Source organism: Rhea pennata, chromosome 13 (assembly GCF_028389875.1).
Source record: "Rhea pennata isolate bPtePen1 chromosome 13, bPtePen1.pri, whole genome shotgun sequence".
Classification (NCBI taxonomy): Eukaryota; Metazoa; Chordata; class Aves; order Rheiformes; family Rheidae; genus Rhea; species Rhea pennata.
In genome coordinates this window covers 5320175-5392263 of record NC_084675.1, presented here as the reverse complement: position 1 = coordinate 5392263, position 72089 = coordinate 5320175, and the positions used below count along the sequence as shown (strand labels likewise).

The following is a 72089-nucleotide window of genomic DNA, read 5'->3' as shown; positions in this document are numbered from 1 at the left end:
TGTTAATGTGTGCCAGTTGTGTCAGAAAGTTTGATTAAGCTCTTTAAACTGAACTTGAAATGTTACAATACTCCAAACAATCTATGATCAGAATATCTTGGGGGGCTTTCTGAAGTGACATGCAGAAGTCAGAAGTCGTGTAAGAGTCCCCTCACTGTTCCCAGTGGACCAGGACATGCCTTGCAAAGACATGCACCCAACAGACTTGGCAAAAGACATTCTTATCCGGCAGTTTTACAAAGACTAGGCAGCATCTTAATCATTCTTCCGGTCACTATCTGCATGGCGTATTGGAATGAGGAATGAGGGTCAATGAATATATCCAGTGTGCAGGGTGAATTAGCAGCTGTGAAATTAGGTAAAGGTGAGGCTGAATGGATTAGTTCTCTTCTAACATACAGCAGAGCTGTGTTATTAATTTTGTTAGAAAATTAAAGACTGCAAGAAATAGCATCAATAAGAAACTGATGTTGGAGTAAGTTCACAGGTAAAACACAAAGAGAACAAAAGCTTTTTTTTTTTGGCCTAATGGAGATGATATTCCCTTAGATATGTAAGGCTGATGATGAATGCTAGCTACACAGCTCTCCATGTGTCATAAAACATAAGCAATAAAATAAAGTCAAAGAATTGAAAAGACAAATGACAAGCCTCTGTGCATCATTAATGAATGATGAGGCCAGAAAGGCAGAAGATAACCCTCCATGCATATAATAATGATGTCTTTGACTGGTGGTGCTTCTCTATGCTTGCACGTTTAATAAAATGTGTTAGAATTAAAAATTTAAAAATCAAATCCATGTGCTCCATTAAATATGAGGAAAGAAGCAACTCTAGCCTAAGTTAAGATCTTCACATTGCACATTTCATTCAAGAATGAGCTGTACTGATTTACGCAAATGCTCATAAATGAAGCATGGCAGCATTCTAATATGGAAACAAAAAAAAGTTGTATGGTCCATAACTTCATGTCTTATTAAAGAAGGAGTTCTGATAATTAGCAAGAGTTAGTAGGCCACAGGAAACACTATCTGTTATTGTTCCTCCAGACATTTTGCTAGCTTCTTTATACATGAAGCTGCTGCAGACATCAGGCTCTCTAGCAGGGTACTCTATTTTTTTCCTGAGTATCATGCTTTAGAGGGAAGACACTTAAGAGTTCGTATTTTGTTTATAACATTGTCCACTGCAAAGGAAGAGACCACACTCAGTTTAATGAGCAAAACCACACGAACAGATTGGAACAACCCTTTCAATAGCATGTGGACTTCCTAGTGGAGAAATGAAAACACTAAGAATGGCAATTTTCTTTTTTCTGAACTTCAGGAAGTGTTTTTCTTTGTGCTATGCTCTCTACTTCACTGCACTGTACCATAACACCATCCAATCCAGCAAGCCTTTACTGGGAATCAAAGCTGCATCTCAAACTTTCTCCAGGATCAAAGACATACCCACTATGTTCCCACAGGCAAACAGACAAATATATTCACAAAACAGCTCTGCAATTGTAAACATTTTGGGGACTTCCAAAAAGGCACTGATTTCCTTATCCTGCTGACTAACCATTTAGTTCTTTCCCAAATATTGCCAGTTAGGCCAAACCAAAATGTACTTGTTTTGAACTAATCACACCTTGATCACAGTGTACTGTTTCTGAAAAAACAAGCAATGTTGTATGTTTTTCCTTTTGTTATATGGGTCAGTTCAAAAACGTGAGATTTCACATCCTACTTTGTCTCCATCTTATTCCTTTCTACACACAGCTGGGGTCACTTCCTAGCCTTGCCTTTGCTGCCTTTCATATTACCTTCATCCCCATGTCTTGATCTCTCAGCTATTAAAAATGCAGGTAAGAATAGGCAACAATCTCAATTTCCTGCACTCTAGATATTATAGGCACAGATCAGGGTGCAAGTACTACACTCTGGGAAGATTTCATCAGCCTCGGCTGTGGTGTGGCAGTTTCTGCTTTCTGCAGGCTTGAACTTCCAAGGAACATACTCTTTAAAAGGAGAAGAGAGGGAATTTCAAAATGTCACATCTGCATAAGACAACATGAGCACATTGTCCACAATTCTGGGATGCGGCTAAGTCATGGGCTGGGTTAAAGCTCACCTTAAAAACTACTTAGCATGTGTCGTTGACTTGCATCACCAACAACCTAGTGATGAAACCACCACAGCTTGAATCTCGTTATTAGAGTTGGTGCTAACCTTCATGGCCAAATTCTCAATGACAACTATTTAATGCCTGAATTTTTTGTACTGTGACCTTGGCAACAACAAAAGAAATGTATTAAAGAAATAGAAATGGTCATAGAATACACCATAATAAAAGAACAAGAAGTAGAAACAGCTAGAAACAGCATGGCCATAATGGTACTCTGAAATGCAGTTGCATTGAGTTTTTTACACTGAATGCCAAACTGGAGTTGTACCTCTACGAAGTGTGTTGGAGGGGCAGAAGGAATACCAGGTGTGTACAACCAGATGATGGGGTGAGGCTGATGTCCTGGAGGAGCAACGTGTAATAGAGAGGGTAATGGAGTAAGGGCAGGTCAACCTTTTAAGGTTTGCAATCCATCATCACGTCTCTCACACCATGAGGCTTTTTTTTCTATAGAACATTAACAAGTAATATTTTTTACCCCCCAGTTTGTTTGAACTTAAATATGATAAAAAAAAATGTGCTTTAATGAAGCACTAGTGTATCTAAGTGTCTTCCAGGCTAAGTCTACTCAATTTACAAAGCAAATGATTTTCTTTATCCTTTTTCTCCCATGCTGCCAGCTCTGCATGTAACCTGGAATCTGAAGTCTGATCCTAATGGCTCAAGTATCATCACCAATAATAAAAATCTGGCAACTGAAATTATCTGGCAGTGATGCTGTCTTGTGCCAGACACGGCAGAAAAGCAGCTCACTTTCCCACAACTATATTGTCTCTTAATTGTTAGCAGCAGGAGAAGCGCATTTCCATTAAGTAAGCAGATATGTCAGACATATGGGGAGCAGGTCTGTGGGGTGAGTGCCATTGTTTTACAGCCCTTTCCCTCACTCTTATGGCATTTAAGAAGTTACTTGCAGTATGTAAACTAGAAGTGGGACCTGCATGCGGGCACTGTGTGACAGCAGGACTAAGAAAAGCATCTGGATTTTATGCCATAGAAATCTTAAACTTTAAAGCAATTAAAAGTCCTGAAGGTAAGGGACTCTATCCTGTGCCCCAGTTAAATGAATGGCCAATCTTCCATGGGTTGCAAAAAAAGCAGTCCGTCATCAAAACTCTCAGGAGCAAAACGACGCCCATTTGATGTACCACACTTGAGAGGCTCTTGGTCAAAATGCAAAGACTTTTGCTGCAAAAAATCCCTAACTCTTAGGTTCTTAGTTACACAGTTTTCCTCAGGAAATAGAATTGCGGTATTTACTACACCACATGATTAAACTATTTTTAGGACTATATTCTACGCAAATAATTCTGTGAAAGAACTATCAAAATTCCAGTCTCGTGACTTGCAAAAGGGAGAGAGGACAGGTAGCACATTTAGTGTGAGCAACAAATCAGTAGGTTGTCTGATGGCAGGTTCTGCCCATATTTCAATGGAGTATTACATATCTTCTAAATACATTTTGCTACATAACTCTAATGATGGGAGCCAAGTAACAAACTTCACAACTAGTATTATATGCCAGTATGAGGGGCATGATTTTCCACAGTCTTGCTGTTATTCACATTTTTATTACAGCAGTGTATTAATGTTGGACAAGGTGACTTGGCCAGCTCAAACTTACCATTTAGCAAAAGTAAAAACCAGAATGAATAGAGTAAAAATTAAATCCAAAGCTTCGTGTCATGGGAGAGAAAAAGCCAAACTTCTTACAAAAGAAACCTGGAGAAAGGCGAGTAAGAGTTGTACTGGAATGATGTTTAAAAATCATTTTTCTCTGGCTGAATGACAGAGCTTGTCACTCCCATATAGTATAAATGACTGAATAGTTGGATGACCAATAATACCATGGCAGACTGAGTCAAGCGAAGATGTGATTCTTAGCTCTGCTACCACTTCATGCAGATAAATCATTCAAACTCTTTGTGCTTTGACTTTGCTGTCTCAGAAAGGAGATATTCAGCTTAGTTCAGAGAGGTGTTGAAATGTTGATCATTTTTATGCATACAGCAATGTGAACTCATTGGGCGAAAGGTACTTTGGAAGTACTACATATTCTTCTTGGTATCATGCCTGCTTTCCTCTTCCTACTGCTTATGAGTTCTGCTATTCCTCTGCCTGAACTTCAGCCCATTAGAACTTGACAGTATAGAATTTACATTATTTGCTATGATAATTTAATTTTCTTCAAGTAAATATATTCCAATCCAGTTTTAAACATATGACTAATCTCTTTTGTTTCACATGACTGTTGAGTAAAAACAAGTGCTCAAGTGCTTTGTCAGACTGAGGCCAGGAGATTTTTTGCAAGAATAAACTGCATTTGGCAGTTAAACCTGGTGATTTGAAAGAAGGTCTCCTCCGAAGCTTGAAGAAACTATTAATAATTTGGTTACTATCCGACGGAAATGAAAGTAGAGTAATACCTGTATATATAATTGACAAAAAAAATTGTAATCATAGTCCTGACTCCTGCCCTAGAGCTCTAAACTGAACTGTGAGGGCTTGCTTTGGCTTTGAAGGGGAAAGAGGAAGGACTAAAAAGTTTGAAGGAAGAGGCAGATTCTTCCCTTAGCCTACAGGGAATAGGTTTTCCACCTCAGCCATGTCAAATGTGGTGTATTTCCTAAAACTGTAAGAATCTAATACACAATGTCTTTGATATTTTCTGCTGCCCTCCTGTGTCACATGTTAGCAGTACTTACCTGTCTGTCTTTTATACATTCAAAAAATTGATCTCAGGTGGAAGGATGTTTGTGCAACCCATAGGGTGAAAATACATATGAATTCTTCTAGAGTATGTGCAGCAAAATGAGCTACATCAATGCATATATCTTTGATTCAAACTTGTATATTCATATTAATAATAAAAAGTTCATATTAATTCATTTTCATATCTATATTAAAACAGGCAGTAATATTACAGTGCTCACGTAGCCTCTACTTTTCCTGAAACATTGTATTAGGTGAGAAATTTAGTGTGACTAGTGCTGCCGTTTGGAATCTGCAATGCTACTGATTATAATGATTTTCCATGCCTTCCATATAAGCAGGTTTTCTTGATCAGAACAAATTCCAGAAGGCTGGGAAGGATTTCATTTTTTTCTATATCAAAACTTCTTTCAAAGCCTGAGACATGACAAGCCAGATAAGCAGAGCCCCAGTTCTGCGCACAGAATCAGGGAATGGACCTTGAAAGAGCTTCTTTGAATGCTCTCGTCAGCTTTAGTGAAAAGCTGAGCCTGACAAACTTTGGTGAAACAAATGAAAATGGAAATTTCTGTGTGTAAGAGCTAACAAACCTAGGAAATAGCTTAACACAGAACAGTCTACAGGTAATTCACAGAGAGGTTGAACTGATCAGCCATATATGTGCAAATATCCCTTGAAATGGAGAATTCTGCTGAGAAATCCGGGCCTGTTGTGCCTACAGCAATAAGCTGGGAAAGGTGATGTGCAAACGTCTCCAACGGCCATGGGATATCACAGCAAATCGTGATAAAGCGACTGAGAAACTGGGACACCTGAAGAGCACTCCTCCCCTTCAACTCTGGTATTATCAAGAGAAGCAAAGACTAAATTCTGTCCCTAGGAAAGGTATTGGATCAATCCTCTATGAAATACGGTGAGAATTAACTTACACATGCAGTTATCATGCACTGGCAAATGCTGGTGGAGAGGGAAGATTTGATCTTGGACCGAGAGCATAAAAAAGCTTCTTGTCTTCATCTATGAGAAGATTTTGTTCACTGAAATGAATGGCAAATCACTTATTTACTCGCCCGTAAAAGCTTGAAAGACTCACCACTCTCCTGAAGAAGGCTGGTTTATGATGGATATGGAATTTTGGTTTGTGAACCACCCGAGAGATCTTTGTAGGCTGCAGGCCTCATTGCCAGAGCTGACAAAAGCTCAGTAGAGCAGTGGCCAGAACGAAAGCAGGGGCCGGAGGAAAAGCCAGTGTCCCATCTTGGATGCCATGTGGCCTGCCATGACTGTGGAGATCAAGCAGCACAAGATACTTAGCTGCACTAGGGCAGGCTGCAGAACCTTTCCATGTGAAGAGCTGAAAGCAAGACGACATACTGGGTTTTATAGCATGTACATTCCCTCCTATGTAAAGCACAAATCAGCCCTGTAATAGGAAGATTACCCACCGCAGAGGGTAAGAGGTAGTACTAAAGAAAACCTAAAACGAAACTTAGTAATATTAAACAGATGCTGTTGCATCAGTATAGAAAACAATGTTGTCAGTAAAGCCTGCTGCACACAGAAGTTCCTGTTGTTTATTTTCCTGTCATTGGAAAACAGGGACTGATTTGCTCAGGATAATGATTCCTAACTCAAATCTTTCTCTATGGCATCAGGGAAGAGGCAAAAAAAGAAATCCAGAAATATAAAAGTAAAATAAATTTCCATTTAGAGTTCAGAATAAAATGCTAATCATGTTCTTCTTTGAAATACAAAAAAAAAAAAAAAAAAAAAAAAAAAAAAACTGTGATCCTGATTTCGTACAGAGCACTAGCAAAATATTTAATACTATCTCAAAATAAGCAAAGAAAAACTACATAAAACTTGTACAAATGGCTCTAAAATCAGGCTCCCAGACAAAAAAGGTGGACATATTGTAAGGCCCATCAAGTTGCCTCTGGAAGTAGTTTAGCCATTTATTTGCCCTGTATTAATACTAGTCAAGTATGAAAGAAATTAACAGCCCATAAAATGCATAGGAAGGGTAATAAAAATGTTGAAAGACAAAAAGTTGGAATTTAATCCCTTCATAGAAACATTCCCACTGACCATTAAAATGCTGCCTTTATTCCGTGATTCCCATTAACAACTAATGCAGACGGCTAAGGGACAGGCACGTGGTGCCGCTGGGGCAGGTTAGGTTTTCACTCTAATGGAAGCTTTCCTTTGAACCCAATAGCTCCCTTTTAACCACCGCGGGCTGTCAGCCTTTCCCCGCTTCCTCCCTTTGGGACTCCCTTTGTGCCCTTAGATTTTTCCCCTTTCTGGCATCTTTGAGCTTGTAGTTCTGTTCCTGCGTCCTCCCATCAACATAGTAGATCTTGTTAAAGGAAAATAAGCTGACCTACTTATATACTTGATATACCTACTTATACAAGAAAGGAAGTCTCTAAATAAAAGCCATGAGCCCAATCTACTTAACAGTCTGTTGAAGCAGCTCCTGCTGCATGTGCGATGCCTGAAACTGCCAGAAGGACCTTGATCTAGACATTGAACACACTTGGGCACATCTGATCTTGAAAATAATCCAAAGTTTTCTAATGTAACGCCACAAAATAATGCTCAATGGAAAAAACCCTGCAGTTAGGTTACTTTTAGTTTGATTTAACATTCTGAAAAGGCTCCAAACCCAGCTCCAAATGCCCTAGCAACGGCTAGACTTGCAGGAACAACCTGGGGGTATTAAGACTCCTATACAAATATATCTGCCAGCCAAACAGCCTTAAATAATCACATACACATAACAGCTAACTTTAGTATGTTGACAATAAAAATAAAAGAAAACATCCAGATAAGTCTTTTCCCCCATGACTGCCCAGGAATTTGATTCTGACAGCTCTCAAATTGTAGTGTTAGCAGTTGGTTGAATTACTACGTGAAAAGTTAGAAATATAAAACAGATACACTTTGCAACCTTTTGCAACATAAGCAGGAGTAATTACGAAAAGAAATCAGTTAATGTCTCCTTTACAGGACAGTTATTTTTATATTTCTGATATTAAGAAGTTATTGCCACAGTAAAGGTAAAGATGGCACCTACAGATAGTTGAATGATGTTCAAAATGGTTTATTAAACATTTTCTCAGCAAATGTTGAAGAATAGTTTGTGAATCATATTTACTACTGTTTAGTCATTTCTATAACTAGTAAATAAGCTATTTCTGAATTTTTGCCAGCTTGTGGTAACTAATTTATTCAAATTCATTTTTTCCATTATTCATCTCCTTCTCACAGCAAATTTTTTTCTGTGAGAGACCTTTATATGACTTATCGACCAATTTTCCTTAGTTCTGCTAGACTGTAAATTTTGTTTATTACCTTTTGTATATGTAGCAGGTAGTTGAGCGTGGGTTTTTTTTTTTTTTTTCTTTCCTTTTCCAAAGCTAAGACCATGGATTGGCTTCCATACACATTACGGGGAAATGCAGCAACACAGGCTGCCTATTCAACAAGCTCCCACTCGCCTCTACTCCCCACAAACCCAAACAATCAACTAATCCCACAGAAAGGAAGACCAGTCTCCTAGTAGACCAAACAATAATCCTTAAAATACAACCTGCAATTGTAAAATCAGAGCTGCAAATGCCATCTGAAGGTTTACCCAGGAAGGCAGATGCACCAGGAAGACATCCGCCCTCTGTTGCTCGATGGACGACTTCATTGTCCTCTGTCCTGAAGTCTGTTCAAAGAAGCCCTTGTAGTAGCTGGGCAATATTTTAAGAGCCCTGGATAGAAAGTATGTTCTTCATGTGAACATGAAGAAAAGCATGAACTTCAGGTGAATCAAAGATACACAGAGACCAAATAAATGGAAACAAACTAAATGGCACTAAAATAACCCACATTTCCTGGCACAACGGGTTTAATCTACAACAATACATTCTGTTACTGTATTTGCTTAAGCCCAGTTTATACATAGGCCAGAAAAAAAAACGTACTTGATTACTGCACCAGGCTGAACTCTTCCAAAACACATTAATTTCCCCTGTTTTTTGAGTGAAAGCAGTGACTCAGGTTCCCTTTATGTGAAACGGGATTGTCCTACTGCCTGCAGTGAGTACCTGACAGCATTTTTACCCACCATCTCCAAAGACAGTAACGGAGTACATAAGCTTCACACAAATCTGTAGCCTTTTCTTTTGTACCAATGTAGATTTTTAAACTATGTGAGAATTTAAGAAGGAGAAGGGGCTGGGAATGGAGAGGGAATCAGATGACTGCAGGCCCCCATGCCTTACTATATTCCCAGAGTCTATAACAACGAGGACCTGCTTTAAAGAAGCTTATTCTGCTCTCTGACCCTGCTGGAATGAAAGGGAGTTTGCATTCAGCGTATCGCACCAGCGGTCGGAGGGAATCACTTTCTCCATCAACGACTGTGCACTTTAAATCCTTTGCTAGTTCAACTGCTATACTTTTGATTTTAACTACAGTTCTGTCATGAATTATACAAGACCAGATCTTCAAAGTCATTAATTAAGGCCCCTCGGTGTCTCAGTGCTGACATTATAATGACAAGGGAGACATTCAGCGCCCACCACCAAGCGGCTGCCCAGCAGCAGCAGCAAGGCAAGCAGAACTATTATTCTGACATGCTCAGGACTGCACTTGCCGACTGTTGCGGGGAAGAGCTCCCCATGAACACAGGCAGGAGCGCGGCGGAACAGTCCTGCTTTGCACAGTCCTCCTTATAAGTAACGTGCATCTTCCCAGAACTCGATAACCGGCTCACTTGGGGAGAGGCTCCTTAGGGTCTAGGAGCTGAGCATGCAAGCACAAAACTTAGCCCTTGCTCTTACTGCTGTGTGTGGAGTATTGAGGCTACCACGCTTCCCGGCCAAGGCGTACGCCCCATCATGCTTACTCACATCTTTCACTGCAAGATGCCTCATTAAGATCAACAGGATCGCTGACAAAATATGACGCTAGCCAACATCAACACGGATGGCAGGACCTGTCCCCAGAGCTACTTATGATCATGCTGAGTTTACCAAGCTTACGCAAATACAGCAGCATCAAGACTTCTTTCTTCTGCCAAGCCACCAGTGGTGTGGAGTTTCTCTTAAAGGCAAATTAGTTCTTCATATTTTATCCAGAAGATCTAGTTCATTTTCAATGAGAGAAGCCACCAGCCAGAAGCCTCTGCCATTCCCTACAAGTAGGTCCTTATTTTTTTGGAGTTGCTTCACAAAGTGAAATACCACTCAATACAAAATAACTAGGCATTTTTCATATGCTGAAACCGACTGGGAAAGCTACTACAATAAGTAATAACCTCATTTGTAAGTCACTGTGGAATCAAACCTGGTAAATAATGTAAAGCACTAATATGTGAAAAGGGAAAAGGGGGAAATATAAAATCAGGTACTAGTAGTCATGATATTTTTCTTTGAACTAGTACAACTTGATGCGCATTTTTATGTTTTACATTGAGTCCGCAGGTTTATTTTGGAAACAGTTCATTTACAGATGTGCAGTCCTCAGAGAATGCCAATAAATCAAGACTAAAAAATCCTTATTCAAATTAGCTTGATTCATCTTCCAAAACAAAGGTTTGCTTGTACTCCTCCGCAATTGAAAGCTTGACACCAAAACCTTTTCTTACTGCACTGCTGAGGAGTGGTTTAAAATTTGTTCTCTCTCTCAGTGCACTACAAGGTGTGTGGGCAGACTGGACCTGCTGCAGCTAGCAAGCAAGGCCCTTGAGGAAGCCAGGGCCACCTTCTCACTCGTGCTTTTCTTTCATCAAGCCGCTTATCTTGACCAACAGGTCAGCACAACCTTCTTTCAGCTCAACAGCCTTGCATGCTAAAAAGGGAGTCCTCCAGATCCAGAAATAATGAAAAACATATCAGCGCACAATTTTGCAGTATCCCACCCCGGCTGTTCAGGTTATGATGCCTCATAGTAATTGTTACTCTACAGAAACTATTCCTCGGAGTATTTTCATAATTCACCCTAAGGGGCAGTCTTATTTTGTGTCCCATTCATAGAGGCTTAGGAAAATTTCCACATTATTGGCCTGCTATTGAATATGTTTAATAGCTCTTTGTAAATACTGGACCTCCAGAGTCCATTTCTATATGGCCCCTAACAGGTCATATTAATTACATACTGTCAGTAAAACGTGATTTCTGTTGCTTTTGCCATCAATTTCTCCCATTAATTAATAATTACATGCTTTGCATAATGTCTGAATTGTTACTAGTAATCAACAGAAGAACCGCCACAGCATCTGTGTATCCACTTGCTTCATTACATACGTCCATACGACTTTGTAAAACTCAGTTTTCTATGAAAAAGCAAGGCTTAAAAATAACAACATTCCTGAAAAGATGTCCTGAACCAAAAATACCCTTTACAAGGATGCCATGGCACCAAGACACAATGAAGTCTTTGGCTTCCTGGAAGACGTTTCTGGGCTATTGTCCAGCTCCAGTTCCCCATCAAGCTGACGGCAAATGTTCTGTCGGCTGCAGCGGAACCTTAGCAGAACCCTTCACCTGTGTTTTATGGGCTGCTCATGAAACCTAGTCCCCAAGAATACACAGCTAGAACATGACCATAAAAGCATCACAAAAGGGTAGTAGTAAAGCACACTGTAAAAAAGTGGGTCCTAAAGTCTCCTCTCAGATTTTCTGATTCACCTAGAACTTTTGAAATGGTAACAGAGCTAGCAGGGCAATTTCACAAAGCTCCACTAAAACACCATTCCCTTGGTTTCTCTTATAAATGAGCAAGTTGCTGCATTTTTTATTTGCTAAGTGTCATTACTCAGTGGTACCGAAGGAAAAATTCTGGTAAGGGTTAAACTTCTATTATTCTTCCAGGCAAATGAAAACATTGAAAATATTGGCAAGGCCTATGATGTCTCAAAGGAAGGCCCAAGTATACTCACACAGGGGCGGGGGGGGGGGGGGGGTAAAAAGTACATCTACTCCCTTGCATTATTAAATCATGGCTTTTTTCACGAAGGCACTATACTTTCCATATTTGACTTACTGGCAAAATTTTCACCAGAGACATTTCTGTTAGTTACCTTAACAGTTAATAGCTCAGCTATTTGCTGCTTATATAACCAGAGTCTAAATAGAAACCTAGAATATATATATCTATTACATTAATGACTGAAATTCTGGGGAAGAGCAGGCAATGATCAACTTCTATTTCAAGTACAAGTGCTGGAAATTAGTTTGTAACCAATTCTGTATAGGCTTCAGAGTTTCTGAATGAACTAGCTAGCAAATGTTCACCAGCAATGAACAAACAGAATGCCCCAAATTCAAGTGAAATGAACTCACCAGATCTCATTTTGTCCTAGCAGATACGTGAAACTAAGTAATTAAAACTGCTCTGAAATACATGGCTTGGAATTTAAAATCTGAAAATGGGAAAAGGTGTAGAGAGGAGAGAAATTTCTCAACAGAGTTTGCACTTTGAACCTCCCCTCGAGTGTCTGCCAGCAGTAGGCAGGCACACAGACGTTTGCACCGGTGCCACACGTAAGCTTGGCCTGGGGTTTCGACCGCAGTCGCTCTGTGTAGTTCCGCTGAACTATTTCACCCAACAGAAGCTTTGCAATGGCAATTAACAGCAGCTGAGGACACAGGCTGGAATTTCTGCTTCAGACAGAACTACAATGAACATGTGCAATGGAAAATGCCTTGCCTGGAGTAAGAGAATTACCAAAAATTCATTTCTAATTTAGCAGCAAGCTAACAAACTAAATCCATGTGTCAGTGGAACTTCATGTCCTTAGGACCTAACTTCCCAAAACAGAAGAGATGAGAGAAACAAAAGCAAAATATAATTGCTACCTTAAATGTTGAAAATCACATCTGGCACCAAATGCTGGCCCTTCATATGCTGTGCGCCCTCACCACCCCCCCCCATGCAGACACACCCACAGATTTCCAGCAGTTTAAAGGCTCCCTCACGCAGTGGTCAGATACTGTAAATGTGGATCACATGGGTTTGAGCCAGCACTGAGCAGGCAGACAGGATATCCAGATAAGGTGGATATAAACAATGTGGATTTTTAAGTCTTACACTCCCTGTTAGGATCAACTCTTCAACATACGAGTCTTAGATGAGCTCACTTGACTGCAATATAAATGAGCTCTTGCTGATGTTATTAATCCTTTTAAAGTCAAATGGGGCCTGCTGTGGCTAATCATTGCTTCCTGGAGATATTTTTACTGCAATGGATAAACTGCTAATACGATGCCTTTTCTGTTCCTACATGGGTACACCTCTCCATCAGGCAGCTACAGCAAACACCCACTATTGCTATTACAGGCACAAAATAAAGTGGATGGTAAGTACTTGCAGTTTATTGTTTTACCAGTGGAAAATACCAGAAAAAACCATATTCCCTTAGTATATTAACATTATGATTTGCACAGATGGTCCATCTTTGGTAGACATACCCCTAGGAAAGCAGCAGGGAGTAGATAAGTGAGTCTCATATACATCCAGCTCAGTGGGGCTACAGGCTGGCACCACTTTGGAAGCTTTCCTAGAAGTGCAGTGTCCTGCAAGGCAGACACGTGGGAAACAGTGTCCAGCTGTCTTAGGTTAGCTGAATCCCAGGCTTTCTTCCTGGAACTCTTTGGTTTTCCCCATCCTTACAAACACCTCTTCCTCAGACCACAAAGAAGGTGGGTGGCACTCCAGCGATGACCCAGAAGAACTAACAGAACAGGATCAGGGCACACAAAAAGGAGTTGCAATGCAATCATGGCAAATTGAGAAGAATCCAAAGACCTGGATAAACTGGTCCTGGGACAGCCCCAATCATACCTTTCCTCAAGCCCAGGCAAACTCCTCCATCACCTCAGCTTTGGATCTTCCAATCCCTGGGAAGTGTGGGATGAAACATCCTTAGATCACTACACTGGCAATTTTCTTACCATTTTAATGTGTTATTTCTTTTTGAAAAATCCTGCTAAAACCAATGCAAGTCCATCTTCATTAATCAGACTGTTGGTTTGTTTCCTAAATGGGAAGCTATAACCTGACAGCTCAGAACCTGTAAGTAGCAAATGCAAGAAGGGGATATATATATATAAAGTATAGCAAGAATTTACTTAGAGATTCACATCCCACTATACCCTGTCATGGACAGATGATTGTCATCAGATGATCAGGTGCCTTCTTGCAACCTTAATTTTCCTGATAATTATTTATTTATTTAGCCTAGCAAAAGATTTCAAGTTAAAACATGAAAACCCGCTAAAAACAATGAAAAGCCCACTAAGTCTAAATCCATTATCCCGTTATGAGCTGTGCTCATGGACATTCTGCCTAACATTTCTCCAGAACCACAAGGAAATCATCAGCTTTTATTATAATTTTGGAATTAGTGACAGTAGGAATTGATACAATGCCTTTCTGCAATGACTTACTGTCAGCAAATTACCCAGGACACCATCTGAAGCCAAATCCTGAAACTGCTGAGCACTCCTTAATCATTTCAAAAATAATTTTCTTTAAAGCAGAAAAATCCTTTGATAAAAACATCATGTTAATACATGCCCATGTGTCTGTTATCATAGTTAGACCTACCGAGATATATAGCTTACAGCTTAATAACACAAGACATGATGATGATTCCCTCTTTGCTGTTATTGCTTTTGTCTTCAGAAGACGCATTTGCCATCTCCTGATGTGCGGCTTCTGCTACACAGTTCCTATTAATGCATAAAAGCAGACATTTAAACTGCAAAGCTGGCATCTTACTCGTGAAGTAGATGGTTCTAAAATTTGGATATGAAGTGGTCTTAACCCAAAACAAACATGGTTAACTGGAGAGCAGGGTTTCTCTCCCCTGAACCAGGAGAAATCACACATATCAAATACATTTCTTACTTGATATGGAAGTTACTTGCAACATTGAAATAAATTTTTTCCAGAAATAAAAACAAGTTGTAGCTGTAATTATAACTGTGTTCACTTTCTGTAGCTAATCCAGAGGTAACAACTATGTACATAGACAAAATACTTTATAGACTGACTAGTAAGAGAAAAAAGATCTAGGTTGCTCTTTCAGCTCTTCCATAAAGTTGCTAGGTGGCCTGTGTTCCTTCTCAGTGGGTCTTTTTCCTCTTCCTCTTCCTCTTTTTGTGTTTTTTTTTTTTTCATTTTTAACTTCTCTGCATCTATTCAGTAGTCAGCAGTGTATGTAAGAGGTAAACTCTGCAGAGTACAGAGTGTTAAGGAACATTTATGAAGTAAATATTAATAGTCAAACTGTAAATCTATAAATGTCAAAATGTTTCAATTCAAATGCTTCAGATTCTGTGCGGTTTTAAGCTTATCTAGTCAGGGAACAGAAGGCAGATTGTACCACATTGTTGCAAATTCAGCAAGGCTGGTAGGATCACAGAATAAGTCAGGCTGTAACAGACCTCAGGAGATCGTCTCGTCCTACTCCGGCTCAAAGCAGGGCCAGCTATGGAGTCTGGTAGTGGCAGAGATTCTCTATCCACAGGATTTAGCAGTGGTGCAGAGCTTGCTGGAGGAAAATCACCTACGTGGCATGCTGAGGAGAGGATGATCCCACAGAACTTCGCGAAAAATTTAAGTAGACAAGAAACATTTAAACTGGAATTTTGTCACACTATGGTGGGACTTCTGCTCTCACAAAGAAGTGTCACCAGCATTTAATTTGCTTTGCTTATCTGAAGATGACACCTCAGCTATGATCTTGTAAACTATTACTGATCTCAGTAATAGTGATCACAGGTAAGAACGCCTTTCACTGAATGATCAGAAAATCAATATATGGGTTCACTCAGGATTCACAAACCCAATATTACAGTATTTATTGTATTTCATAACTGAAAAGAATTTGCTTAACTGCTCACTAGCTGAAATAGCACCAGCAATGTAGTTTGTCAGCAAAATTGCAACCAGAGGTGAGAAACAGCATTCCACTGCAAGTCTGTATGGTTTCTGTTGTCTTCCTGATTTTTTGAGGTAATTTGTTTAAAAGGTGACTTCTGGGCTCTCTCTTTCTGCCAGCAAAGTTAAGAAACAAAATATAGTGAGATTTTCAAACTGCAAGGGCCTTGTAAACCATTCCTAGATGGCCTCCTCCATTTCTGAGTCTATGTTTGTTAGGACAAAAGGAGCAGGTCAGAGCGTTCATTAGGTTTCAAGGAGGTTTATGAGCACAACAGGAATGTGTCAGGATGCATTTAGCTTTAAATGGCTTTGCTGCACTACCCTTCTAAATGAAAGCTACTACTCTACCATAAATTAAGTTAAAATTCTTACCAAAATGAGATCATTCTTATGCTGTAAGATTTACAACAGCCCTTGGCCTACTGCAGAACAGAGATAACTACACAACTTTGCGACACAACGCATAATATTTTCACTTGTTTAAATACGGATAAGCTAAGAGTGATTTGGCACATCTAGGGAAGGTGTGCCTTTTTCCTTAGCTTTTGTTCTCTTCCAGTTTCCTGTGGCCAGACACAAATAGGCACTGTCATCACATCAAAGCAGGAGAGTTGTTCTCCAGAACCAAGCGCCGAGCTGTGGAAAAACTGGATCATATTTTCAGAACTGCTACTTATTAAGGCAACTTTTAGAAGGGACTATGTTTTTTGCTGAAGGGAAGATGAAAAATGAGATGTAATTTCAAAATTGAACCATTAGGGGAAAGTCGTAACTGGTGCTGTTGGAATCATCCACGGAAGGATGAGGAGGCATAAATGCAAAGCTACTTCTTTACAAAGAAAGCTCTTCTTGCATTCAGAGTTCCTGTAATTCCTCTTCCTTCCCTGTGTGTTAAGCACTGCTTCCCATGGCAGATTTGCCCTGTGGCCATACATCTACCGTGGCTGGTTTTCAACCATATTAATTCCATGTGCAGCAAAGGCTTTGGCCAGTGCTTTCTCTCTGCATCACCCGGCCACAGTCTGAAACCCTTGCCCTCCTCACACTATTCAGTTCATGGATGATGGGGTGCAGTTAGCAAAATGGCTTGATATTAGAGTATGCCAAAGAATTGTAAATATTAAATATTTTCAATCAAATATCAAAATATTATGAATAAATACCAAATACCCGCAAAATATTTCCTTTTCATTAACAGACTTATTTGGTAACAAGAGTCATATCCGGAAAGCTTTCATCAGTAACATTCAGTGGAAAGCTGTAAGAACCTCTATGCTGACATATGGCTCAGAGGAACCTTGATGGTGGGATTCAGGATTAATAGCACTGATTTTGTGATATTTGGCTGGCTAGAACACAGTTTTCATTCATACAAAATTGCCAGCCTCCAGTCTTAAAAAGTCATGAGCCAAGTCCACAGATTGAGGACATTCAGCTAAAAAAACATTCAGCTTGTAATAACATCTCAAAGCTGACAATATTATGAATAAAACAATAACAAAACTGTCCCTGACGGCAGACATATTCACACCAGTATTTCAGACTAAGGCAGCTACACCAGCGGACCAACCCCCCTGCATAAGCGAATCGAGAATTTGGTACAATTCTCCTGACATCAGCTGCTGGGGATCATTTGCATTTGCTGAATCTGCCCCATTCTCTCTTACTCCACAGATAAACAGTGAAAGGCGATATACCACGCTTGCCCAGCGAATGCCACGTGCCAGCGAGCCCTCTGCGCTCAGCCCTGCAGTCTGTGCAGCCTGGGCGGCAGCAGGGCGGGAAGCCTTGCTCGGCTGCACCGTTCCATATGTGCTCTGCCTCAACATCTGTAATCAAAATGTTTACTGAAAGGCACTGGGTAGGAGCAAAAACACATGGGACTAAAGCAGATTCTTATGTCTGTGGCAAGAAAAGGGGCTAAAAAATAATACAAATGCCTAGTCCAGAAAACAGTGTTTAGGAAATTTTTGTAATGTAAAACACACCCAGGACCCTTGAATATAAGGTCAAATTTTGCTCTTCACTGTTTTCTGGCATAACTAAATGCATTCACATATACATATGAGGACAAAAATGTGGACTCTTTCAGCAGTAATAAGTATCTGCCTGTTGCTACCTTAAAATCACAGCAATCTCAAATTGTAACTGCCCTTTTCTCATGTTTCCACTAGTTTTCAGACTTCCTCTTGTGGTAGCTTGAGGCTGCGCATCTGGATGTTTTAAACATACAAAGGAATTGCTAGAGCAAGCAAAAGAGAAAAACGGTGCAGAGAGTTAAGATGTGCAGATAAGCAACTGGTGCACTGTGCAGCTAAAGTAACTGACAGCCGGTTGGGAAAACCGCTCTCCAAGGAGTATAGCGCAAGTTTAGGCAGGATGAAGACTCACATTGTCTTTGGCTTCATTTTTAAAGTAGTATTAATCCACGTCTATCTTTTTAACAAAACTTTAGCTGCACCGTCACCAATCATTAAGTTTCCTGGAGACAGCACTCCAAAAACAGACAAAGAACTAGCAGTGGTAAGTCTTGGTTTCATCTTTGCTTCAGATTTATATTGTTGTTCTTCGTAAGCAGATGTTTCTTTCTTGTTTGAGCTGAAGCTAGGAAATGACTGTAGCATTCTCTCACTGGAGTCTCTGGAAGAGCAAGCTAGCTAGCGAAGTATCATCTTTCAGAAGTAAAAACTATAGCCAAGTAATGTTCCCTCTCTTAAAATTTTTAAAGCCAGCAAAGAGAGTCTTTTTTTTTTTTTGTCTTAAGTCTGAACATACAAAATAATTCCACTAAATCACTGTGACTGTAGTCAAAAGATTCCAATGTTAAGAGGGGAGAAAGGCAAAAATGTACATCTAATATTTGACTTAAACCAAACAGAACTGAAGGCTGCAGAGGCACATTTAAATAAACCTGGACTTAACGCATGCAGTGCATAGCTTTGCAGAATTTTGTTTTCCAGGTTGTTTACCATGCATTGCATAAGGACAGCTTTAAGGAGCATTTACAGCTAAAAGCTGGCTCATGTTTCAGAAGCCATAATGACTAGTTCTAACTTTGAAAAAAAAATCTTATCACAGCTGTGAAGATACATTCTTCTCTAAATTTGATCTGGAACAAAAAAGAGCTTGGATTTCTGAATGTGACATTAGGAAATTATAGCTATAGCTCTACAGCATTTTATTCAACCTTATTTTAGCCCTGTGGACCTCCATAAAAATGACATTACAGGGAAGTCCATTTAAGGGGAGATTGAGATGGATTATCCTTATTTTAGCATGTAAATTATAGACATTTCTTTTCTTCAGCAGTAACTCCATTTTAAGGAAGATTGAGATAAATTATTCTTATTTTAGCATATAAAGGATTGAAAGTTGGTCATTTTGCTTTAGGAGTTGTTGCATGTCTTGGGAAACCTTGCCAGGTTAAAGGAGGGAAGGGGAGGATAGACTGAGAATCTGCAGACAGTGGGGGGGGCAGTGGAAAGTTTAGGAAAAGCAGACAAATTGACCCCAAAAGGGCTCTCCTCAGCACTTAAAATCATCCAAGGTTTTGCCTTGGCAGCACGGCAGCCAGAGGACGGGGGCAGTGTGTGTGGGAGGAGAGTAGGGTCATACATGCCTAACAGTAATTTAACCACTCTTAAATAATCTCTTTTCTTAGGCACACTCAGGCTTTTATTCAATAACAGCAATCCACATCTCCTCTCGTCTTTATTTCTCTCAAACAACCTATTTATTATGGGTACTCCAAGGAAAATTACAAGCTGTTTTAACACTGCAGCTCTTCTTTGTCTTGGGTGCAGTATTCCTGGGTGACGCTCGCTAACTGGCTGGCGTTCCCTCACCCCCTCCACGTGAGCAGCCCCAGCACTCGGCAGCAGGACACAAATTGCTGTGTTGCAGCTGGACCCTGTTTCATTAACGGGCTGGATCTAAATTCCAGATCACCACAGCTCCCTGCTGACTCTGGGGAAACGGCAGTTTGCAGTGTAGGCCAAGATGCGGTTTACAGAGACACTAAATTTTCTTCAGGGTTCTCTTCTCATAAAACAGCTGGTTATGTTCATTTCTCATCTTCAGTAAAATCACCATTTTAGGAAAAACTGAGAGGGCTTAGGTTTATATTTATAATCCTAGCAAATAAAATTCTTTATCATGCCTCATTTTATATTCTTCTATATTTATCATGCTCCCAGACCAAAAATGGCAAGAGCAGCATCCTGCTGCTTCAGTAAACGTCAGTTCTGATATGTGGTCTATACTGTGTTGTGGTATCTCATTGGGAGATACAGACAGAATCATAATAAAATATGCCAAAAGTACATCAAGATTAAAACCATGATAACAGATCCTGCAAACTGGCCTGTTTATGCTCTTAATGCCCTTCACATCAAGCCACTAGGCCCTACTAAGTACGAGAAGCCAGAAGAAACTCAGTTGTAGCAAAGATGAAGCCAGTAGAGGATTTGTGTGCCCGTTACTTGCCAGTGCAGCCATCTCCACTGGAGAAATACCACCTCAGAAGAAGGTGTTATAAAAATCATACAAAGTAAGCACAGTCTGTGCTTAGGCAGTAGATGGATGGAGGACCTTCCAAAGGAAAAAGGGCAACAACTTGAGTGAATCTCTTTTTCCCAAGATATCTCTGAACCATTTCCTATGCAGACTATAGTAAGACTTGATGAGAAGGTAGGTGAAATCCAGACCTTGACTGTTGCAGTCATAGAATATCTTTTACTATATTTCGCTGATGTAGAGATCTTATCTCTGGCCTCCTGGGTGAACTTCAGTCAATTAATTAGACACATAAAACAAAAGTACCCTCAGGAATAGCACGTGGCTCATGGACTTGAGTGTGCAGTCGGTCTCTCAAGTTTCTTAGAATCATTAAGTTAAAAACAATTGCTTTGGACATTTCTTATACGTTTCAGGGAAATACATCTTTAGCTTGTTTACATTTTTTTCCTTCCTTGGAGTTTGTAGCTAGTATTTTGGATACAATCCTTGAAGGGTGTTTTTTCTTATTCTACAGACAACTGTACCTAAAAGACCAGCAGCTTGCAACCTTTCCTCTTTAGCAGCATCATTGGCAACAGCATTTCTCTGCTCTGTGCCATGCTATGTACCAGTGTGGGGGATCTACACAGCAGTCTGGGAACACCTGCTGTTTTACATGGCTATGTTTTTTCTTTTAGAGGGAGGTAGATAATGTTGTAAACTCAAACTTTCCGAAATCTTTGTCTGAGTATAAGGGAATCATAAGGTTCCCTCTAATGGATAAAGTCTTAGTCTCCAGAGAGTTGGTCAAGCAGTCTGGAAATTGTGAATTAAACTTAGTTATTGGTTATTATCATTCAGGACGTGTCCAATCTAACATCTTCATCCTAGTCCATTTATCTTCTCTTCAGTAAGGATGCAAATTCAACAGTTGAAACCTGTATTTAATCTAAACAGTGTGATTATCTGTGTAATGGGCCAAGACAAGGCAACAGTTTTAACTACAATTTTTCCCAAATTCAATCTGGGTCCAAAAGTTGAACCCAAGACTTTTATCTAGCAGGCAGCCTACTGTGTAGCCACATTTCGTTACTTCCCTGTTAAGAATAGAGTTGATAAATGATTTATCCGTGCAGGTGCAAAGATACACCTGGATGTTTTCTCAGTTGCTTTTTATTGGCGGTCATTCTTTTTAATTCGAATGAGTGCTTCTATGGCAACTGTCACCATGTGCTAGAGACAGCCAGAAATGGTCTCAGGGCTGCTGCCTCCCCCACGAAGCTGTCAGTCTGTCAACATTTGACATTAAGGGGAAAACATACTAGACTGTTTGTGTGAGGTCACTTGGCTATTGCACAGAAGGTGGGGACCATGCATGGATATTTGAGACCACAGCTGTGTACCTACAGCTTAGTTTAACAAAAGTATGTGACATAGCAGTGAGCACTTGAAAGACAGGCAGGACTGCTTACCTGGAGTAATTGCCAGGGAATGGATTAACCCATTGCTCCTTCGCGGTCAGAGGCAAACTTACTGTGCTTAAACGGCACACCTGGTGGTGTCTGCAAATCACCCCCGGTGGTTAGAAGGGATGAACTGATGCTTTTTGGCTCACTTTTTCTTTTTTAAATTGAACTGCACCTGCTGATTAGGTCATACTGAATGAAATAGAACATGGAGTAGAGTTGGGTTTTTAATATTATTTTAGAAAAGACTAGAAAATAATGGGTTTGTGCTGCCTTTTTGATCCTCTCTGACTACTGTTTTTGAAGAAGAGAGAATTTTGTGGTCTGTCACCTCAGATGCATGAGAAAGACTTGTCTAGCTATAATCTGCTGCAGGACTCAATAAAGCAGATATTGATGGGATAAGGCATCCAGGCAATTTAAATGCTATCAAAGACTTTCTTCCTCAGTCTTTGAATGGTTGACTCAAAAGCAAACACACACCACATTCAAATAGCTCTATGCAGTTTGAATAAACAACGCTTTTTTCTTCTCAATTAACGTGGTCTCATTTGTGAAGTTTCCTTGATACCTTAACTTGACAAGTTCCTCAATAATCCATAGAGTCGTCCAGGAAAAAAAAACATACAAAATCTAAAACTGTAAGCAAATTTATACATCATAAAGAAGCCAAAAGAGATAAACTAATTTTTACTTTGTAGTTCTACATTAAAGCTCTATGCTCTACTTATTAATAAAGCAATTCATTAAGTAAAGGTGATAGCTAATAGAGGGAATGATTGCTTAATTAGCAATGTTATGTGATCAAGGATGGTTTATGTCAATTAAGGCGATTCTGCTGCTTTCTCAGTTACTAATAATAGTAATTTTGAAAAGAAAACTTGCAAATTGCAGAGGTGAAAGTTAACACAGAATTGCAGTATTTATTTGTAGTGATTAGTCTGTCCTTTATGAATTGTAAAGTCTTTGTTCTGTGCCTTTTTTTTCAAGCAATACCTGAACAAATACTATGGGTGCCCAAAAGACAATTGCAATTTATTTGTACTGAAAGATACTTTGAAGAAAATGCAGAAATTTTTTGGGCTGCCTGAAACAGGAGACTTGGATCAAAATACTATTGAGACGATGAAGAAACCGCGCTGTGGTAATCCAGATGTGGCCAATTACAACTTCTTTCCAAGAAAGCCAAAATGGGAAAAAAATCATATAACGTACAGGTACTGGCTAGCAATGTCGGTTTTTACTCATATGTATAACCATGGACTGCTTTTAAGAACCAATTAACTGAGGCAGTAAGATGTGGGGTAGTGCTTGGTGGGATAGGTAGAATTTATTGAATTATTACGTCTTTGTGTTTGGATAACTACTGGAAGCTCAAACAAACATCTCCGAAATTTCAAATTGTAAAATTTGAGGAATAATTATGTAAAGCTCAACCTCATGGTTCTGGTTGAGACTAACAAGATATTTGTTTTGTTCTGTGCTCTGCTGCAAGCCTCCTGTGGACCTGGAGCAGGAGTAGCTCACCTGCCCATCCGTTCAGCAGGGATAAGAGTACTCTGCGACTGCAGAGCACATGTAGGAGGACAAACTCCTCTGTATTCAGCAGGCATGAAAATGGAGATCATCAAAGACTTTTCAAAATAAAGCAAATAACATTGTTGCTCATTTACCAGTTGCTGTTGATTGGTCTCTTATGTTACACTTCTCAACAGTCAGGAACCAGATGAAATAAAATCCTACTTAAGTAGCTGGCCTTAAATGAGGAATGATCAGTCAGCAACACTGGGAGTAAACACTGCTAAAATAAACCGCAGGGTCGACAATTTATGTTAAAATCTAACATCTAATCTAATCTAAAGATCTAATGGTCTAACTACATGAAAAACTTGAAAATTTTTAAAGAAGTAAAAAAAAAAAAAAAGATAAATTCAGTAAGCAACTGTACTTACTCTTCTGTTTCCATACTCCTGACTGTCGCAAATGCAAAGTATTTTAGCCCCCTATGAAAGAAGGCTGGACTAACGTACAATCATTCAGGGATTGAAATGGCCCCACATTGCCTCACATTTGTTACAGACCGAGCACATATATGTGACTACTAGCTATGGGTCAACCGCCATGCCTAAAAGCAAACCTATTGCAATAAGTTTGGCATATTTTCATTTCTTACTATTACCCTTAGGAATTAGGGACCCATATTACTCTTACTGAAGTCAACAAGAAAAAATCCCTTTGGCTTAGGTGCCCAGGAACAGATCTTTAGCATCAACGAGAGAAAGCAAGAGCAGATTTGTCTTAGCTGCGTTGCTTGGTCTGCTGCTTTCTTGCTAGTGATGACTCAAAGCATCCTCCATTCTCCAACTAGTCTAACAGACTCTGACTCTAAGACTGCAGTGGCTCTCTCAGCCTCCTCACTCTGACGGGCCTCCTCTGATAACAATTTCCTTGGGCACAAAGTAGCTTCATTCACTGTGCACAGCAGTGGCAAAGAGCTGGATGGAAGCTTCTCCTTAGATGGAGGTTAGTTGGCTGCAATACAAGGCGCTACTAAATCCATTTAGAATATATCAAAAGAGAAAGCAATGCACTTAAGAGTTTGCTCCTCTTTTATGTCAGGTCCACGACTTTCTCTTACATGCTTTTGCATTTTTTTAGCTACTTCCCTGTATCTTCTACCAGCAATGTAACTGGCACTGGTGAAGGATTAACATTCATTTGCCAAGAAACAATATATAGCTAGCTACAAAGGTGAAGGAAAAGGGCTGTTGTCCTATAAAAGAGCAAAATAATCCACTCCAGAAACCTTCAAAACTATACTGAGCCCTTTCCTGGCAAACAGGAGACTCAAGTGCTCGGACAAATCAGCAATGTGCTTGTATGTTCAAGTCTAAAATTTGACTGTAACTTGAAAAGTTTTTTAGTAGCTTACAAAAATGTAAATCTCAGAGGAGCAAACAACCATCAGGTGTTGTCTTTCCAGCACCTCAGCATTAAGATAAGACCCTGCATATTTTCTACACTGCCCATTGCATGCAAGTTTCACAGCCTCTGGCTACATAATCATTTTTCTTCATGCTATTGCATCAATTTTGAAGGAAAACAAGCATTAAGTGCCACATCTAAACACCCTTCTGGACTAGGGGAAATCTATATCTTACATGCAGTGGTTTCACCTCTCAATTTGTTTCACAGTGCTCTCTGCATTGTGGTCTGTAAGCCAGAAACACTGGCAGAAGGTTTATGTGCTGTTTGACTCTTCCTTTTATCTCTAAGGATTATAGGTTATACACCGGATTTGGATCCTGAGACAGTAGATGATGCCTTTGCTCGAGCCTTCCAAGTCTGGAGTGATGTCACACCACTGAGATTTAACCGAATAAATGATGGAGAAGCAGACATTATGATTAATTTTGGCAGATGGGGTATATTTTTCTACTTTTACATATGTTTTTGGTTTTGTTCCTTTCATTAACCTCAGTATTGGAATGATCTACTCTCAATAAGCACTACCCATGAGCCTTTCTGGCAAACCTTGTCCTAGTTTGCAGTTGGCTTATACAGGCTAAGATCTAATTTCACTAAGTTTTTTTTCTTTCTTATAATTGAGAAAGAGACAGAGAGAGGGAAATATTTATACAATATCCTTATGCTATATTTATCTTTCCAAAAGAAAATTGCTAGGGGCAACATTTTATTTTTAAATTTACCAATCAGAAATAGAACTGGGAAATATTGGTACAGATCTTCAGATGATGTGTATTGGCTTTCCTCCATTGAGGAGAGAGGAATGTCATCAGGTTCTTCATTTATAACACTCTGTTCAGCCTTCCAGAGTTAGTGGAAGAGATTCTAACATGCTGGACCTTAAAAATGGATTTATGACTTCCAGTTTTAACTCCATGGCTTGTCTCTGCTCTTTAGCATAGTAGAAGGTGGCTTGCAATGTACTGTTTAGTCTTGAGGAATTTCACAGTGCAGACTGTGAAATTCTGATGTGAATTCAGGTTTGGGTCCAGCTCATGATAAGTGACATGATTCATGTTAGTTCTACATGTCTTCTGAAATAATTTTGGTTTCTCCTAAAACAACGTATGTAGCTTTTTAGTGTATGCCTGGAGCATTTTAACTTACTATGGACAGCCATAGAATTTTTAATACCAATCAAGACACTTGTGCAGCCAGTGACTTGGGAGGTAGACCTTGGAATTGAAGTGAATAGCTTGAAGAATAACTGAGCTCTGTGTAGAAGTCTCCCTTTCAAGTTAGTTTGCTTTGCTTTAGCTACCGATGAGTTGACCTCAAAAGCTTCAGAGATTCTGTACAGTACCCAGAACTTCAGATCCTCATCCAGACTGGCTTGGGTCTCAGAAGTGAACTCTTACAAAAGCAGAAGTGTTCCCATTGGTTTCAGTATTTGTTGATTATAGTCAGCTCAGAAATAGTGGAGGAAAAAAGCTTCTTCCACATTCATTCTTATCACTTTATTGCATGTCAGATTCATAGGAGTTGTGACTTCCTCAAGCTTATTCATTGCTAAGCTTTCTTTTAAGCAAAGAATCTGCTTTGAAATAAATGAGAATTAAGCACTTAAATGTATGTTGAAAACTGGCCGTTGACAACCGACACTAGTCCACTGAAATGAATAAACTAAACTAGTATCAAGAGACCAACCCCAGCACGAAATCAGCGTAGCAGAGCACAGAATCAGGCCTGTGTATTTAGGGCTTCTGTCAAATGGTAAAACATCAGACCAAAAGGGTTGAAATGATGCAACAGGAGGTGCTGGCAGCCAGCTTTGATGCACAGGTCAGTGTGGTGGGAAAGCTATGAATACCAGGGCTATGCCCTTGCCAGCCTGCTCTAGCCACATGTGGTGTACTTCCAAGAAAAGCCTACAGTGTAATAACAGGAGAGCTACTTAAAACGCTGCTGCCCTGCAGGCAGGCTGAGCCTCGGAGTGGTCAGTGAGAAGGAAGGACAGGCTCATTCACGGGACTGAATAAGAGTCATCTTTCCACAGATTTCTCACAGGAGTGCAAAACACTCAGCCAATTTGCTTTCCTGCATAAAGAAGTTGGTGCCCTGTGCAAAGAAAAAAGAGCAGAGCAGGCTGAGGTGTAACGGAAGAGTAGCTGCAAAAAGAAACCTGTCTTTGCTTTCCCATCTCCGTGTTGTTGGTCGTCTGAAAATACCTCTCATCTACAATGTTTAACATTGTGTATGCATTCAGACTTCCAGTGTACAATAATTTACTGGTCTTGGTGGCCTTTGAGTCCCTCTCACTATACTTAGGATATATAAAGTAACATGCTGCGACAACTGCAGTACAGTCACTTTATGTTCTTTCTTTGTATGAATTGGCTGCTTCTCTTCAGGTTAAGGCTTGCCAGCTCAGTCCATACCAATAAACTCACTCACCAGCATATGCTGCTGCTCTCTTGGATGGGAACAAGGGTGCACATGATAATCATCAGTCACAATTACATGCTGTCAGAGCTGAAGTCATTAGAAATTGCTCTTTTTTTGTATGCTTTCTCCTGCAGAACATGGTGATGGCTATCCTTTTGATGGCAAAGACGGTCTCCTGGCTCACGCTTTTGCACCGGGTCCAGGAATTGGAGGAGACTCCCATTTTGATGATGATGAACTGTGGACTCTTGGAGAGGGGCAAGGTACCAAACTTAAGTGTTTCAGAGCATATGGCCTGCTGACTGCTGTGTTTTAATGCCATTTCAGGCACTACACTAAATGTTTTCATTGACATGGTTTAAGTTATCAATAAACAGAAAATATTACTGCAGATGAAAATTAATTCTTGCAATTTAAATCTCTATAAAATGTTTATATAATTCTTAAACAAGTGTTCCATAGGATTTCCCTTTCTGTTCCTCTCCCGTTACCCTTGAAAAACTGGATTAATAATAAGCCTGATGCTGCACAACCTTAACAAAGTGTGAGAAAAGAACAAAGCCACAGCTATGACTCTGAGTGTGTCAGTTTTTGAGTACCCAAGCTACATCATCTTTAAATTCATTCGTAAAAGGCAGACTGTCCAGTGTTTTTCAGTAGATGTACCCTTTTACAATGACTTAAGCTGTGACTCCAATTTTTAAAAATAGAACTAACTACCTGAATAAGGATTTATACACTGATTATATCTGTTAAAAAATACTGAATTACAAATTTGTCATGTTGAGGATTGAAACAAAGTCTACGTTGAATAATGGATTAAGGACTTCTCCAAGAATCTTTAACAGGCAGCTTGCCATATCCTTTTTAAGGAAACAACCGAAATCCAGAGCATATCACCTAAGTTATACAAAACAGACCACCTATTAGTTGTTTGGGATCTGCTTTTTCTGCTTAAGCTTCACCACAATAATTTCTCACTAATTATAATTCTTTATACTGTAAAATAATTTGCAAAACTTAGACTAAGAATGCAAATTCATGCTTGTCTCTCATGTCAAATTTCATTTTCTCAACTCTCCTGCAAATTGAAAAAATAATTGAACTTTAACACCAAAATAGTCATATTCTGTCTCTGGCTTTAACTTCAGCAGAAGCACTGACTGATAGCTGCAGTATTTGGGCTGGATCACAATGAGCAGGAAGAAACTGTTCTCTGTATTAGCAGATGTATTGCACAAATGTTCAAATAGTTACTGCCAATAAAAATACGCTACAGATAAGTAGATTGTCTGCACACTCACAAACATTACAGCACCAGTACTACAGGCTTAAGAAAAGTGTTTATATGTGACAAACTGAACTAAATGCCAGCATCCATGTGTGTCTGCATTACCACCGTATCCCCCAGTACAGCAGAAGATCTCATTCAACTCAAATTGGAAATATCAAAGTGGTTTATGAGGCACAAGGCATATTCAGCTCATGCTCAAAGTACTGCTTGGAATCTTTCAAATTATACTGAACATCTCAAACCATATTACCCAAGAAGCTAAATTACTAAATATATTAACAAGTTTGCATTGTCATAGTAACGAAAAATATGTATTTTTCTGGGCTGATTTTAAGGACTGCTCATTCTAACAGTTCACAAGGACTAATATCCACATAATCCTTTTAAAATTACCAGTTATTATTTCAGCTATGATCACCTTGCCAGCAGAGAGACCAGCAGAGTATAGAATTTCAAAGTGGAAACTCAGACTACATTTCTGTACCAGTGTCCTCCAGGAACTGGAGGTGGTGACTACTGGCTGACTAGTCTCACCATGGTATCTGTTCTCTTTACAGTGGTTAGGGTGAAGTATGGAAATGCGGATGGTGAATACTGTAAATTCCCCTTCTGGTTCAATGGTAAGGAATACAACAGCTGCACAGATGCAGGCCGCAATGATGGGTTCCTCTGGTGTTCAACAACCAAAGACTTCGATGCAGATGGCAAATACGGCTTTTGTCCCCACGAGTGTAAGTGGAACACTATTTCTAATGTTTTCTTCTGAAAGACTGTTCCCTACTTATTTTTGCCTATCCACTTCTCTCTGTACTTTTTCCACTTCCTTGATGGTATATTTAGACATATTTACTCTTAGGTTTAGCTCAGTTGGTTACAGCGTGGTGCTGCTAATGCCAAGGTCATGGGTTCAATCCCCATACAAGGCTATGCTGAGGGTTGGACTAGATGATCTCCAGAGGTCCCTTCCAACCTTACCACTCTACGATACTCTTCAGTATCTCCACAGTATCTAAACAGACTTAACTCTCTAAAGACTCTCTTCATGTAGAAGAGTGTGTAACAGAGGATGACCTGTGCCAAATCCTTTCTCTGAAGTCAAGGACATGTTGAAGATAGGTCTGAAGCAATGCAGGTTTCATATATACAACTAAGACACTATGGGTTCAGTTTTATGATTTAGGAACTACAGCCACCTTTTAAAGCAAGGACAGGGCCAAACATGGAGATAGAGCACACTAAGTCGTGGAAATCTCTCCCAGGATTGTAGGCCATTCCACTAACAACCGTTCCTTCAAGAGCAGCGAGTGAGAAAAACTAGTAGTTAAGGAAGAAACTACTAAGTCAGAATCTCTGAAAATTCATGTACCATATATCAGTACAATAGATTTTATTAACTGGCAGCCTAAGTCCTCTGTTCGAGCCCAGGAACCCTTTCATTACAAGGTGATACTATTATTGTCACTTACCATTCTTGAACTGTCCTCTTACTGTTTTTCAAAATAAAAATGATTGGATTTCAACTGAAAATCAATTTCAGAACAAAGTTATTTTGTATACTGGTATGTTGCAAATTGCTAGTGAGGAAAGCAAGAGTTCAGGTTTTATTTTAAACACATGCCTTAGGATTCTTTTACTCATGAAGCAGTCCCAGTTGTTCACTTTAGATACAGGAATGACACTGTGTTTCAAAAGTCACAGCTTTGTATCAGTGGAAAAATGTTAGAGGGTTTAGAAAGCTGAGATCATAATTAGTCTCCAGCTTTTTGACATGCGAACAGAATTCTATGTTCCATAAGTAATTTATTTCGTATTTGGACTGACTTAGAAAGCACTCATTTACAGATAAGACAATTTGTATAATGCTTTCATGTAGCCATAATTTTTTAAAAATATACATAATGTGATTATACTGTAATGATAGGGCAATGTGTTTTCCTTTAAACACTGGGAACATACAAATACATGCTTGAAAACCTTGATGATGAGTGTACGGGATACAGAATTTCAGACAATTAGTTGCTATATGAGTGTTAATTTGATCGCCTGTATATCACACAGCAAGAAACCTTTAGTTTACCTTTAGTACAAGTAAGTACAATAGGCAGTAGCCTACAGGGCTAATTTAGCAGACGGAAGATGAGAAGAGAAGGTAAGGGGCTTTTAGCCACTTATTCCATCTCGCGTTTGCCAACTCCAGTGCTGGCACCTATATTCACTTACATTCCCAATACTGCAGTTTCAAGCATCCATTTTTTTCCACTGAACATAACTGCTTTAAGCTCTTGGCAGCAGGGGCTGCTTCATCACACGTTACCCGATGTCTTGAGCAACGGGCTTACAGTGTCATCTGAAACTGCTACATGCTACCGCTATGTCCTAATGAATAATAACAGAGTTAAGAAAGAGAACGGAACAGCAAACAAGGGAGCTTTTGTTGAAATCCTGCTAACTCAACTTGGAACAATAGCATTAAACTTATTTATAATATTATGGCTACATGCAGTCTGCATAAGGAAAGTGAATGCAGATTGCTGAAAGAAAATTCTTGATGCTTCAAATACAAAGCTAACAAAACAAGATAGGCTTAGGGCTTTGCCAAACCCAGAATGTGTAAAAAACAGTCCAATACATCCCAAGCAAGCCCCAACATTCACTGCGTCATACAGTATCACACATGTATGTGTGCTAATGTCCATGTCAATTAAGTACCCACAATCTTCTGAAATATCACAGGCATGTGTGCCGAAAGAGTTCAACTACCCTGTCTTCAGAACTCTCCTGCTAGCCTATTGGAGCCAAGCAACAAATAGATTCCTGCCTGACAAGTTTTGGGGATTTCTCAAGTTCATTTGCAAAACCGTATGGTTTCCAATAGGAGTTTTCAGTTTCTCTACATCAGGATGCTAATGGCTTTCGAAGAAAATCTGTTGTAAAACATCAGTCTTCTAGTCTTAACATGATAAAAAAAGATCTTTGAATTCTAAAAATATTTCTATATCCCATCTGCAGCTGGGAACTATCCTGGTGACAGCTACAGGAGATGCACAAGCAGGAGTATGAACTTTTAACAGACAAGAATTTACCAAACACTAGGTCGCTTAGCCTAACATTCACTTCAGTGAATTACATGCATGCACACCCGCACACCCACCCTTTGTCATCTCTTCCACTCCCCACTTTCCCCAAATCTCTTCTCCTACAGGATAAAACTCCCAGGTGGAAAAAAGAGAAAAAATAGATTTATTTCTTTAAAATACCTCAAATGCTCAGATATTGTAGGAATGAAACACAGATTATAGGTAGATGGACAAGCAGACATTGCAATATCCTGGCTAATGCCATTCTAGAACGCTAAGATCACAGAAGGAGGAAAGGGAAACAGGGAAGCTTCCCTCTGTCGGGGAGAGCTATGAATCTTGGAAATGCTCATGTCAAGGTTTCTGAAACCCAGTGGCTGCATTTCAGCCTTTTGCTCGTGACGTAATTGTTTTGCAAGATCCTTGAACAGTTATGCACAGCTGTTTCTGATTAAATTCAGAGGGGTATTGTTCACTCATTATTCTAAGACACCATTTGCTAAATCCTGCTCTTAAATACACCTTGGGTAGGATTCACATCACACAGGCTGTGTGTTGGAAGCAAGATTCCTAATTGCCAGTGTTTTTTTCTCTCCTCTTTAACTCACTTAAGTTGGCTTCCTTTCTTCTCTTGTTACATAGTCACATTGCATATTTGGCAGTATTTTTAAAGGTACAGTACTGCACAAAGGTTTTCTAAAATTGATCACAGAGCTGTACCCCAATTTTGTAGACTTACTCAACTATCACTTGGCAAAGCAGAAGAAGAGAAAGCAGAAAGTAATCTACCTGCTGCTACTCTACCTGTATGGAGGTGGGCTGAGCCTCTCCTTTGCCATTTGGGAACCAGAGAAGTCTTTACCGAACTCTGCTGACAGCACTGGGCTCCTAACCGTGGTCCTCTGCTTTCTAACATTACTGATACCGGTTCTCTGCCTTACTCGCACAACTTCCCCGACAGAGAAAGCCCCATGCTAACCAGCTAACCACAGGATGGTGGTTGGGGGTTAACTCAGGCTGGTTTTCCCAGTTATGGCATCTTTGATACCAAGATCTTGAATCAAGTCAGCAGGCTGTGGGGACCAGCTCAGAAATCCAGACAACATCCAGAATAGGAGCAAAAAGGACAAGACATTTCCTCTGCAAGGCACACAGCCCAAATACCTCCCTGGCAAGAGTTGCAGTTCCTGTAAGCTGCTGCAGCTGCTCAACTGACTCTCGCAGGCAAATGCCTCCTGCAGGTGCAGCTACCTCCGTCTCGGGCCTGGACGAGATAGATTTTAGCTACCTTTCAGCCCTGAGGTTTCCTTACACCATGACTGGCTGATTTTTCTGGGAGTGCTAACAGTGTCATCCAGCTTACGGTTTAATAATGCCCAAACTTACGGTTTAATAATGTCCAATCTGAATCTGCTCCCACACCTAGCTTCCCTAACTTTTAAGACGTCCAGCTTGCCAGGGTGCAGAATAAAAGTTACAACACTTTAAGACTTCCTTACAAGCTCCTAAAACTTTAGTTTAGTTTTGAGAGAAACTAGGAAACTAGGATCTAGTATCCTTCTTAAATTTTAATTTGCAATAAGGCAGAGTTTTCAACTAGTGGGGTGGGGTAGGAGGAATCTCTGAAAACTTTAAAGACCATTACTGAAATACAGGATTGAGCATCACATGATGTTACCTCAGGCAAAATGAAAAACTGCATCTTGACTCTGACTCAGAAGGATTCCACGCAAAGCAATAAGAGATTGACTTTCCATATGGTTTTTGCAACTTAGCCATGTTTAAACCAATAAAAAAAAGGCATTAAAATGCAGAGTTTGCCAGATCTAGAGCTGGAAGCAGCTCATGTGGCAAGTGAGTCATATAAACAACCCAGCTGCATTTTGCTTTCCAATTCTATCCTTTAAAAATTTCCCTGATCTTTCCATCAATCCACATAAACACAGCCCTAGTTAATGCAGGTTTCCTAACTCCTTACAGAATGAGGGATGTAAGCACAAAAATTTGTACCTTGCCCCTTTTGGGGATGCATAGTGAGACATTGCCAGCTGCGTTTCAGTCATCTTGAGAAGCGCAGTTTTGCCTGGTGCTAGGAACTCTGTGTGGCTGCTTCCACATCCAGGACACATAAGGATTCAGAGGAGAGCTCAGCCAAATCTGAGGTTCAGCAACGTCGTGCGCGTGAGCCAGGCCTGCAAGCTCCAGTCCTCTCCTCCGTGCAACTGGAACTTACTTGAGTAACTTGCAAGTTCGTGCCCTTAATGCTGTGGCCGTAGCCAATTACTGATTTAATTGGAAAAGAAAGGCAAAATGAATCATGTGTCACAGTTCACCCATCATCAGAGCCCTCTCTGTCACCCTACAGCCAGAAAAGGCCCTTATTTATTGCTAATTTAACAAGTGGAGCAGGCTCCCAGCAGCGTCCCCTCCCAGCAGCGTATTAGACTAAGCAAAGGAGAAAACAAAAACAAAAGAAAACAGAAGAACCCTGAAATCCTACAAAGACACTGGGGCTCCAATGACTTTCAGTCCAAATGACTAAAGTGAAGTTCTAAATAACCTGCCAAGCCTTTCATGCAAATATTTGGGGTTTAGCTTTAGATTTAGACTGGGGAAAGGAAAGGAAGAAGGTGCGTCCTTGGGACGCAAGAAAATATGGGCAAATCACGCGTTCTTTACACTTGCAGTCAAACAGATGCATTTCATTCCAAGATGCTGTTCTCAAGTAGAACTAGTGTTCGGCCTGCGTGGTGGAGTTTTGCTCTTGGTTCAGCGAGAGGCCCAGCACATTACGTTCTCCTGGTTGTTTGCTCTCATCAGCACATGGCACTCAGGAGCAGTCCTGCCATTGTGAGTACCAGCAGATCCAGCAGCCAGGAGATTCGAGTGAGTTACTGTTAGACACTCTGAGCCGTCTGTATCCTCAAGTAATTCAATCTTTCAATCTGGACATTTTTTTTTTTTTTTTTTTTTTTTTGAAAAATTGGCCTGACTGATTTTACTCCAGAAAGTTTACTGAAATCCTCAGGTAGAGTGCAGAACTCTGAGCTCAGGTTGTGCTATGCTCCTTCTTCCATGAGAGGCTCGTGGTCCTTGGGGATGAACCAGCAGCCTTGTTTGTGCAGGGGCCTCCAAGAGAGCAATACCCCACGTCCAAGCTCCCTCCCCAGGCAAAAGGCAGGAGGAGCTGTCCCTGCCCAGCTCTCCCAGACGGGCGGCAGTCCTGCTACCTGGCCTGTCTAGCCAGTGCCAAGCCCAGTTGCAAGGGCACTCAAAAATGCAAAGCAAAGCCCAGGGAAAAAGCCTACAGACTGTGTTACCTTACTTTAGCTTTTGTGTATGTCAACATCTTACAGAAACAGAGAAAAATCCACATAAGACAGCTTTTAGAAAAACTGATCTAGGTTGTCCCTGGCTCTGTACAAAAGCTTACGATCCTATTTAATAGTATTTTTGCTGCAAGGTAAACTCATCAGCATAACACTAATGAAGGGGAGCAGCTTCCTCAGTGTACTCTTTCTAAACGTCGTTTCAAGGCGGGATATTAATTTTATGTTATGAGGCAGGCTATAAAGGATTCGCACAATTCAAACCACGTCTGCACAACTTGGAAGCATTTTCTTTGTTCCCAGCTCATTTATAAAGATGAATCAGTCTTTCCTTTCTTTCCCTGCTTCTAAGAGGGATTGTAACATCCCTTGTCTATCTTGCCAAACTGTTTTGGTTTTGCCGTGAAACACGTGAGAAGAGCACCGCGCGCAGCGACACGGCGCCTCCGTACTGACAGTTTTCTCTCTCCTCTCCCCTCCAGCCCTTTTCACAATGGGCGGCAACGGCGACGGGCAGCCGTGCAAATTCCCCTTTAAATTCCAAGGCAAGTCCTACGAGCAGTGTACGACTGAAGGCCGGACAGACGGGTACCGATGGTGCGGCACAACCGAAGACTACGACAGAGATAAGAAATACGGGTTCTGCCCAGAGACTGGTAGGAGGAGTTTTGCTTCCGCAAGGCAGCCTTGTTCTAAGCCACCCAGAGCTGCCTTCTTGCACCTTCCCCAAAACACCCAGAGCGGACGGGTTAGGCAGAGGCTCAGCGCAGGGGCCCAGGAAGCAGCCAGAGGGCAGTGGCTGTGCTGAGCAGGCCTGTGCCAAGGTGCACCAGATCCATCAGGGATGCCCAAACGGCCTTGAACCACAGGGCGAAGCGTCTGCCCCTGCAGGATATTGGTGAGCAAGCTACAGCTTTCTAAGGGCCCTGGAAAGAAGCCTCATGTGAGCAAAGAAAGTGTTAAGGGCCATTTTAGCTTATAACTGTCAATGAGTAATACTTAACATTTACACTTGAATAAAAATCCTGTTTAGTATGATAAGGTTGAGTTAGTAAATCTGTCGAGCTGTTCGAGACAGCCAACTGAAGTAGCTTCTCCAGGAGAATAAAATTTCTGCTTCCAATTTTTAATACTTTTTAACCTGATTTTTAATACATAAAGGAAAAAAAATAACTTATAGATGTGTATAGCTTGGCAGGTGCCACATTTTAAGATGTGGACTTAGAGTCAATAAATTGCCCTTTGCAGCTCTGCGACATCGGCCTCTTAACCCAGCGGCCCAGCTCCGCAACGAGGGCCAGCTGAGCAGCAAACACCTGCACGCCCTTTCAGGAGCCTTCTGAAAGTGCCGTAACCATTTCAAACAGGGACATAATGTATTTTTTTTAGCCTCCTTCCTGCTGCCCCTGATGTTCAGTTGTAACCCTTCAATTTTACCTTACAGCTAATAATAGTAATAAAAAAAATTTTTTTTAAGAGAGCGAGCACAAGAGAAAGGCAGAAAGGGTCAAGCTCAGAGTCAGAAAGAGAAAAATCTAACTGATGGTTCAACACGCAAAAGAACCTTTATATTTAAAATTGGTATATTAAAACTCACCAGAATCAAGAAATACGTTCAGCTTAAGTTTTCAGCTCTTACCTCAGGTAGCTGTGTTCATCTGTTCTTTTATTTCTGCCTTATTAACAATAATGAATGAGAAATAAATAATTATATGTGAGGGAGATAACCAGCTTTTTCTCTCTGCTGCTCTCCTTTATGCTCCAAGAAGACACAATGTAATTTGAATATTGTAATTATTTAGTAGCAATAGATTTGAATTAAAATGAGTTTTATATTCTTTCCATACTCTGTTTGTGACACCTACTTCAGAGTGCAACTTTCAATTCATTTTTATGTGCTTCCCTCTACCAAATACTTGTACTTGCCTATACGAGTATTATTTCTGACACGCTAAATACAGGAGAAAGACTTTAGGGGAAAAGTTTGCTAGGTTTGCAAAAGTATTCTGAAAGAAAGCATCATCCACATTTTATATCCTTTTCATTAGAGAATGTTTAAAACCATAAACTTTTAAACTGCCTCCTGCTGTCAACATAAAGCAATTCCTCAATTTGTAAGGTGCAACCTATTGACTCCTCTTCAGGATTTTTTTTCCCTTGAAAGCTCATTATACTTCAGCAGGACTCCTACCAACCAGTCAATCAATAGCCTTTTAATCTTGCTGATAATAAACATACCTGTACCCTTTGAGACCCACTTTAAAATAGCCCCAGGGAAGCCTTCACCAATATGGCAATACAAAGATATTTTCCATGCAGTCCTCTTCCCCAAAACCCCGAGGTAACCACCGCTTTCTCAGAGCTGAGAGCGTGTCTGGGGCTTGTCCTTGCTCCCACCAAAGCTAATGGCAACCAGGTCATTTCAATGGCACCGGCCAGATTATCCCAATCTTCTGCGTCAGACAACGTTGTTTCAATTACTTTGACTCTTACTCTTCATGTTCTGCTTGCCTTACGTTCTGTTTAGGAGAAGATCCATCAAACGGGATTCCCTTCTCACTGTATTTTCCTGCTGTTTTCCACAGCAATGTCGACAGTCGGTGGGAACTCTGAGGGAGCACCTTGTGTATTCCCTTTCATTTTCCTTGGCAATAAATACGAGTCCTGCACAAGCGCAGGTCGCAACGACGGCAAGCTGTGGTGTGCCTGCACCAGCAGCTATGACGACGACCGCAAGTGGGGCTTCTGTCCCGATCAAGGTAAAACCATTTGCCACAGCAATACACTGGTGACAGTATATTGACCATATCGATGACACCACACTCAGTATGATTTTATTGCCTTACTTATCTAACCTCGCTGGTAATATTACTTTCCCCTTGCCCAAATTATCTGAGCAAAGAGCCTAGATGTAAACATGAAAGAGGTATTAGCTAAGCAGCCAGTCCCAGAGCTCCTCTACCTGACACATTTAAATTTTCAAAATTCATAATGAACTATCTTTCCAAAATATAAAAAACACTTTAAAAAAATCAAAGAAAAGTATTTCTCTCATCACCATTTTTTCCCCTATTGGGCTAAAACCCACAAGTAATGCAGTATTTCAACAGTTCATAAGAATTAGACTGTGATATTGGCCAAGCAAGTACTAAATGTAAAAAAAAAACCCAACCAAATAAATAAGGAAATATTCGTAAGTGATATTGCCAAAGACAAAAGTAAAAAAAAAAGAAATTGTTAAATTTGCATGGTGAAAAGGAATACTTAAAATTATTTCAGTAAATTTTATTTGTAATGTGGCTAAGTTTAAATAAAGCAAAAGGCTTTTTTCACATATATATAAACAACCGCTAAAATCAGGTTTCTGAATATGAGTATTTCCCCTTTATCTTTTAAGAGTGAAAATGCCAAATTTCAGAGACTTGCCTGTTTGGGGATAATTGAGAAAACGTTGTCTTACGATGCAGTGGATTGTTTTGAACATAGCCATTTGGTATGACAGTTCTGATTCAGCCACTGCTCACAGCAAACTCACATGTTGACCTGTTCAACACTTGGATGCTATTCTGCAACGCAAAACAAGTTTTGAGGTCTAGACTACAATTCAAATCTTCTGTGTTAAAATAAATAAATAAATAAATAAATAAAGTCTATGATTTGACCCTTCTTTTTTCACAGAAGGATTAAGGGCATGGGCAAAGTCACTTTCACGGGAGACCGTAACGAGCCCATACCACTACACAAGAGCTTTTGGAATACCTCTATTTCATGAAATGTCATTTCTGGCAACATATATGCCATACAAAACTAGAGGCTGTAAATATTAACTATGATTTATTACAATAAGATGTTTAGGGGAAGCTTTTTGATGGGTAGCAAGGAAAATAAAACGAGAGTAGCCTGTGCAATACATTTTTAACTTCTTGTATTACTCAGGATACAGCCTCTTCCTGGTCGCTGCTCACGAATTTGGCCACGCCATGGGGCTGGAGCACTCTGAGGACCCAGGAGCTCTCATGGCCCCAATCTACACCTACACCAAGAACTTCCGACTTTCTCAGGACGACATTAAAGGGATCCAGGAGCTATACGGTAATGGCTTCCTTTGTCAGCTGAATTCATCAGAAAACCAGGCAGCACAGGCTGAATTTGGGGATTCAGGTCTTGCAGTAATTGAAATATCACAAATGACAGGAACACTTCCTGTTCCTTTACCTGCCTCCTTCACGTTATTACCAAGGCTCCTATTTCTTACTAATAACACAATTTAAGGATGAGGAGTCACTAAACCTACTGAATTACTGGAAGCCCCCAAACTCCCTTGATAAATGGCAAACCCATAGGTGAAAATTTTTAGTGCTTTTATTGGGCCAATGAAACGTGCTCTTCCCTAGCTTGAAATACCTGGTGTGGGCATTTTGGTCTACATCACCCTGGGCTTCCCAGATTGCATCTCCGGGCAAGAAGTAAAGGGCTTCGTTTCCTGCTCCAGCTGGAAACCTCTTCGCATTCCCCTCCCACAGCAGTTCAAGCTGTACAGTCTCAATTACATTTGCAAACAACGCGTGGGAGCTGATACGTGTGCATAAATGTGTTTGGCAAGCTCAAAGGGAGGAAGTGGGGTTTAAGAATTTTTATGTCAGTACATCTTTAAAATTTAGTGTTTTCTCTGCAGACACTCTTACTGAAATGAATGGGAATTACTATGATGAAGTCCACTCCCTTTCTATATTTCCCACCTTGCAGAGCATAAATATACTACAGTCTATTGAGCAGTTCAGGAAAATCTATATCATTTCTTTTCCTATGCTTTTCACTTTTACACTGAGATATCTTCCTAATTATACGTGACAACATTCTACTGTATTCAACACCTTAAAACTGATAATAACTCAAAATCATTACCAGATAAAAAAACGTTTTTCAAAAATCTGATGGAATCTTCCCTTTCTCTTTGCTCTTGGGTATAATTAAGACTGGGAACTGAGATGTGGGCAGTTAAGTGCATTTTCTAAGCTCACACAGCATACCTCTTAGAGCTCAAACTTTAACTCAGGTCTCTCATGTTATAGTTCAGAACCTGAGGCAAAACCATCTTTCTTGCTGCTTTACAACTGAGATCACCCTTTAGAAATGGCTCTCTATAGGAACCAAATGTTTGGAAAACTTTGATTTCGTTCACTATTCAAGATGCTCTCATACCAGCTATACTCACATTTTGTTCAATTAAGTACATCAACCTGGCATCTAAGAAAAAGCCAAATGCCTCATACGGTAACACAGGAGCAGTCAAGTAATAAACCAAAATAAAATAAACCAGATGGCAAAGTGCATGCACATTTGATTACTGATGAAGGCAGAAAAAACATACAATTGCCTCAACATGTACCTTGAAAACTTGTAAACAGTTAGCACTTCTAGAAAGAAGAGAAATCCACTTTGATGTCTCAGCTGAGGTGCAGGTAATTCTGAATAGAGATGCATCAAAGTGGATTTCTATTCTTTCCCCAAGTCAGTAAAATAAAAACCTCAGGGTTAACATTTCAACCAAACATAGCCACTTCTGAATGTCTTTGAAGTTAAACAGGCGGCTCCACATTGATAGGAGAAAAAACACAGACACACAGACACAGCGTCTTGAACGAGGCCACTCAGCCACACAGGGCCACGACTTGAGTTAAGGCCGTCTGAGCTATACTCTGAGACCCTGCTCTGGAAAAGATTATATTGTAATTTTTTTGTCCCTTCAGGTGTTATCTCCAAAATATTGCCCTTCTATAAATTCTGATGTAAACTCATGTTAGCAAGGTGGCACTGTCTTTCAGACTTACAGAATATTTCTGTTCACCACTGCAGAAGTATCGACGGACGTTGAACCAGGGCCAGGGCCAGGGCCAGGGCCAGGCCCTCGTCCAACCCTTGGACCTGTCACTCCAGAGCTCTGCAAGCATGACATTGTTTTTGATGGAGTCGCACAGATTAGAGGAGAAATCTTTTTCTTCAAAGATAGGTAAGTGAGATGGTTAAATAATATGGAAGAGACTGTCTCTCGTTAGGGAGGGGTGAGACAGTTGACATAAATAATGATTACAACCCAAATTCACCTTTTCTTACAACTACACACAAACTTTTTTTGAGATTCTGGAGCGTTTAACTTCTCTCGTGGTTTTAGGAAGTTCCATGCTGGTTTTTTACTTCTAGTTTCTGGCCTACCCTGGGATTGCTCATGCCGAGATGTTATGACAACGACTGGGCTGGTGATGATTCTGGCCAAAAATCAGAACAAGGAAATACCAGAAACTTTACAAAAAAGCCTGCTCTTATGATATTTTCAGTCCAATTTTACACACTAAGAGCCAAAGTTACCCTTGATGTCACTGTGCTGTCTTCTGAGGAGTCACACAAGGGCTGCAACCAGCTCAAGAGGGTCAAGTAGATGGGAGAAGTGTCCAAACTTCTAAATGTCTATTCAAAACAGATCTAACCCCGGAATCTTTAGCAGTTTACCCATCTGTAACATTAATCACAAAATTAATAATGCAGGAGATGCATTAGTTAGTCTATTCTCTGCCAACAAAGGATTCATTCCCTACAAAATACTTCCGGATGCCTTTTACAGCATATACAATACGGACTGTAATTCAGCAATGGAAATTCCAGTGGAGTAGAGTTCTGGAGGCACTGCCCTTCTGGATTTTATTCTCTATAGTCTGCACTTATTCTACATGCTAGTGCAAGCTTCAAGGCCAATTGCAGGAAAATTGGACAAAAATTCTAGTAGCGATTTCTAAAAGACTCCCCCCAAAAGTAATACATTCAAAGCTAGTGGTAAGAACCCCAAATGTCTGTTCCACCATGGAGACACTCCTTAACAAACCTGTAGTGCAGGCATTACAACGGCTTTTCTGGTCTGAAGAGGGTCTGTTCTTTTCCCCACGCTCATAAAGACACAGTTATGGACATTTCCGAATGCCATCTCGTTCCTGACTGGCTTAGTCCAGGGTCAGTTTAAAATCACCCAATAATAATATCAGGTGGCACAAGGCTGTTGTAACGACACCTCAAGGACACTGGTGGTTAGGATGGGCCCCACGTGTGCGAGGGCTTCAAGGCAGCCAGTCCAAAAAGCTTTGCAAATGTGCAAGGGTGACAAATGTGCAAGCCCCGACAAAACGAAGAGGCTGCAGACCTGTGGCTCCTGTTGCTGCTGCCAGAACCTCTATGACCCAGCAGTTGCTGTAATGAAGAGCATCTCCTGACGCACTTGGTAGCACCATACACACTACAGCTCCTTTCCCCCCTTGCCATAAATCAATGCCTGACTTTTTATATCTTTTATCCTCCATTACCCTGAACATTCCCAATGTGGATGAAGATCAGGATGTGTCCACATCAAACACTGTCTCCTAACATGCAGCAACATCTAAAAGCAACTGAGGCTGAGAAAATACCAAAACTCACCTGTTCACTGCTCCTCACCACGTGTCTAGCTGAAACTTAAAGGGAGCAGGAACTGACAAATGTGCCCTCTCACAAAACACCCTTTCTGAAACCAGCAGTTTAAGAGTTATTGGTATCTGCAGGTCGTGTAATGTCCAGCAATGTCCTCCAGGTTTTAAGTTTTCATCTGGAAGATGTGAAGGATTTATTACTATGCTGCATTGTTTAATTCCACACACTGGCTTTTCACAGCGAAAAGTCAGGGGCAAGTACGGATAATTTTACAGTCTCTGGTATACAGCAGTTCTTTGGATACAATTACTTCTGGTTCCCATCTATGTGACACCCTGACAATGTGCTTTGGGTTTGCAATTTGACTTAATCTTTATTGCAGACATTGTGTTCTAGCAATGGAGAAACTGTGATTAAAAAGTCCTAGTTACAGGAATATAATGTTCCCCATTTCTATTACAGCTGCTAAGGGCAAAAAGGAGGCATTAGACACATCTGTATGGGGACACCTATGATATCTCTTGTACTATTCTCATGCCCATCAGCAGCATGATTCCCTATAATCCAGTGATCCACAATGGCAAAAAAAAGAGCCCTTTTTGGGGCGAGAAATGGCCCCACTGTACCTGCAACTTGGCATCACAGAAAGCCAACACTGGACGGTGCCACCAGGGATTGCTCCAGAGCTGGCCATATGCACCAGCCTAAGAGGATTGCCGAAGCAGGGTCACCACTGCTGCTAACAGAGTCATCAGAGAGCCGAAGTCTTCACTTTGCCTCAGTGCCTCGAAATATTCGCACAGCAGTAAAAAACCCTGCCAGTTTCACAGTATTCACAGTATCCTGACTGCCTTCTGCTCAGCTGTGGGCTTTGCTCTTCAGCCAGATTGCCACCCTGCTTCCACTTTCCAAAGCTGGCAAGCACCTACAGCCTGATTCAAGAAGGCACAATTTTAAATCTATTCCTAAATCAGGAAAGCACTTCAGTATTTTCTGTAATCCAAATCAATTTAAAGCAGTTCACATTCAGATACAGTTGGTCAAAGAACAATGTAAACACTAGAACAGTCTGTTCAAACTGACTCATGCTTTAGGCTATCATTTAGCAAAAGCAGACAACAGTTATTTAATTGTTTTGCTTTTGAATTAATTTGCCTAGGAGTCTCTCAGCCTTCCAAATATTAGGGAAGCCACACTATGACTCACTACTGAAACTAAAAAAAATTAAATGTCTATCATGTGTTGTGTTGCACAGGCATGAGGACCAAATAGCAAAAAGAAGGTCAGATCAGAGGAATTCCATCCAAAAAGCATTTTCCTCTTTCCCCTCAAATCACATCTCAAGCCATGGAAATAAAAAGAGAAATCCTGTAGGTGTTATTAACCATAGGGAACAGTCAAGGCTAAAAGCTTATTTTGTCCCTAAAGGGAATAAAAATCTAAATTTCTGAAGTTTCCTAGGAAATTAAAATAAATAAGTAAAACCAACAACACTGAGTTGTTCCGTTTAAATAACTGCATTTGTTAATGTTGGAAAATCTTGATTATATCAAAAGATAACTTGAAAATCCCGACTGAAATGAAGAATGAAATCTGTCTAGACATATAATACTAAAATGTAACTTGACCTAAAGCATTTTAAATTTGTCAGAGTGAAAAAGAAAGCCAAAATATCTAATTTCAACATTTCTTCAACATGATGAACAGAAATAAAAACATCTCCTACCATTTTAAAAGGAAAGAAAATTCAGTTTTGACAAAACTTCCCATTTCAAAAGAAGACTTCACTATTTTAGTAAGTCTTATGAAATGTGTTATTTAATACAAAACTTGCCTTCAGCTCTCTGTTGGCTCTGGAAAATTCGGAGTCCATAGAGATAGTAATTATTAGAGTTGATTCATCTGTAAGTCAGATCCAAATTTGATCAAGAGCTACTTTTATTAATGCAGCGTTAGAAAGATTTGTTTTATGGATTCCATTTCATACTATATTGGATCCATTTTTCTGTCTAAAAAGACATGTATGACCTACATTCTATCATTACCTTTTACAGCCTTTTTTTATATGTTTAAACATTGAGATGAATAACAGTAATTAGCTAAATGCATTATTCTTTGCCTCTTTTTAATATGAAAACTCTAATGAGATATTCTCAGAGATATTTTTGTATATGATAAAAATACATATATGAATGCAAAATTAGTTATTACTAGCTTAGTTATGAGTACCATATGTCAGTTTAAATAAATACTCATTTTTAATTGAAAAAAAGAAAAAATAATGCATTTTGCCAGTTGCACTGGCTCTACAAACTATAATAATTGAATATCTTGCAAATAATTATACTTGCAAATATATTTCAGAATGTTTTATATGTCCCAGTTAACTTTATTTGTTCATAGTTAAATTTCTGTAGATGATAACGCAGCCATTTATTAAATTAATTTAGGACTGATCTTCCAAGTTTTAGGCAAAACCCAAATCCACTTTCAGCTCCTGGGTTTCACAAGAGAATGATGATTCCAGGTAGGAATGGGTAACAACTGTTTGTACTTCTTAAAATACAGGACACTAGTAGTATCTTGAGCTTCAGCAACTTGCAGGACTTGATTGAATAATATTTGTGAAAGCTCTTTGATCCGAGGCTTATTTAATAGCTGCAGCTCAGTGAGAGACAGATTCCAGCTACCTTGTTGGTTTTTCATTTTATGAAATTGGCAAAACTTTTATTCTGTTGAGGAAAAACGTTGGTTGTTCTTTGGAGGAAATACCAGTGCCATTTTTAATACTAAAAGCCCTCAGCACAAAGCTCTGCCATTTAAAGCTAATTACATCTTTTAAAGCCTACCTCAAATGATGATCCTGCCTATACATAAAATAGCCAATAAATTACCCTTTGCATTTCTCTAATGAACATTTTTAGTACTAGCAGTTCCTTTTACAGCCAAGCTCACTTCCAAGCTGTTTGATGTACTGTTATTAGATCTGAACTTAGTCACTACAATAGTAATTGCAAGTGCAATTCACAGAATACAAATCTCTGCTTTTGTCAGACACCCATCCATCTGCTCTAAAGGCAAGAAGCCTCTAATAGTTTAAATGCCTTGCAAATAAGTTTATTTGTATAATCAAAACACAGGATGCATTTTGCTCTGATGCAAGAAGCAACATGGATGCTAAAGCAATCAGCATCAGCAGTTTCACCGGTGGTCCAGCATGGAGCGCGTTGTGCAGCTGTTTTAGTAGCATGCTTCTAGTGAGTGATTTGCCTTTTCAGCCACCACAGGAAAACACTTATAAGTGTGTACTGTGGTGTGTGTGTGCATGCACATGTGTACATGTGTATGTGGCCTTTGCCAGAAATGATGCGAAACGGATGTGCTGGTGAATTAGTTCACTGCAAATCTCTTACAACTTTCTGTTTGGCTCAGATTCATGTGGAGGACCGTGAACCCCCGAGGCAAACCCACAGGTCCTCTGCTCGTTGCTACGTTCTGGCCCGACCTACCCGAGAAAATTGATGCCGTCTACGAGGCCCCTCAGGACGAGAAGGCTATATTTTTTTCAGGTATCGGTTTGATGCTTTAAAATATACACAGTCACGCGCATAAACGCTATGTTCAAACTCACGTCGTGGGAAGCTGTGCCGGGGCCAGGGAAGTGCCTGCCCCAGCATGGTGCAGCTCAGCAGTGGCAGATTCCAGGCATCCCACCCTGGAGCATCTTAGAAAAAAGGCTGGATCTGAAAGGCTTTGAACAGCTTTCAGCCTCCCTTATGCCAAAGGGCACTTAAACACTTGGAAAAGTAAGTTCAGCAACAAGCAAGACTAAGAAAGATCCACTAGTTAAAACAAAAAGCAGCTCCAAACCAGCAAGCGCAGCTCTTTTTCCTCGCTCAGCACTCCTGCTTTGCTCTCCTCTCATCCCAAGCTATTGTCTCTGTACGTGTTGCTGGAGAAGATCTTTTTTCCCCATGCCTTTCCATGCCTCCTCCTTTCCTGCGAAAGCCCAACTCCTGCTCCGACTGCAAGCTCCCAGGAGAGGCTGCAGCAGGCACCCTGGCTCGCTCGGCACCAGGCCGTGGCTACCAGGAGGCACCTCTCTGTTTGCCCAGACTCGCACATATGGTTCAGCTCTAATGGCCAAAGTAGTGGAGCTGGGAGGCTGTTTGCAACAGCTCAGAAACTGAGCCAGCAGAAACTGGGCTTCAGTATCCACTAAAAACATGACTAAACATCTCCAACTATGTAAATGCCATATGGCTGAAGCTGCTGTACACTTTCTGTACAAGAGGGGAAAAATAGTAGTAATAATCTATCCCACATGTCTGAAAGGCTGTTTTCCTAACTTCACATGGTGAAACAAAACAAAAAAACTTTAAAAACTCTTTATTTCAGCCAAGTGAAAACATTAAACATTTCATTTATTATATATATAATGCCAATACATCTCCATCTCTCTCTCCCTTTCTGCTTCTCTTCTCCCTCCCTCCTCCTTTTTATTTTCCAGGAAAATATAACTAATGTGCTTTAAAAAAAAATATTAAAATGAGAATTATCAATCAATCAGATTAGTTAAAAGTAACCTGCAACCCAACTATCCAAAAACACTTACTACTGAGACCTACTTTTTGCTCTTGAATGATCATACTAGTAACTCTGCAGAACTCAAATGCTGCACTTTACACCTGTCTCATATTAAATATTTTGCACAGTCGGATCGAACTGCCACAGAAATCAACAGAAGCTTTTCCTGGAATTCACAGTTACTGTGATATGGAACCTGCAAAGAAATGTCCCGTCATGAATGAATCTCCCCATGTCTTTCAGTGAGCATGGGGGTGCTATTTACTACCAAATTGCAACTCCATGTAAAGGGTGCACAACCAGACCTCTCCCACTAGTACATATTTGGAAGCACATTAGAAAATGTTGTACAGCAAAGGCCAACAGAAGCAGGGACTTTGAGCAACAGCTTCCTATTAATTGGTCAAGAATATTCCCAAATAAAACAAACTATGGCTATGTACAGAGGTTGAGCATGAGTTTCTACACTTGACCTTCAGGCACCCATGCATAGTTTATGACTATCTCCATTATACAGAAAATTACCAATACTATTTGTTTTAAAATAATTGCAACTGTACATTTCTTGCAAGGAGCTGTACATTAGATGAAGACAGTTTCTGCCTCAAAATGTTCACAAAAATAAATGAGATGGACAAGAAGCAGGAGAGGAAGCAAAAGCACACAGGGGTGAAGCCATTTGCTAAGAGGCAAGCAGCAACTGGAAAATAAAGCCAGTAACTGTAATTATAGTATATGTGCACTGTAGCCCTGGCCTTCACCAATTGTAAAACGCTAGAAAGCATTTTACATTTACACCATTAGTCTGATAAAAAGTCCCACAACAAGCATAAAAGAAGAGCTATTCTTCTGTATCCCATCAGTAAGCAGTGTGTGTTTGCTGTGTTCTCCCCCACCTAGGAAATGAGTACTGGGTCTATTCAGCGAGTAACCTGGACCGGGGCTATCCTAAGAAACTCAGCAGCCTGGGCCTCCCTCCCGACGTGCAACGCATCGATGCGGCCTTTAACTGGGGCAGGAACAAGAGGACATATATTTTTGCTGGAGACAGATACTGGAAGTAAGCTACGTTGCAGCGGTGGTGGTTTGCTGTTGGCCGAGCTCGTCTCTCTGGCGCGGCATGCACGTGCAGGTGCGGCGCGGTGGGGGGAGGCAACCCGGGGCGGCAGCATCCTTTGGCAGCCCAAAACGAAGGCTGCCAGCACAGCACTGACGGAGGCGGTGAGCGAGACTGCTGAGCCCAGCAGCATGGCTGGGAAAGCTCTTCAGACAACAGCATGCACTTGAGAAAACAGCTTGCCAGGGAGGAAGAAACACGTGCTCCTCTCTGCGAAGCTGCTCACCATAACAACTGCTCTCTCAACCCCCGTGTCCCAGCTACTGCTCCCCGTCAGCCCCGGGCTCTCTAGAGGCGCATGTCCCTGCAGGCAGCTCGCTGTCGCTGGTGGGGCATTTAAGCAGAAGGCTCATCACTGAACACCGGAAACCAAAACCCAAGCAGCCTGCCTTTGAAATCCTTTCACTTGAAGTGCTGCACACAAAAGCAAATGCCACCGTGCCCATCAACACACGCTGGCAGTGCCGGGACTCCTGCAGCCGATACAACGGTCACCCATACACCTGCTTTACTAATGCAGCTGGCACTGAGGAGATCCCAACAAATTCCAAGAAGTGTGTCTGTCAGTACTTTAGGAAATCTTGGATTGCATTCATTTCCACAGTCTCTACATCCTTTTCAAGTTTCTAGTACATACTCAAGCCAGTTTTGTTGCAAAAAAGTCCACAGATACACATAAACATGTATCTGCACCAAAGCTGCTGTTCGAAAAACTGTATGAGAATCAAAATACAATGCAACACAAGAAACCAAACACACGTCATTAAAACAACTCTTGCATTGCAATGGAGCCTAGAAGCCCTAATCAATGTGAGATCTACCTGTGTTGGAATAACAGTCAGCACTTCCACCAAAAGCTTTATGCTGTGCACATATGTACATATATATGTATGTACACACACAGACACACAAAAAGGCCCATAGGAGTTCAGTGACTTAGCTACTGCTATATACGAATCTATGGCAGCGCTGGGTACTGAACTGCATTTCTCTTTTGTATTCTGCACATTCAAAGTAATTTTCAAGACAACTGTGCTGCAATTAGGCTGGCAGATACAGGAAGGATATTTGACTCAAAGATGAGGAAGAAAGGTCTTTAAAATGCCTCAAGTCTATTAGCGTGGTAGAATTAAATATCTTACACTGCAGCTAAGCAAAAGTGTAAAACACATATACAACAGAATTGCACGATTATAACTGGCTGGAAGATCTGGCACAAAAGATCTTCTTAAAAAGCAGACCTGCACTCAAGTGCTCCAATGAAGCGGGGTGAACTAGCCCAGAATCGAGGCAGCAGGCCTCGGCTGGCCTCCAGAAGCCCCTGTCAGGAGCAGGACTTCAGGCCAGGAAGGCAGATGTTAAATGACAGGCTGAAAATAAAACCATTCATTAACTAACAATTTGGAAAGGAATTAAAAAAAAATCAGAATCACCAACCAGAAATTTAAAAAATTATCCAAGCTTTTAGAGCTGCTTTTCAGAGATACACCATATCAAAGAGGTGTCAGTATAATTAAGTCCAGTTTTTATCAGCAGTCGTTGCCTGTTATGATCAAACTGGATGAGTATCTATTTTATAACCTAATGGCAGCACTTTCCTGTAAGTAAATAAAATATCCTTTCTCAAATTACAAATAGATCATAATTTTCTTCCAGATACTTTAAGCACAGCACTCTTTTCCATTATTTAAATATATATATATATATATATATATATATATATAAAAGAACTTAAAACCTAAAGACTGATACTCATTTTTTTTTTTAATGTCATATTGTACAGCTGATCTAACTGAATGTTTTCAAGTAGTTTTAATGGTCGTTTGCAATACTTCAGATTCCTACCAAAACCTACAGACCCTGAGTTAGCAAGCTGCTGGCCTCCTTCGTTCCAGCCGCTGTTTGGATTAACTGTACTCTGAGGCCTCCAATTTATCTCTCTAATCACAGAGAGTATTTTTATCAAAATGCTTTATCAATTGCGGTCACTGCAGATTGCACAGTTTATTGTTAAGAAACCAAAGCAACTTTACGTGATTTCTATCTGTTTAGAGAAGCAAGAAAGCAGTTAACAAATATCAGAGGGAAAAGGAAGCATGTGTGCTTAATGCAGACACTACAACCCTTAAGTATGCAGCTGTTTTATTTTACACAAGGCCTCTGCCACTTGTAATCAAAATAGTTACATGCTTTGGCCCTTCCCATGTCATTATCACACACATTTTATTTCAACGGATATTTTGGAAGCCTTCTCTTGTCCCTTGTTGCAGCCCCAAGCTATCTTAGAGTCATCCTAGCAGGACTGCTAAGCAAAGCGAAGGCATGAGAGGGAGAGGAAGAGGAGCTAGCTCAAATTCCACAGCTGAAGTTTTAAACATACACTACAAGGCACTAGATTTTCTTTAAATATCTATAGAAAAAAAATAATTCTCTAACTTGATTTTGACCAACTTACTGCCCATTTGCACTGGTGTAACTCTGGACACAATCCAAGCAGTTTCATACAGCAATGAGGCAAAGGCAATGCAGCTACACACAGGTACGGATAAGCAGAAAGTGAGAGCACGAGTGCTTCCCTCCGGGATTATTCCCAGAGATCTCCGCAAACCAAGGTGAGCTGAAGAGGTGATGCTCGCGGTCGCTGCTCCCTCGCAGGCACAGGGATGAAGCCTGCTGCGCGCTATACCCAGTAATACTGTTTGGGGTCACCTAAACAGCCTCCTCTGGAGCAGGTGCTCCGGCCGGCGCCTCTGCAAAGCGGGGAAGGCAAGCCAGAGCCTTGCCCCTTCCCTGCCACCTCCGAGAAATCTGCCTCCCCAGATGCCAATTCCCTACCGGCGAGGAGTGAGCACGTGGATTGCTTGTTGGCAAGAGTGTAAAACCGGCTTTGGGGAGAGCAGTCCTCTCACCCAGCAGTGGAAAGTGCCCAGAGTAACGAGGCGATACAGACACACACCGCTCCTCCTGCGCCCGAAGGACACGACGACAAAGATCCGACTTCCCTGGGGTTACATGGATTTACATCAGCTGAGCTTTTCTCTGCAAAGCACGGAGGGTGAAAGCCATTGTGTGCACTTCAAAGAGATTCACGTATTTTTAACATGCATTTATCTTTCAATCATCCCTGAGAGGGAGGCAGGACTGTGGAAAGACAACAGGGTTCTAGAATGAATTATCATGGAAAGTAATATGTTGCATTTCTGGAATTGTGTGTTTCAAATTTTAAAGGTGAATTTCTGAAAAATGTTTTGCTTAAAAAGCATATTTTCAGTTCAACAACAATTGCATTTCTAGAAACAAAGGAAGCCAAATGTCACAGGGTTTTAAAGGAATTGGGAAACACAGAATGGAAAGAGTATTACAATCTCTGCAAAAAAAATATGTCAAATCTTAACATTAAATACAGATTCATAATGCCAGGATATAATTTCCTTCAGGTACAATGAAGAAAAGAAGAAAATGGAGCTGGCATCCCCTAAATTCATTGCTGATTCTTGGAATGGAGTTCCAGATAACCTCGATGCTGTCCTGGGTCTCAGTGACAGCGGTAAGCTGCAAATCTGACCTAAGCCACTGGCAAGCTCTCTTAACTTTCACACCAGACAATTACTGGAGACTTTAGTTTCTCCTGCTTAATGAATAGGAGCTAAATGCTAATTCAACTTTACATACTGCAGGCTCAAACTTTTTTTGTCTCTTTCTTCTTCCATTAAATATCAATTGATAAATATCCTACTAACCACAGACTTATCCTTTTAAAATGAAGCATTTAGAGAACAAACTTTGCTTAGATGAAATATTTGGGAAGCAATAATAGTTATTCTAATATCCTTTTCATAAGGCTCGTTTAATTTAAATCTGCTGCCTTTCTTTATCATTTGCTTCATTGATGCTTAGGGCTTTGGAAAAATTTATTTGGCAAGAAATGGCTTTTAGTAGCATTTTTTTCTCCTTTTCTTCCTGTTAGCTTTTTGTAGGAAAAGAAGCAAATTAGTTTCATAAGGCTTTATACTGTCTTGTGAAAGTGTCTTAGAGCATCTTGCTGCTTTCTGCTGCTAAGTTGTATGGGACTGGAAACGTGCTACGCAAATGTTAGGCTGCTAAATATATGGAGGAGAGCAATAGGCAATGCAGTTACTTTGATGTCAAGATGTCACCAAGGCCAGGATCTGGGGTTTGTTGGCTTTCCAGTTTGAGCATGGGGAAAACTAGCCTCTCTTTCCAGTGTAGTTTGAGATGGTCACAGAAGAGGTTCCTGTCACACACAGCCTGCTACACGCAGGTTGTTTTAGCACCAATTCGTGTGAGCAGGACAGTCCCTATGGCTTGGAAATTTCCCAACACCCTAACAGGTCTGTAGGTTTCCAGCAGCCAGAATGTGGCCCAGCACCATTTTGGCATCCTTCTGCTCCACCATGGCCAGCACAACGATCCTCTCCTGCATGACAGGCACAGAGAGGTGGCATCTTGCTCTTTTCTTCCTCTTAGCAGCTGCAGCTGAGGGCTTGGCACCTTCTTTTAAGTGCCCCCATACTTTATGCAGATACGTCTACGTGTCTGGAAGCACCGCTGATGTCAGTAAGTCCGGAGCAATTACATTTTTGACATCCACTGCATCAGCAGACATTTCTACCCAGAAAACTCAGGCTGACAAACTGGTAATCTGAACAGAGGCTCCATTTAAAGCAAGACCTCTTGCAATAACTCTTCCAATTCACTAGGCTTAGTGAAATCAAATGCACAAAGGAGTTTTGATCAAGAATTACGTTGTCCATTAACTGAATATGTTTTTTAATTTACTCCACAGGATACACCTACTTTTTCAAAGATCAGTACTATCTACAAATGGAGGACAAGAGTTTGAAGATCGTTAAAATTGGCAAGATAAATTCTGACTGGTTGGGTTGCTGAATTGTATGAGCTATTAATAACCAAATATTTACTTTTTTTGTTATATGCCTTATCTGTAATTAGAAATAGATCTGAATGCTAATTACTGGACCAGTCTGGTACTGGCACCAAAACATTAAGTACCAGTACTGTATACATCAGATAATTTAAGAGTGTTTGCCTCCTCAGTACACAAAAGAAGTTTACATATATATTCTGGTACAATTTTTCAGTTTTCGTGCTAGTCATAGTAATGCTCCTAACAGAACACGCATCGTTCTTTACCCCCCTGGTGCTTAAACAAACAGAAACCCTCGGAGACTGGATCAGGCCCCTGCGTAGTACATATCCCAAAGAGGCTCAGATGAGATGTACCAGCAGTGCACTTTGATTTTTTTTTTTTTTAATACAACTGTTATAGTAGATGGTTTGTCTTGATGTTCTTCAACCCCTTGTGAGTTTGACCATTACTTCCATTTATTTACATAATAATACAGAAAGACTGTCAAAGGCACAGGTTGCCTCAGGATTTGATTTGTGTTGATGCATGATGGAATCATGGCAAGAAACTGTATTAAAGTATTGTTTTAAAGTACTTTTTATTTTAATACCTTAGTTAATTTAGCAATTTGCTTCATGCACTTTGTTACTACTATATAACTTGTTTATATGGACAGAATGACTCAGATTTTTGAAGTCAATGCATTATACATAAAAGTCAAGTATTATTGTTTAACTTGTCTTATCTTCCTGTTCTTTATAATATTAGGTTTTTGTTTGGTTAGTTTTTTTGCTATGCATTGGGCAACAGAAAAATGTTCTTTTCACAATCTGATGGAATGTTTCTCATTCAAAAAAGCAGAAAAGAAATGTCCCACACATGAATTGCCAACGATACAAATAAATCAAATTACCCTGTCAACACTTCTCATGGCCCTGCTTCATTAAATCGTTTGCATTTAGAAATTCAGTAGCATGTCACAATGAAACACCTGTCAATGGAAAGACAGTAGTTCCTCAGTATATAACTACATATTGGATTTACTTAGAAACCTAGATTAATTTTTCTGTTAGCTCTAAAAGTGGAACTGCACCAATTTATATTAAGCAGATAATATGGCCCACAGGCTTCCACGAAGCCCCCTGCCTTTGCAGAACAGTGTACATGCCTGTCTGTTATCCACATTTTTCTGCCTTATCACTATGGCTACCCCCCACAACACACACAGCCAGGATAGACGCACAGTCTCGCAACTCCTACTGGGCACTTAGTGCCTCTAGAAAGAGAGAAACAGAGAGGGAAAGGCAAGATGCCACTCTGCAAAGGAGCTTACCCAGCTTCACAAACAAGAAATGCCTTGAATCTCTAGATGGCATCATGCAACCCAGATCCTTCTCACTTTAAGTTCATGATTTTGAAAAACTGGCTATTAACCAACTAATACCTGCTGAACCAACAACCAGTTGATTTCTTCTCATGTCCTCTACAATGTCAAGTTTAATTTCAGTGCTTTTCTCTTCTAACCTGAGCGTTTTTTACCAGATATTTTGAAGATGCAGCCACTTCAGAAGTGGTGTATTTGCCAAATAACCTTTCCATTGCCCAGTATGCAGAGACAGCTCCCACTTTGGGAAGCTTTTGTTTATGATGATTACAGAGATGATTATTACCCGGATGAACCAATACTGCTTTCATCTGTGCCACAAGAAGCGATGGACATCTCCTCCTGAGCAGTCTCATTCTCTTCAGCAACAACCACTTGCCCCTCCAAGCAGCCTGCACCAGAGTCAGCGAGATAAGGCACGTGATCAGAGCAGTTATAATCACAGTATGTTGGTACTGCAGTTTTTCCTGATACCTGGCAACTTTCTCAGGATACCAGAAGCTAGGGAGCCATTGCAAGGATATACGGTCTGTCCTGACCATAAACATCTTCCTAAACTTCTGTTGAATAAACTCGGTAGCTTTAATGAGAGTCAGGGGTTCCTTCTGAGTGTTGCAATAATTTCTCCCTAGAGAATCTAAGCTCTTACGGTTTATGCAGCCATCTTCAAGCAACCATCCTCTGAAAAGCTTTGTGTTCTTATGTCAATACTACTCAAAACTGTATGCTCTAGCACCTGTATTTAATACGAAGAAGGATTCAGAATCATGGATATACCAGGAGAAACATTTGCAAGAGGCCTTCTCAGCCCTGAAATTGCTAAATCACATTCTACTGATTACTGAAATAGTTTCCTTTTCCTCTCCAACTTACGTATATGTTTTGCAACCCTGGCAATCTACCAGTACATCTTCTGTAATAAGACGACCATCATTCTACAAAACTTTGCGCATCTGTTGGCTTTAAGGAGTTGTGCACAGCTTTTTGTTACTATAAATCCATTCCACGATGGCTATGGCACCATCAGAAAACTAGAAATAAATTTTCTTTCCTTACAACAATCCACACTTCTTTGGATTCAGTTTCAGACTGGCAGCCTTAAGCTTTATCTCAGGCCATTTGTAAATGCATCTGTGTCTATTGATATACTATAACATTTTGTCAGGCTTTAGATCAGACTGGCTGGAGGGGTACAATGATCCTTCCAATTAACCTTTCAAATTCAGCCGCTGAAATGCCAAAAGTCCCAAGATCTGTCCTGAAAATGGTTTGGGGTCTAATTTCACTTGCTGGCAGTCATCTTTAAAATTCACATTAGGAATGTGGACACAACCTGCGCCACCACCTTGGTGATACCCTGGCATCACCTAGTCATGTTAATGCAGCAGAAACTTCGCAATTTCCTGACTGCATTTTTTGCAATTAGGGGTTCCACCCTTTTTCCTATGGGCAAAACCTTTCCTCAGTGATTTTCTGGGTTTCTTTTTCCCTTTGTAACTCCCTTGCTTGGGCATTGCAGAACTGCTGCTGAAACCACTGCCTCTGTGTGTCTCCCCAGGCTCCTGGCTTGCTTCCTTTGGGAACAATTCGCTCTTCCTGCCCACAACAATTCTCTAAGACATTTACAGAAGTCAGTCAACGTTTTCACCTTCCTTCTTCACAGAGGAAGGAAAAAAAAAAAAGTGAGAAGTTTAAACATTTTTTTCAAAGCCACAAATTCCAGCAAAAAAACTCTACCAAACCCTCGCCTATCTTGCTCTACTTCCACAGTGTTCCTTCTGGCATTGCCTTTGAAAAAGGAAGCGAGAACAAAAACGGTGCCTTCAGGTAAATTGTCCAGTTCTGCTACTTGCACACCAACAGCTCTGACTTCATGTGCAGCTACTCAGGAAGCTACGTACATAGCTCCCTGCCACCTGGCCACCCTTGGGAGTGACAGTAAGTCTGCCCTTGTGGAAAAAACAGGCTCAAATTCCATGGGTTTCTTCCTCAAAAGATCTTCCATAAGTCTTTTCTAAATAGAGAAAAAAAGTTATGAAACAAACATAAGAACAGAACCATACAATCTTATGGAGAAAGGTATGACAGAAACCATTTTCTAGGAAACAACAGAATCTGATAAAAGGCACGCTTTTTTTCTGGCAAGAGTGACAAATGCCTGTGCCAAGCTACCAACGGCAGTGAGGGATTTGCCATTTTTGATGTCTTCAGATCACCACTGGCTGCCTTTCTGGAGAATATCTTTCAGTCAGACACAGCACTGCTGGCATTAATACAGCAACAAATTGCTGGCCTTGGCTATGGGGGGATTGGACTAAGTGAGCCAATGGTCTCTTCTGGCCTTGAAATGCCATAAGCTATGATACTAGTTATATCAGTTTTATATATACAGATAGATAGATAGATATAGATATAAAAACCAGCTTTCTAAAAAATATGTATTAAACACATGCCTGCCCGCACAGACACACATACAGAAATACCTTCTGGTGATGCTAAAATGTCTTATTTAATATTAACATCAATGTTGATTAACAGTCAAGTAAAACATTCGTGTGTAATAACACACTTAGCACATAGCACCAGTTTCTTCTCCACCCAATAAGCTAATCCTGAGCACCAAAGGACCGCCTGATGCCAAAACTACGAGCAGGCAGCCTGCACAGGTCTTCTCTGGCAGCACAAGTAGAGATAACAGGTGAGAATTTCCAAGTAAATAGTTTACCAAGTTTATTACTCAAAAGACACAGTTTGCCCATAGCTGCCTAACAAGTGCTGGGCAGGCTGTACCCAGACAGCCTGCTGATACAATCTCTGCATCATTCTTCCACTTGTTTTTGCAACCCCTCAAATTCCTGTTATACTCCTAAAGTCAAGCTTCAGCCAATGGCACCACAGCCACACTTGGACTCCACCAGACAACCAACAAGCTACTCTGAAAAAGTGAGATAGGAAGAAGAGGCCACAGGTCACCAGAGTCCCGCGCTTCCCTCGCCAGCCCTGCCGCAGCCTGGCTGCACAATGAAGTGGAAGGTGACTGAAGAGAAACCTCGCAAGCTCACAGCTGTGCGGTACTGCCAGTGCTCTCCTCTGGGACTCCCCAGAGCTGCTCCTGAGCGACTAACTCGCTGGGCTGTTAAGAATTCGCCAGCATTGCCAAAATAAACTTAGAATTCTAAGAGGATAATTGTTTTAATTTGCATTAGCCTGGAGCTTGGCTGACTGTGCCTGGAGTTATTTGGAGGGGGCCTCCTCTTCTAAAAGACAAATTCACAATGTTAGGCTATCGAAGTAGGCAGCAGGCTTTCTTTTTTTCTTTTTTTTCTTTTCTCAAGGTTTCTAACACTGCTTTAATCTTGGAATGCCTCACAGCTTCACTGCGTCTTGCCTGCACCATTACAACAGCCATAATACTGTTGCCAGAAAGGCTGAAGCTAGAAAGCAGCTTTGCATCCTGCATGTGGATGCTGGGCAAGGATGAAGACCCAGCATTCCCACTGCATGAAATTTCTTATCACTGCTAGCCAAGAAATTAGGAAATCTAACCACAGCGCTCTCATCCAACGTCACATCACATAGTCAGTTGTGCCATTTCTTCTGTGGTTCCAGTTACAAAAGACGACCCTGGCTATTGCCCTCCTTTTCAACTCCCTTCCTTTGACTCACGCTGAACCACACTGCAGAGAGTTCACTGCCGAAGCAAGGCACCAACTACTGTACTTGGCAAACCAAGTTGAGGTAATTTACTGAGAGGTATGTTTTACAAGTAGAAGAGAAATTCAGTCCGCTTTCTCCGTGGTCAATGCACTACCTAACCCATTCCTCTAAAGGGAGGGAGTGATTTCTCCCTATTTGAAGTCTAAGTAAGACTCATTACAGTCTCCTATCTTGCATTTTCATGCTTTCTTTTCCATGTAAAAAGCCACCTTTTCCAAGGCCCCTGACAGTTCTCTTGTGCAGCAGCTCAGAAGCATGACATTGGAGGACCTACCCCTGAAAGTCCTTTTTCTGCTGTTTGCTATGTGGTCAAAGAGATTTCCATTATGTCCTTGTAAAATCCTCACTGTGACTTTGTAACACGCTCTCTGACTTACTGCTTTGGTCCTTTCCTACTTTAGGATGGATTGCTGTGTGTTACTATGTATCACTGTCTCAGGCCTCCACCTCTTGTACTATGTTTTGTCAGTGATTGTGTAAGCATAATGTTGGCTTGGTTCAATGCTCAAGTAAGTAAATTTTCGGTTCTTATCATTCTCATGCAGCAGTTCTGAATTTGGGAATACCCTAGAACTAAAGGGACTAAGGTTGCAACCCACAGATACAACAGCCACATAACAGACCTTCAGCTTTCAGGTTGCGCTTTAACCAGAAGGAAACAAGTCCTTTGAGGAAATGCATTATAGCAAAGCACTTGTGGCATTTACAGATTTTGTTTCGATTTCACTACACAGATATCCCCTCTTTACTTTCTTGTCCCTTCAGCTCTGTTTCCCACATAAACAACTGAACACTGGGACTAAAAAGAGAAGGTGGCAGAGGAGTTAATCTGTTACCTGCAAATAGAGTTCAAATCCACTTTACAGAGCAAGACATCATTTTCACAAGTGCTTGTCTGCATATACTCTTAATTTTTGTATGCAAGTTTTGTGCTATCAATGGAAAAAAATGGAAATAATCTGGTAGCAGATGCTGCAAAACTACTACTGAAATCATGAAATCCTTAAATACAGCTTTATCTTCCAATCACAACCCCCTCCCCAGCAGTTAAATACATCTACTATACACACTGTTCCTTTCTACTTATAAGTTCAGAAGAGGGCTAAATGTATTCCAGTTGGAGAGGCCATATAAGAGCTTTCAGGACCCAGTACTTTGTTTTTATCATTGGTATATTTATACTAATAAATATTTATACCTATTTTTGTATATTGTATGTATATAAAATACTATTGTATTATTGTATTAAGCAGCACTTCACAGCTGGGACTAGAACTTTCCTATGCAATGCATGGCAAATATAGATAGCAAGATATGTAAGACATCACAGTAGCAAAGGTTGGAGATATTTACTCTACCTAGAGCACTCAGAAAAATCTGTTACAGGCATTGCAAATCAACAATACACCAGAATTCAAGTCATATTTTCTAAAACGTTTAGAATCCAATATCTGCAGACGGGCCTAAAATAGACTAAGGCAATCACCTTCTGCTTAACCCCCTGAAGTACTTTTTAAAAGTCCAGCAGGGGCCTATCTGCATCCTTTAGCCATGTTGGTTTTGGCAGGTTGCATACATAACCACACACACTGATGTGGCTGCATTAAACTAAAGACTTCAAAATAAGGTTACTTAACATCCTTTTAAAAAACATTTACTCCTCAGGGTGACATGATGCTTATCACAATAGGGTCACATCCTCGGCAAGGGATCTTCACTTTATCTATGAACACAGATGACTTAGTGGCAATCATACTTTTCTGAAAGATGGCAGCATTAGGCAGATTTCAATAAGGGCTAAGGAACGTAGGCAGATTTTAGCAGAGAAGTTTTTTTTTTGTTTGGTTGGTTTTTTTTTGATTTGGTTTTTTGCCAGTAAATCAATTCAAAATTAGAACAATAGGAAGATTTCAGTGTAACCCCTTTATCTGATCTCTCTCCAATCACAGACATAACTGTGCTCGTACACCAGGCCAATCTGGATGACTCTCTCAGACGGCATTCGGCATTCTTACCAGATTACCTTCAGCACAATAAATACAATTGATTTTTCTATAGTGTTAGCAATTCTTCACATTAAATTACTGAAAGCCATGTTCACCAATACATCCAGAAAGCTATTAAATATGGATTGCTCATAATACTCCAAGACCTTTATTCTCCCATGAAATAAACACCACAGTAGATTTTTTTTTTTTAAACCAGTGAAGGCTTTCAGCAAGCTAAGTCCAGTAATCAACCCAGGCAAAGGCACTTCACCAGTTTTCACGAGGCAGGGCAAACTGTGCAAACTTTTGTCCAGACAAAGCAGGAATCCTGCTGGGCAAACGCGACACCCTCGGTGGTCTTGCTCAATCGCAAGGCTCCCTTTTTTCAGCCACAGCCTTCGCCAGTGCTCTACGTTACTTGCACCAAATACACTGAATACACAGCACTACCAACAGTGCCAAATAGACTATTTACACCCACTAAATGACTTCTGAGAACTTATTTGCACTAATTGACAGAATATGTATCTCCAGTATTGAAGCCTGGATTCAATTGGGGAGAGGGAGAAATCCCACAACTGGATGCAGGACTGTGAAAGTTCCTGCAACACAGGCAAGAACATTCCTAACACTGAAGGTTTTGTGGATTCTGAAATCTCACAGGGCCTCCGCATGTGGAAAATGAAAGTATGCCTTATTAAAAAAAAATCTAGTCTTTGAAAAGTCTTGCTCTGTAAATACTAGACATGTAAAACTGGATGCAATCTCTGGAAGTTAAAACTAACATCATAATAAATATTGCTAAAATACATTACATCTCTGAGGCACATTGGCAACTTTTAGTGCTCCTGAGAAAACAGTCTCTATTCAAAGGTTGTTACACTCGAGCATTGAAGTCCTACCTTCACGGGGAATTTTTCTTTTCTTTCGAAGTGAAGCAGTCTAGAGTCAAGGGAACACATTCTTTTTCACCTTTTTAACCCTCACAAGTACACACCAAGATTAATTCACCTTTCTCATCTCTTTTTGGAACATTACATTCCTCCTTGGCTGTCAAAGGCTGTGCTCTGTAGAGTCAAAGAGCTTCAGAATACACGTTACAGCAACCATTTGTGTGCTCATTTTGGAAATTACCTTCAGCTTTTTTGCCATGTGTCAAACTGACTCTGGTTTCTCTACTCAGAACACTAAAGATAATGATTCATACCTTCTCTTTAAGTATATTATGAATGCTAACCCAATACTTTGCTATATAAGCACAGAGGTCTCTCAAGGCAGCAGTAACGAATCCAGGCTTGCAGCCCCATATCCATCCCTCTGCACAACACAGCCCCAGAGGCGAACCACCTCCCCATGTTTCCTGAGTAAAATGCTGTGAAGAAAGAGGCCCTTCTCAGTTTTCACACTCTTCATGAGTTTTAGTTTCTCAAAAGTGAAAAACAAGACTGGGAAGGGAAAAAAAAAAAAAAAAAAAAAAAAAAAAAAAAAAAAACACCCACCCAGAGTGGACAGATGAGAAATGTACTGTTGTTTTTGAGTACATCTGGAATGTTATGTATGCTGGCCATGATTAAAAAAATTATTCAGAATTTCTACTCAAGTTTCTCTTTGATACATGGGTAAAATTAACTGCACCATGAGATGCAGCTCCCAGAAGCAAACATACCGTTTTAATATCTGTATTTTGATGGAAAACGTAGCTCAGTTGCTCTCCAATGCTAACATTCTTAAGAATCATATTTAAATAACAGAGTATGTCCCCAACAACTGTGGCATGAATTGAGCTAGTGTAAACACCACATGGCACATTGTGAAAACGGCACAAGAACCTCTGCAGAAATTACAGTGGAAATAATGATAACCAAAGGTAAGAGGACTTACACAGCTCTATTTTCTCCCAAGCCTGGAAACAGGCTGCATTTGAACCATCCCAAGGTACTCAAGCTTAGTCAGAAGAGCATTTGTGAAGTGAGGAAGTAAACAGAAGCGCCTGTGAAGTTCAAGTGAAGAAAAGCTTTTGCAGTGAGAGAAGGGGCTCTGCAACAACTGATAGGCTTAGAGAGGACTGAGTGAGAGTTATGGCAGTTGACCCAGCATTGCTTCTAGCTCATTTTATTTCCAGAGTCAGTAAACAGACTGTCATACACAAACATTTGGCAAGCAGGAGCAATTCTGAAATATTTTAATTTACGTAGAGTTTTCAGATGAACCAGGCGATCGACTCCAGTAACCGGACAAACAATGCCACTTGCAGGCCAAAACAAATCACTGCAACAGCCAACTTCAGGAGCTGGTTCAGGGAGTACTAATCAAAAGAGCCTTCCTCATATCCAAATGCACACCACCCGCACAGCAAAATCACATCCCAGAACAACCCCATGTGCCAAAGACAGCACAGAAAATAGCTGTATCCCTCCGAGACCTCAGTGCAGAACAGGAGGCTGCCAAGCAGGAGGCTTGCAGGATTTTGTTCTGTCAGTTACTCTGAGGTAATACCAAGCTATTCAGAAAGACAGTGGGTATTTGAAACATCAAAAGGAAAGCATCTTTTGTTGGGAATAAGTGTGAAAATGCATTAACAAAGACATTTCTTTATAGAGTGAGAGCCCTGACATGCTCTCTTTCATGACTCTCCTACATACCTACTACGTACACTTCGGACCTATTCACGGGAAGCTTTATCCTGTCATTCACCCCTCCCTCCTCGGGCTCTGCATTTTAGTGACCACCCTTCCAAACCAAGGAAGAAAAGTCATCCAAAGCCACTGGGCGCTGCAGCCAGAAGAGGGTGGAGAGCAACTGCGAGTAGTCAGAGGCATTTACTCATGGTAGGAGGTAAGTCCCCCGCTGCAGCTCCTGCCAGCCTCAAGAGCAAAGATGGTCTTTATACCCACCCAGCAGGCTGCCAGGAACCCAGCGGTCTAGCCCACGTTTCAGCAGTATCAAAGCCACGCACTATTTGTACTCTAAGCCGTTATCTGTATTTTTCTCCGGAAGCGAATATTAAATTGTTTGTTTTTTAAACTCACACTCCCTGAATATAATGTTAGCTGGTCACCTTAGCTCAAATCTCTAGCATTACTCAACACATGAGACAGCATTTACTTCACTCTAGATTTCTCTTCCCAAAGACATTTTTAGAGGCTTCAGAGTGGGGCTAGCATGGCAACTTCTCAGCCCAGAGAATGGGCAACTAGGCCATGCCATAAAAGCTGTTGCACAACTACAGTATTACAATGAAAATTTTGTTAAAAGTATCACTCAGCACCTGGGAACAAGGCAGTGAGGAGTCCTGCTAATTTGGAGCGACGACTGCCGCACGTTCTCACCACCACACGTGTCGCTGGAGAATGAAGAACGAAGAAAGGAATTGCTCCTCCAGGCTTGGTTTAAAAGCGAAACGACACAGCTACAGGCCAACTACTTCGCAGTAATCGATTAACTGGAAGGTAGAGAGGCCGTACGCGAGGAGGATCGCAGAAAAAGAACAAGGGAAGCGATGGAGCACGCAGCCGCATGCAGCATCTCCATGCAGATTACGTCACCCTCAGGAAGCCGTCTCAGCCCACCCTGCGCGTCGCTCCCACTTACCAGCAACCCTGCGATGTTGCAAAATACAGCCACACTTGGGGTCCAAAAATCCTTCCTCTCAGCCAAACAGGTTTCAGAGCCGCTACTGCATGAAGATGGATATCAAAGCGTCAAGGATCACGGAAATATCAAAATCAACGAAATATTGACAGGATAAAGCAAATGTTCAAGCAGCTCGAAACTCTCAGAGTAGCTACCTTACTAGCAAAGGGGCAAAGCAAAAGTCTTCTTTCTGCTATGATTTGCAAAGGCCAAATAAACAAATAAGATAAAAAAATCTCCAGAAGAGCAGTCATTGTAGATAGAGCAGCAGATAAATTGTTATTATAGACAGAACTACTGATTTCCACTGCACCACTAGGAAAAGTTTCCCACAGGTATATAGAGTTATCAGAGTATAAAATCAGGTCCAAACATGGACCATGCTCCTGGAAAGCTCTTTACTGCAGATGTTTGTCAATAAACAGAAATTTAACTGTATCTCTCCGGCATTTCATTATCTGGAGCTGAAAAATACCAGTAAATATTTCAAATTTTTTATAGATTAATCGATTCTCCCCTACTGTCTAATATCCATCAAGACCTAATCTATATTGGCAAGACCTCTCCATTTCCCTGGTGGGATGGACCCATTCTATTAACACAAACAGGTTTTGTCTGTATCACAGGCAGCTATTCCCAAACATCCTTCAGTTTATCAAAAAGCAAGATTCTCTTGGTTATCAGAGCAAAACTACTGCCCTAGAAGGGAACGCAGCAGCCTTGAGTTAGGGATGAAGGCAGGCTGCTCTCTTCTCCCTTTCATTTGTCACAGCGCTTCAAAACAACTCAGCCTTTGGGCAGGCTTTGCGAAAGGGAGGGTTACAGTGAAGGACGCCCTCCGAAGTGCTGATACCCAAGCAGCAGGCACACTTTTCAACATAAACGTGGCATATAAAGGCCTGATTGTGCATATGCTTAATATTGTTCAGGCACCTTTTAGTCCTGAAGGAACACTGTGATAATTCAGCCTGATCTCCTTAACTTTCCCCTAAAATTTCAGCCATCAATATCCCAGCCACTTTTCGACAGGCATCATTTCAAAGTTCCTTGACCACAGTTAATCCCCCTCCCCCCCAGAAGCATTTCAATTCAGCTGCAAACTTTGTGATAAACACCATGACGGAGGAGTTTCCTTTTCCCCCAGAACCTCTTCATTTTGGGCTATCCAAGCATATTTAGAGCTCTTTACATCCCCACAAATTCGTCTTGTGACTACTCTATATCCTATATCCTTTCTACCATTTATCCATTGCTCTCTTCTCTAAACAAAAATCCACTCACTCCCTTCCTAAATTGAACTTATATAGGTGTAAATGAAACATGCTGAAATGGCTACCAAGGAAAAACAGGTATATTTGCAAACATTTGTAAAACAGTTGGAGATGTATTTTTAAAGTTCCAAAGCTACAAGTCCTATTCCTTGGGAAACTAAAAGTAATGACTGGGAGAGTAACTGAGGGAGATTTCAGACAAGGACAACCACAACACTGGCTTTGCATTTAGGAAAGGAAAGGCTTTGACACCCAAGATAGCCAGTACTGAAACACAACTGGTAGCAAAGCATTAACGCCTCTGGTATCCAACTTTAATGCATTAATGGTTACACTAACCCATGCCAACCCCCGAGAAGTGTTCTAAGTGATACTTCAGGGTAAAGTAAGTGGATAAAAATGCTATCAAGGAGAAGGTGAATAGAAAGCATTCTTATGGAAAAAAACTAAATGCTTTCTAGTTAGGTGCGATAAGCACTCAGAAATAAATCTTGTGACATTCTGTATCTGCTAAGAGTGCCACTATAAAATCTGGAGCAAGACACAAGACAAGAAGGCAGCAAAATGAGCTTATTAGTGCCCTTCTGAAGGTTTTGGCTTCCTCCCTTCTCTTATTTTCAAAATTTAAAATTTGAGAGTACGTAAAAACATTGGGAAGATCAGTTCTCCGTGACATTTTTGCTCTACCATCATGAAAGGCAATCCAACAAACACAGAGAGCAGCTGCTGAGATTTTATTCTGTATCTCATGGCCTAAACTATGTTTTAATCTTCTTGTAGGATTTACTACTGTGGCAAGAGTACATTTTTAAAGAAAAAACAAATACTGCTATTTTCATAGAAAACACATTTCCCTGCCTACTGAAACAAGCTCTTAAGAAAAGCATTTATTGAAATTTAAGTATAATAAGGCAGTTGTTATACTGGTTCAGTAGATTTCAGATATTGATGGCAGCACATCTTCCTTCAGAGGCTCTTTGTTTTGCTTTATCATTCTTGACATTTCATATAGCATGTTATGAGCTTTTTGCAGAGGAACACCACTTTTACCAGAGCAGCACAAATTGCTGGGGAAGGGAAGGTTCACACTGAGGATTATTAAAAGATCTTCCTTTCCAAAATAAGAGATGAATCCAAAAGCATAAAATCATCTGGAAGCACAAATCCTTCATAAAAACACCAGAAATGAATGAGGGGTACTGCGATTTTTAATAAGTCACCTGTGCACCTGTCTGTTAGTTCTACTTATTATATATGCCTTGAATTGTCAGCTGAAAACACTGCAGAATGACTTAACAAGATAGCACAAGTAGTTTAGAAAACTTTCCAGATTTCTGCCTGTCTTTTATATGTCTAAAAACTCCAGCTGGCATAGTTGGAACATGGCTTTCCAAGACCAGTTCCAAGGAGTTTTAAGTCCCCATGCCAAAATTAAAGTCAAATTTTATTTTAGAAGTATATGTTAATATTGTCTTTTGTAGCAACACTGAGATTAACTCAACCATTTCTTGCAACCCCAGACATTGGCAGCCTCTGTAAATGATTCGTTCCTCTGCCTCTCTAGTGCCATTTAGTGACTGCTTTGATACACAAATTGTTAGCAGATCTATATACTCTGACATTCTTCAGAGCAAAAGCCATGCTTAGTGCTTTACTTAATAATTGTCAGAAACATCTCCCAAACATCAATGCACATTAAACTACACTTACCCTGGGGTATACCTCACCACATCTCCTCCCACCCCCTTGGTTTCTCCCTGTCTGCCTTCACTTTCCCATTCCCCCAGCAGTGGTGCACTACACCCATTTGTAAATTCTCTCACAAATCATATGGTCCATTCAAACGGCACACACTCTTTCTAGTTACCTTCTTGTACCTTCAATCTACTTGCTGCCAAAATCTCCAGGCTTTTCAAGTGTTCTTCACGCTGGATGATTTATTTGCAGAAAACACTGAAACCAGAAGTTTCTTTAAAACTGTCATTTAACAAACCACTAAGTACATTAAGTGACATATTGAGCTATACTGCACCATTGGGCTACTTCGGGAGGGTCTGGCACTGCATAATTTAGCCTTTCAAAAATTTCACACTCCTAGTTTAGGAAGCATTGGTATTCACCTAATGCTTCCTGACGAAATGGCCTGATCCTCTTCCTGCAGAAATCAGTGATAGATTTGCCACTGGCCTCAATTAGAACAAGGTCCCAACACCACTGACCTAAGGCTTTATTATTTCCCATCATTTCAGTACAAATCACAGGAATTAAGAAATGTGTCTCTACCTCAAAATTAAATCCTTCAGGTGTGCAGCAGCAGATAAAGCCACTTTGCACCGAGATAGCACTTTCTATCTCAGTGCATTTTACAATTGATTATGCCTTTCAATACCTCCTCTAAGATAACCGCATGCTACTGTGGACCACAAAAACTGCAGATAGAGTTTGCCCAGCGCAGCAAGGTGAAATACTAGCAGCCTGCCCCAGCCCTTCTGCTGCTCAGGATAAATACACTCACAAGTCTCACTAACTCATCACCCTTTTGCTTAATGACAACTGAGCTACAGCTCCACAATCCTCCATTAACAACAGCATTCATGAGCCGAGAAAAAGAGGTGCAGGTTACTGTTTTACTATTCAAGGGCCAGTACTAGTCTGTTGTACCAGCCTCTCAGTGTCCAAAACGCTGTCCATGCAAGCTGGGTAGAGCCAAGGCAGTATTTGTAACCCTAAAGCATATTTCCAGGCTCAAAATTGCTTTGAAATGAGGAGTTCCAATCTTGGGCAAAGCACCCGTAATTGGTATCTGAAATTTCCTTGTCACCTGCATACTCCTCCTCAGAGCTTCCCTTGCCTTTCTGCATGCCACTAGCTTTCACTACAGTTGACAGAAAAGCAGAATATTCATTCTTAATGTCTAAATAGCAATAGCCTCTTGAAAACCACCAAGTTCTATCAAGCCTTTTCTCTAGTCTTCACTCCTTTCTTTTTCAAGATTGCCACCATTTACACCCATCCTGCTCTCTTCTTCTAAATAAATATTTATATTATATGTACACACACACATTTCTCATAACCCACCCCTCCCCAAAGTTAACAAAATCTGTTATGCACTTCACTGTGAAATTCTAGCCCCATCCCTACATCATACGAGCCTTATTTGTGGCTACCTGCGTAGAAGAGACTCTAGCATAGTCTTCACAGCTCTTGAGGTCCTGATTGCCAAATAGCACAAAGACACCTGAGCCTGGTTTAAATTAGCCAGCTTTATCACCATTAGCAACATATCTGCAGCATTTCTGTGCTTCAGGGCAAATTACAATAGCATCAGCTGAGCTCACACACCTGAATTGCTCTGCTATCCTTACAATATCACAGCCACATCTGCCTTGACAAACGTGTTAGCACTTCAAAAGGCATCTGGTGCCTTAAGAGACCAAGGCAGCTATCTGCAACCCTGCACGACAGGCTGCTGTTGGTTGTGTTCAGACTTACATCAATACATGGGATAAAATGGAGTTCATAGTTTGACACAAGCTGCACTGTGTCCCAGGGCTTCCATCTGGTTTTGTTTAGGCAGAGACACTGCTTAATCTTCATCTTTCTACTGGTAAAACAAGCTTGTCCTTACTTTCTCATTATACCCACTTTACTTTCTCATTATACCCACTGCAAGGAATCTATGGACTTCAACAAAATTCACTGAACCTGAAGGTCCTACAGTTGCTAGGCAGAAAATATTTACTGCACATCTTCCCACCTTAATTATAGTTACAATATTTTACTTTCCTCAGATACCTCAAGTTGAGTTAATTGGCTGGTGGGAAACACTTTACTTCCCTTGCTTCTTCTCTCTCAATTCCTCTTGATTTTTTGCAAATATATAAGGACTTGGGCCATCAGCATATTTGCTCTCCTACTGTTGCAGGGTACTTAAAACTTTAAATCTCATGACAAAACATGACTCTTGAGTAACTTTCTGACATATGGATGGTGTTCTGGAGGGCACATAGTTTGTGGTAATAAGGGTTTGTTCTCTGTAACTGGATACACATGAGTTATACATTAAAGTGAGGCACATCATATTTACAGTTGAATTTGCCTTGTTAAATCTTCCATACCCTTGGACGCATAGCAGGACTGTGGCTACATCTGCCCAGGAAGTTACAAGATGTTAATGAAGCGCACAGGACTCTGCTGCTGTTTGGAGAAAAGCTGATGGGTAACCAACCTACAGAGTCACATGTTTTTGTTATATAATTTTGGTCTGAACTAAAATAGCCAAAATGCCTGACTGTGCCAAGAGAACCTCTCTGAAGGGGCTTATGTTTAAAGAGGAGCTCCCAGCCTAGCAACTGCTGGCTGTGGCAAGAGAGTCCAGCTCTGGAGTTAGGAAAGGAACGGGAGAGACTCCAATTTCCCATACACAGAGGGAGTGAGCTGAGGGTTTCTCCTGCCCCCCTCTCCAGTGCGGCTCGCAGTGTGCAGCCCCTCTCCCACTGGCACCATGCTTGCCAGACGCAGCACGGCAGACCTGGCGCAGAGCTCCAGGGCAGCTCAGCCCCGGAGGGAACCAGCAGCGAGGAGGGCGAAGGAGGTGAATCGTGAAGGTTGGTACAGGGGCGGCACAGTAACAGCAGAATAAGGCGAGGGTGGCCCTGCTTTCTAACTGCTCCCGGCCACTGCGGGCCCGTGACAGCCTGGGCAAGGGGCCAGGCAAGGCTCAGAAGCTCCACAACGAAAGACTGCTAAAAGTTGCTGAAAGACAACATGAAGGTGTTTTTGTCTTGGCCATGTGAGACAACCCTAGGACTCCATTCAAACTGTAGAAAGAGCCTCAAGAGTCATGGATTTTTCTTACTATTTCAAAGATAAATTGGAAGTCGCATCATTTGTGGCACTTCAGCTCAGCTTGACACAGTACTAATGCCTTCAGCAAATGCCTCAGTGCTTTGCTAGAGACTCTGGACATTTATTTATTTTTTATATTGAGACAGTGAAAATATTCTTCAGAGGCCATACTATGCCATAAATTATTAAGAATAGTTCTAATACTGACAGCTTAAAAATTGCATGGGCTGGGTCCTTGGAACATAAGAGCTGGAAGGAATCCAGCTCCTTCAAACTCAGGAGCTGGAATGAACTCACATAACATCAACAGAGACATAAAAGAATTCAGGATAGTGACCCAGTTGTTCTTTTGCTTTCCTCTACTCCTTAAAGATATTCTACATAAAACTACTGAAATTATTCTTGATACAAGAACAACGCAAAACAAATTACTGTAGAGAGAGAATGAATGTGAAAATGAATAAATTTAAATATTTTTAAAAGAATAATACTTAGCTAAAAAAGACAGAATTGTCTATACTAATAGAGAAACCACAGCACTAACAATAGCTGTCCGCATTATTAATGTCAACACAAAAAGGCTTACAGTTGTGGTGCATGTATTTAGATGAAATAACATGGCCATTAAGAGAGGAGGTGCAACAGAACAGTCACTGTAATTGAAGCAAAGGATTAAAATAGTTTCACTATGAGATAAAAATAAACATAAGCAACAACTGTTAGGCTATGGGAAACTCTCCTGAATAGTATGCTGGAAATCACATTATCTGAGACACTTGAAATTAATCTTAATGGAATACTAGTAAATGTAAACTACAAAGAAAACACTTGCAGTAGTAGGGGTACTACTACAAATAATTTTACTATGAAATGAGCAAAGCCTAGCCTAAACTTCCCATAAAACAAAAGTCACGGTGTGTTACACAGTTGCATCAGTTAACGGACAGCAAGCTGCCTTTTACAAGATTTACAGTAACATGCTAATCACTAATACAGAGGCTGAATAAAGATGACTAGGGATTTGTCGCCCTCTTGTGAATACTGAAAAAGTTGCAACCTTCCAGAAAATTGAAACAAGCACTTGTTGCTACTAAAGAATCTTGTAAATTCTGGTAAAAATTTATCTGTATGATTAATAAACATAAATTTGAATTAGTAAAGGTAGAACCACTGTTTCCTATAAGCAGCTGCAAGAATCTTATCCGAAAGAAGTAAGTGGCAACATGAAAATAATTCAAAATCAAACTAGAGGTGGAAGAAGAACTGGTAGAAAAACTGGACCAAACAAAATACCTTTTCCATCTAAGCAGGAAGATCGCAAACTAAATTCCCCCAAATCACTGCCTACAGCAGCGATCTCAAATGGCACAGACCATCCCAAAACCCTCCCTGAATGCAGCCACAGGACATTCTTCAATTTGAAAAGGAGTAAAGGATCTGACTTCTGAGGTGAAACTACCTATTTTTTGTCATGCAGGAGAATAGTGGCTTTTTAGCTGCATCGAATAACCCTGGCTCTGTATTCAGCCTTGCTTGCAGCCCCCGGAGGAGTCCCCGGTCAGGACAAGGTGTCTCTCAGCCTAGCACTCTACGGCAGCTCCTGCAGAAGACAAGCTAAGGCAACTCTACAGAGTGATTTTTAAGGACCTTCCTCCTGTGGGCACTTCTTCCTTCCCTGCTGCTTAGTACCCACTCGGGGTATTGCTGCTCCTTTGCTTCTCCCTTGCCCTCCACTGCCCCCTCCTTTCCCAGCAGACCACTAAAACCACCGTCAAAGCCATCAAACATCGCTGCAGCCCCTCATCCCACAAAACTCCAAAGAGGGGAGAAAGTGAGGGCCAGCTCTAGCTGCCAGACAGCCAGAGTTCCTGTTTCACACCTTGCCCTAGGGCTCTGGCCAGCTACATCACCCCTTCCCTCTGCTTTGCCCTTCTTCCTGCACCCTCTGCTACCATTTTGTACCATCACCCATGTCCCTTCCTAAAATAAAGTGGCCACTCTCTTAGGCTTGGTCTGTGGCTGTACCTCGAACCTTTTCCAGGCAGGCAGAGTCCCTTCCTGGGTGCACGCACGACACATTCGCCTCAGCTTGGCATTCCAGTCCCTGCACTAGGGCAGACTGACTTTATCCTTCTATCAACACATTTAACAAGAAGATGGCTTTCTTTGGTAGTTCTTCAGAAAAGAAACCTTACCAAAGCTCTCCCACGAGGTTATTACCAAGCCAAAACATCACTAAGCCAAGCGCCATTTGATCATGAATAACAGAGGACTCTCATTATGAGTAGCAAGAATTAC

The 72089-nt window shown here is 40.7% G+C and overlaps 1 protein-coding gene across 1 annotated transcript; it reads left to right on the top strand.

Moving 5' to 3' along the window:
* Positions 1 to 18036: 18036 nt before the first annotated feature.
* Positions 18037 to 53871, top strand: MMP2 (matrix metallopeptidase 2). Its single transcript, XM_062586387.1, has 13 exons — positions 18037 to 18351; positions 22782 to 23008; positions 25068 to 25216; positions 27338 to 27466; positions 29055 to 29228; positions 35386 to 35559; positions 37489 to 37662; positions 38840 to 38995; positions 40760 to 40913; positions 45788 to 45924; positions 47843 to 48002; positions 51497 to 51606; positions 52867 to 53871. Exons 1-13 carry the CDS (start codon positions 18208 to 18210, stop codon positions 52968 to 52970), a joined length of 1992 nt encoding a protein of 663 aa, XP_062442371.1. The 5' UTR covers positions 18037 to 18207; the 3' UTR covers positions 52971 to 53871.
* Positions 53872 to 72089: the final 18218 nt, after the last annotated feature.

Excerpts from the sequence above, each read along its gene's own strand:
- MMP2 (XM_062586387.1), top strand. The coding sequence starts at position 18,208 with ATGAAGACTCACATTGTCTTTGGCTTCATTTTTAAAGTAGTATTAATC. Across the intron at positions 27,467-29,054 it reads GACTCTTGGAGAGGGGCAAG|TGGTTAGGGTGAAGTATGGA; the intron begins GTACCAAACTTA and ends TTCTCTTTACAG. Across the intron at positions 40,914-45,787 it reads ATCTTTTTCTTCAAAGATAG|ATTCATGTGGAGGACCGTGA; the intron begins GTAAGTGAGATG and ends TGTTTGGCTCAG.